Here is a 72,089-nt window from a genome sequence, read left to right as displayed (position 1 = left end):
TTGCCCCAGAGCGCTGTGCAGAAAGAAGCACGGCCTAGGCTGAGGTAGGCCTTTTACCCAGTGACCCCTTTGCTAGCCAGGTATCAGGGAAGAGGAAGAGAAAAGTTAAGCATTGTTCTCCAGTACGTAGCCTACAGGGACCATGACCGACAGATATGGGCAAGCTTCTGAGGATGAGCCCTTAGTTAGCTTTGAAGGTGAACTTCCTTCCTCTGACCACTCAGAAGGAGAGTCAGAAGAGGATTTTGAGGAGGGTATGATTAGGTTCAATGTTGAGAAGCTCAGACTCCTGCTGAAGAGTGTTCTATCTACCCTGGGGTTCCTATGGCAAAGCCACCTGAGGAGGAACAGGACATTTTTCCTGTACCCCCATTATCTCCAAAATCATCTCCAAGGAAAGGGAGAAGCCAGATACTCTGTTTTACCCTTCATTTACATTTTTTCCCTGTTCCATCTACCTACACAGAGGTTTGGAACAGCGTCCCTAAAGTAGATGGTGCTATATCCATATTGACCAAGCGCACAAGTATCCTGCTCGAGGACAGTACTTCCTTTTGACAGCAACCTGTTGACAGCAAATTTGATGGAAACCTTTAGGAGAGTGTTTCTCTAGTCTGGCGCCCTGTTTCACACTGCAGTGGGAATAGTTGCAGTCACGGGGGCTGCCAAGTTCTGGTGTGAATCTTTAGCGGATCTGATTACTGTGGAAACTCCTTTAGAGGAGATCCAGGATCACTTAGAATCCCCAAGGTTGGAAAATACCTCTATCAGGGACACCATTCTGCAAATTATTTGCATTAACACAAAAATCTCTAGTTTTGCGGTTCTGGCTTGGAGGGCCTTGTGGCTCTAATCATGGTCAGGGGATAATGTGTCTAAATCTAGACTACTATCTTTGTCGTTCAAGGGAAAGTCCCTTTTTGGTCCAGGTCTGGACTCTATCATAGCCACAGTCACAGGTGGAAAGGGAGCTTTCCCACTGCATTAAAAGAAATCTAAACATAAAGATCATTCAGTGGGACGTTTTCATTCCTTTCACCCAAGCAAGAATCTGTGGAATGCCGAAGTGTCTAAGACAGAGTCACTCAGGGCTCCTTACCTGGATGACCATCTGTTGAAGGCTCCATCCTTGCCAGTGGCTTACGACCACACGCAGAGTTTACTCTCGTGTCTTCAGGTAAACTGTCTAGGAATGATCATAGACTCTGTCAGCATGCGCATTTACCTCACAGACCAGTGCAGAAAGAAGCTTCAGATGTTGTGTCAGCTACTTCAGTCCAATGCTCATCCTTTGGTATCACAATGCATGGAGGTGGTAGGTTTCATGTTTGTGGAATTGGATGCTATACCGTTTTCTCACTTTCATCACTATAGTTGTTTATGCTCAGACAATGTAAAGGAGATCATTCAGATATGTCGCAGATCATCTATCCGGACGCCCAGACGAGAGGGAGTTTTGTTTGGTGGCAATTCCCAAACCCTGTTCTCCTAAGATCAAGTTTCCGTTGTCCCTCCTGGGTTATAATCACAACCAACATGATTCTGGCTGGCTGGGGTGCAGTGTGGGGTTCTCTGAGAGCCCACAAAACCTTGTGTCAGGAGGAAGTATCTCTCCTGATCAACATTCTCAAATTGAGGGCAATATACAATGCGCTTCTGGCATGGTCTCAACTTGGTTCCACCCAGTATATCCGATTCCAATCTGACAACATCACAACAGTGGCCTACAGCAACCATCAGGGAGGCACTCAGAGCTCTTTGGTGATGCAGGAGGTGTCTGGAAACCTGCAGTGGGTGGAGAGACATCAATGTCAGATCTCAGCTATCCACGCCCCAGGTGCGGAGAATTGGGAAGTGGATTTCCAGAGAAGGCAGACTCTTCACTTAGGGGAGTGGTCCCTGAATCAGGAGGTATTTCTGGAACTAACTCACAGATTGGGTGTTCCAGATATAGATGTGATGGCTTCCTGCTTCAATTCCAAGCTCCCGAGGTACGGATTGAGATACAGGGATCCTCAAGCAGAGCTAGTGAATGCTCTAGCAGTTCTGTGGAACTTCAACTTAATTTATCTGTTTCCACCGATTGTACTTCTGCCCAGAGTGGTAGTTCGGATCAAGAAGGAGTGCATACCTACTATTTGGATATCCCCTGCTTGACCACCGAGGACTTGGTACACAGACCTAGTGAATATGTCGTCTGCTCAACCTTGGCGGTTGCCTCTTCATTAGGACCTATTGACTTAGGGTCCGTTCTTTTATCAAAACCTAGATACTCTAAGGCTGACTGCCTGATTGATACTCTTATACAGGCTCACAAGCCTGTCACCAGATGCATCTACCACATGGTCTGGAGGACTTACTTCACTGGTGTGACCACAGAGGTTTCTCTGGACGTAGAGTGAAGCCTCCGTGTATACTTTAGTTTTTTTAGTTGGCCAGTTTTATCGCGGGTCAGATCTCTGCCCATTCTGTTCTGTTGGCTAGTTTGCCAGATGTTCAAGTGTTTGTTCAGGCTATGGTTAGAATTAAACTTGTTTTCAAACCTGTTGCTCCTCCTTTGAGCCTATATTTAGTCCTTAAGGTTTTTAAGTTACTCACTTGGAAGGTGGTTTTTAGACATGTGCAATTTGTTTCGGCCAAATTTAGTTTTCGGACTAATTTTAGCTGATTTTGAGATTCAAATCCGAATTTCCGAATTGGCACCATAAAAAAAATCCCCAAAAATTCAGAAAATAAATCAGTTTCCTAATTTTCAGATCCATTCTTTATTCATCTTCGGAATTTTTCATTGTTCTAATGTAAACCGCAGTTCCCCAACATCACTGACACTAACTAAATCACTAAATAAAGCTATAAACCCCTAAACCGCTGTTCCCTGACATTGCAGACACTAACTAAACCTATTAACCCCTAAACCACAGTTCCCCGACATTGACGACACTAAACCTATTAACCCCTAAACTGCAGTTTCCCGACATCGCCGACACTAACTAAACCTATTAACCACTAAACCGCAGTTCCCCGACATCGCCAACACTAACTAATCCTATTAACCCCTAAACCGCCATACACCCATATCGCCGAGATTAACTAAAACACTAAATAAACCTATTAACCCCTAAACTGCCTGCCCCCACATCGCAACAACCTAAATTAAACTATATTAACCCCTAAACCTAACACCCCTAACTTTAGCATAATTAAAATAGACCTAAATAAAAGTTACAATTATTAACTAGCGACATATTTAAAAATAAATACAAACTTACCTGTGAAATAAAAATAAAACCTAAGCTAGCTACAATATAACTATTTACTAACTACCTAGTTAAAATAAATACAAACTTACCTGTGAAATAAGAATAAAACCTAAGCTTTCAATAATAAAACCTAACATTACTAAAAATAAAAAAAAATAACGGCTAGATTACGAGTTGTGTGTTAGGGTAAAAAAGCAGCGTTAAGAGGTCCTAACGCTGCTTTTTTTTACGCCCGCTGGTATTACGAGTCTTGAAAGTTTAGGTGTAACGCACACTTCTTTGGCCTTACCGCAAAACGACTTACGGAAACTTCGTAAAGTCGTTTTTCTATGGGACTTCCATAGCGTCGGTATTACGAGTCTGTCCTGGGAGGCCAAAAAGTGAGCGGTACACCCTACCCCGTCAAGATCCCTAACGCATTTAAGAGTCAGTAGTTATGAGTTTTATGGTACAACGCCGTAACATAAAACTCATAAGTAAAGTGCTAAAAAGTACACTAACACCCATAAACTACCTGTTAACCCCTAAACCGAGGCCCCCCACATCGCAAACACTATAATACAATTATTAACCACTAATCTGCCGCTCCGGACACCGCTGCCACCTACATTATATTTATGAACCCCTAGTCTGCTGCCCCCAACATCGCCGACACCTACATTATTATTATATTGCCGCCCCAAATGTCGCCGCAACCTATCTACACTTATTAACCCCTAATCTGCCACCCCGAACATTGTTGCCACTATAATAAACAACCGCCGCACTCCCGCCTTGCAAACATTAGTTAAATTTTATTAACCCCTAATCTGCCGTCCCTAACATCGCCGCCACCTACCTACATTTATTTATCCCTAATATGCCGCCCCCAACGTCGCTGCCACTATATTAAAGTTATTAACCCTTAAACCTAAGTCTAACCCTAAACCTAACACCCACTAACTTAAATATAATTTAAATAAATCTAAATAAATATTCCTATCATTAACTAAATAATTCCTATTTAAAACTTGGATCAGCCAATAGGATTGAAGTTCAATCCTATTGGCTGATTGCATCAGCCAATATGATTTTTTCTACCTTAATTCCAATTGGCTGATAGAATTCTATCAGCCAATCGGAATCTAAGGGACACCATCTTGGATGATGTCACTTAAAGGTACCTTTATTCAGCTTTAGTCGTCTGATGAAAAGGATGCTCCGTGTCGGATATCTTGAAGATGGACCCGCTCCGCGCCGGATGGATGAAGATAGAAGATGCCGTCTGGATGAAGACTTCTGCCCGTCTGGAGGACCACTTCGCCCGGCTTCATTGAGGACTTCGGCCCGGCTTGGATGAAGACGTCTCCCGGTAAGTCAATCTTCAGGTGGTTAGTGTTAGGTTTTGTAAGGGTGCATTGGGTGGGTTTTATTTTTTAGGTTAGGGACTTTGGGCCTGCAAAAAAGCTAACTGCCCTTTTAAGGGCAATTCCCATCCAAATGCCCTTTTCAGGGCAATGAGGAGCTTAGGTTTAGATCTTTAAGCTTTGATGTGTGATTCTCCGTATTTGGTGATCAATCAGTATAAGACTGTGTTAAGGACTCAACCAGACTTTCTTCCTAAGGTAGTAATTACTCGCAACATCAACCAGAAGATTGTGGTTCCTTCACTTTGTCCTAATCTGTCATCCACCAAGGAGAGATTGTTACATAATTTGGATGTGGCCAGAGCGTTGACCTTCTACCTTCACTCTACTAAGGAGTTTTATCAATGTTCTTCCTTATTCATCCTGTATACTGGTAAGCGCAGGGGGCAGAAGGCCTCAGCTGTAACTATTTCCTTTTGGTTGAGAAGTCTGATTCGCATGGCATACCAGGAAGTGGGTCAAGAGTCCCCTTCAAGAATCACAGTACATTTCACTTGTGCAGTGTCTACCACCTGGGCCTTCAAGAATGAGGGAAAATGCGAGAAAACAAAGTAAAGAATGCCTAAATTAAAGGCTAAGGTGGCTATAAAATTGGTTTTATTAGGATAATGTAATATTCATTAAACATATAAAAACATATAGTTAAACACATAAGATAAAATCATGGATCCATGAAATGAATATAATAGTGCCTATTAAAAATACACAATAAAAACAATATGGGTATAAGATATCCTGTTTAAGTCCAAGGGGTAATGTAGAAATGTGAGATATGGCTCAATGTCCAAGGGGTAATTGGTAAGACCAATTATCTCTGATATAGGTTCCTATCGAGAAATTTGTCAGAGTATGTCGATAGAAACCTCCAGAAATACGTTACCAAACTTCCTTCGTATCTGAGAGACTCCACCCAAATTTTAGACAAAATAACCTGGGATGAAAATTATATAATGGCCACGTGTGATGTCACATCGCTCTAAAGGAGCATCACACACAGAGAAGGCATAGATGCTGTGAAATTATTTTTACGAAAAGACCCTTATGTCCCAGAAGAATAATGCAACTTTATTTTAGACAGTATTAATTATATTTTAACACAAAACTATTTTAACAATAATGGCAAGTTCTATCAACAAATATGCGGTACAGCAATGGGGACCAGGTTTGTGTTAAGCTATGCAAATTTATATATGGGCAAATGGGAACATATATTTTGGGAGTCATGTCAAGCTAGCACGGACCTGGTCCTCTATCAAAGATACATTGATGACATTATCATTATATGAAAAGACTCGCTTGCAGACTTGGAATATACAAAAGAGCTTATTAATAAGAACACAGCAAATCTAAGATTTACACATAAACACAGCTACACTAAGATCAATTTATTAGATCTGAAGATAGAAATCAATGACAGAGAATAGAAACATTGACTTTCTTTAAAGAAGTTGATTGCAACAATTATATACACGGTTTAAGTTGCCAACATCAAAACTGGAAAGCTAACATCTCGAAAAGACAGCTACTCAGGATTAAAAAGAATTGTTCCAATCTAGACAAATGGGAAGAGCAAGCCACAATTTTAAAGAAATGTTTTATTGAAAGAAGATATGAAGAGAAAATACTTAATAGAAAGATTGACGAAGTCAGACAAATTGATAGGAAAGACCTCATAAAATACAAGCATAAAGCTACAAGGATGTCTGATGGAGAGGCAATTAGTGTCCCAATCATCACAGAATATTGTGCTAATAAACATATTATTGAAAAGCTATTTAGAAAGTACTGGTCTCTTCTTAAAGAAGATGACATAATTGGGGAGAAACTTACATCCCAACCGAAGTTTATTTATAGGAAAGCAAACAATTTGAGGAACATGATAGCTCCAAGCATTCCCAAAGAACGGAAACAAGGCATCATTTATTTCCAAGGAAAATAAATCAAGAGTTTTTTTCCCTTGTCTGAGCTGCAAAGCATGTAAATGTGGCTTGAAAACCAATAATTTCTTCTCACACCACACCAAAGAGAAACACACAATACGCGACCTTATAAGGTGTCAAGATAAAGGGATAATATACCTAATCCAATACTCATGCAGATTACAATACATAGGACAGACCTCAAGAGTATTAAAAGACAGGATTAGGGAACATCTACTACTCATCGAAAAGAAAAACATAGAGACACCATTGTACAGGCATTTTACACTGAAACATGAGGTAACATCAATGACCTTGCATTTCTTGGTATTCAAAAAGTGAAGAAGAACTGGAGAGGATGAGACTATGAACAAAAACTACTCTTTACCAAATCAAAATGGATAGTTACCTTGGATTGTTTATATCCGAAAGGACTAAACAACAAAGAAGATTTATCACATCTCATGAATATAAGAAAATAAAAGTCTGGATAAAGTAAGATTTAGACGAAATACTCCAACATGATCACATGTATGTTCATACTAGTCCTCATGACAGTTTTTACAATAATACCTATGAGTGTTCATAGTAATACATCCATTTAATCATGAGGTTTAATAAACAGCAAGTTGTACTATAATTTTCATAACATTATTCACTATGTTAGACTGGGTATTACTAGTGGTCTTCTAAATCAAATAATATAATATATACTATACAGATGTGCAAATAGTCTTGGCATATACATGGAAAGTGGCATACTATATCAAATTATAGATATTCCCCACGCAGATAGAGATGTACGAGGGATCATTACCCTGATTTTTGCAACTACATTAACACACACCCTCTAGTATCCAGTGAACAGATTGGTGATACCCTTTTGTTTTTTAGAGCTATTTACCATTTACTTTTGGCACTATCCATATTATGGAATCACTTTCCACTTAAGTAGATATATCACCTAACCAACAACTTTCTATGTGGGTGAGTGTGAGTATTATGGCGCTGGATTTAATAACGCCTATGCCTCACTTCAGACTATCTTCTTCCTAGATAGATGTGTATAAAAGTGTAAAAAAGTTTTTTTTTTTAAGTGAAGCGCTAACAAACAGCACTAGGGGTTAAAATCAAATGGAGTCACACAACGTATGATAATAAGGAAACGAAAAAGATCTAAATCTCAGATCTATTATTACGTAGAGGTGATGAGGATAAATATTTGAATATACAAAAAGGTAGAATAATATGATATGCAATCTATTAAACGGTATGATTGGAACTTTATATTTCTTATCTTAGCACAGAAGAAGCTCTCAAATAGATTTTACAACTTTTATATCTCAGATCTGTAAATATACAGAGGTGATGAAGGTAAATATTTGAATACACAGAGGTAGAATAATATAATATATAATGTATTAAACCATATGCTTTGAACTTTATATTTCTTATCTTAGCACAGAAGAAGCTCTCAAATAAATCATAAAACTTTGATAAAAAAGTGTTGCAACACTATAAAAAAAGCTGTTTGCAAAAAATTGGGTTGAAAGAACAAAGCAGCATAAAAAATTACAAAATGCATGAAAAAAAAATCATAAAAGATGCAGAAAACTGAGAAAAAATGTCCATCTCTAATGGAAGCTTGATGTCATAGATAGACTTGTGCACAATTGAAAAATTCAGTTTGCTTCATTTCGTTTCGATTCGGGTCGTAAAAAACATTGGTTCGAGACATTCGTAATAATTCGGTATGTGTCGGTAATTCAGTTTCCAAATTTATTCGTGTCGTTCCGAATTTTTAAATTCGGATGCATTCGAAACAGTTACAGAATTATTATTTATGTCAGATCGAATCTTTATTACGGACGAATCGTTATTTCTAACTAATGTTCCGGCGATTGCCAAAACAAAATTATGTTAAACCATCACCACCACTAAATAAAGCTATTACCCCTAAATCGCCATCCCCCCACATGACTAACACTACCCAAACCTATTGACCCCTAAACTGCTGCCCCCACATCGCCGACACTAAAAAACTATATAAAGTTATTAACCCCAAAACCACAGTTCCCCGACATCGCTGACACATACTAAACCAATTAACCCCTAAACCGCACCCCCCCAGATCGCCAATACTACCTAAACCTATTAACCCCTAAACCGCCGTTCCCCGACATCACCGACGCTAACTAAAACTATAAATCCCTAAACCACAACCCTACATAGTCAACTCTACCTAAACCTATTAACCCCTAAAGCGCCATTCCAAAACATTGCCAACACTAACTAAACCTATTAACCCCTAAACCGCACCCCCCATATCGCAAACACTTACTAAACCTATTAATTAACCCCTAAACCGCCGGCCCCCACTTCGCAACAACCTAAATTAAACTATATTAACCCCTAACCCTAAACCTAAACCTAAACCTAACACCTCCTAACTTTAACATAATTTAAATAGACTTAAATGAAAGTTTAAATTATTAAATAAATAATACCTATTTAAATCTAAATACAAAGTAACTTACCTGTGAAATAAAACCTAAGCTAGCTACAATGTATATTACCAAGGAAAGAAAAAGCACAAAGTGACATAAGGTACTGTCAGTTTAAAGAAAGGGGCAATTGCACACAATACATGTATTAATAAAATTAATTTCAAAAGTCCTCGAGAGGAGCGACCGCAGCCAAATGGCTGCACTCAAGGTCTTATTACTCACACAGTCCCCAGAGGATAGCTGTAGCTTGCAAGCTTTGGATCCAGAGGTATACCTCTTAACTTGAAGGAGCGAGTTGTAACGCATCCGCCATTCACCTTCCTTTTAGAAGAAAGGAGTTTCCAGGTGGACCAATGAAATCAGAGTTACAGCTACATAAGGAAGGACGCAACGTACACACAACATCTTGATATAGCCCGAATGTGAGGTGAAACGCATTGATGTTTTAGCAGTTTGTAGTAAAAATACCTTGAGGACAAAGACGAACGTTTCAGAAAGAAAGGAAATAATACAACCCTATCTGAACCCATAATGGACTTTGCCCAACAAGAAAATAGATTTCTAAAGTGAAGAATCCTCTTCTGCGTACAGAAATACTAAGTGCAGGACCCAGATGATTTCAGGATTCACTAGCTAACCTGCACAAGTTATGAAGACACGAACCCAGTAAATTGTGACGTCATCAGCAGACGCCCTTACCACCAGCGTGTGAGTAATTCTAGAGCCAGGGAGATGCTGCAGTGGGTAAGGTAACCTGCATGGCAGGTCTTCTTTTTTTCCCAGTAACCTACATAAACCACCAAGGAAGTACTGTAGAATCAATCCCAGAATGAGGGGAAACACTCAAAAGCTACTGAAGCTGTCCTTAAAAAGCGTCATTTGGTGGACGGTAAGAATACCTGTAAACCGGCGTTATGCAGCTTGTTTCAATACATTTTAACATCTAAAACAATCAAAAGGTGAATTACATTCTATAAGATTTGGGGTAATACATACTTACTTGCACAAACTGCATATTACAATACCGAAGTCTAAAAGGTACCGATCACGACATAATCTGGATACATTTCATCAATTGAACAGAGACATTGAAACAATACAATTACACTTCTAATCGCCAACAAAAAAGTTACAATTTAACCAACTGAACACTGACTTTTACTTACCAAAATATCCGGACATTTATTATACGTTAAAATACGCTTACATTAGTCTTTTGAGATGGTTTCCCATTTATAGTCTGTGACATCAAGATTCCATTAGAGATGGACATTTTATGTCACAGTTTTCTGCATCATTTGATTTTTTTTTCCATACATTTTTTTTATGCTGTTTTGTTCTTTCAACCATTTTTTGCAAACAGCTTTTTTATAGTGTTGCAACAATTATTTATCAAAGTTTTATGATTTATTTGAGAGCTTCTTCTGTGCTAATATAAGAAATATAAAGTTCAAAGCATATGGTTTAATACATTATATTATTCTACCTCTGTGTATTCAAATATTTACCTACCTCTGCATATTTACAGATCTGAGATATAAAAGTTGTAAAATCTATTTGACAGCTTCTTCTGTGCTAAGATAAGAAATATAAAGTTCCAATCACACAGTTTAATAGATTGCATATCATATTATTCTACCTTTGTATTTTAAAATATTTATCTTTATCACCTCTACGTAATAATAGATCTAAGATTTAGATGTTTTTCGTTTCCTTATTATCATATGTTGTGTAACTCCATTTGATTTTAACCCCTAGTGCTTTTTGATAGCGCTTCACTTAAAAAAAAAAAACCTTTTTAAACCATGACTTTCTTTAGATAAATGAGACTGCCCCTTTTTGAGATATATTTGACTATCACTAATCCCAACATTCTGTTTGTACCTATTAGTGATGCTTTATTAGACCTTTTACCTCTAAATATTTCCTAGACCAGGACTAAGGCTAGTTCTGTGAGATACATTCCTATCAGTGGCGTCACTAGGGTTGGTGTCACCTGGTGCGGTAAGTCATGGTGTCACCCCCCCCCCCCCCCAGAAAGCAGACACACACAAAAACACAGGCAAACACACATACAAACACTCAGACACACTTAAAAACATACTGAGATGCACACACAAACACTCGGAAACACACTCAGACACACACACAAAAACACACACACAAAAACACTGACACACAAAAACTCAGACACACACATACAAAATATGTAAACTGCACTGCATTAATTATGAAGCTCATGCTCCCTGGCTCAGCAGAACATCAAATGAAAGATAAACAGAGCACTCTAAAATAAATCACTGAAGAAAAGGTTTAGGCGCACAAACTATGAAAATTCTGCTCTCTGACTCTGTTCCAAGTCTGTCAGTGCACAGCCCTGGGCCGCATGTCACTGAGCAGTGAGCACAGATAGGCAGGCAGGTTTAGGCTAGCAGCGCAACTTTGCAAGCCCCACGGCACACCCACAACATTCATAGTGAAATTGGGCAGGGGAGGAGCAAAGTACAAACAAGCAAAAGCAGCCAGGAAAACTATTTGTTGAAATTGCAGTACTGGCTCAAGGGGCAAAAAAATTGTGTGGCTACAACTTCCCCAGTCCCACTAATGTTCACAAATGCCAGCCTCTAATAAAATAATCTATGCATCTCAACATTGTATTTCTTTGAATTTCAATAAAATGTAAAAAAAAATAAAAATAAAAAATATTTTTTTTTTTTTGGTGTCACCCCCTGGAGGGTGTCACCCGGGTGCGGCCCGCCCCCCCGCCCCCCCCCCCCTAGTGACGCCACTGATTCCTATACTATCAAATGTATTATACTAGGCATGTAGGAAGCTCAGTCTTTGATAAAGCCATGATTGCATTATTAGTGAACATAACATTGGATCCAATTAGTTTAACCAACTCTCTGGGATAGTAAATGCCCAGCTACATTTCACATGATTTATGCACTTCTCCTCCCTCTATGCTGATCTCTTTAGAGACACTTTCCTATCTTCATATATACTTAGTGTTCCACATATACTTATCATTTCATATCCATTCCATCATTCACATCTCTCTATGATGGCAGTTCCACCTTTCCCTTCTTTTACACCCTTCATATGTTTCCTATATGGTTAATTTGGGAGACATACACTTATATCTCCGTCTATCCATATATATCCCTTCATATCCCTTGAATATACATATTAGTGAAATTTCTATTTATATTTCAAGATATAGATCTATAATTACATCCATATTTGTGCTTTTAGATCTGCTCATTACATTGCCCAACCATTATAGATTTACATTTTAATATACCTTTTCTAACATACTTTTATTTATTTTTTTAATGATTTAAATGTTCAATAAACAGAATGCATTTAAGACATAAATTATAACATTTAATGTTTCCACTTATGTATTTATTTACATATGGTTGGATTGCAACATTTTTCTCTTGCATCTATCTCACAATTGTTATAATTAAGACAGTTGTTTATGTAATGTTCCATCTATTGTTTAGCCCATATTGAAATTACCTAGTCATGCTTTCATCTATAATACACCGCCAACATTTCTGTTAGGTTAATATTCTTATTTATCTACATCTCTACTAGACAAAATTGGTGATTTTAGGCTATATGTACACTATCGACTTAACATAGAGGCAAAATATCCGTGATTGACGTTCATGCATTCACACGCATACGCAATACCAGATAAGATGTCTGACCAGCTAAGCCGAAACCAGAAATGACGTTTAAGTGTCAAAAACGAAACTAAGATTGACACAGATGACGGATTCGACATAGAAACGATCGCATAGGATTACAACCTTTAGTTTCAACTATTCACGTAATAAGATATGATAATAACGCTACACAAATGAGGAGATGCCTACAGCTAATAGCGAATTCCATTATTGATATGAATGTTTACGGAGGTTAAGTTAATCATTGTCACTTCCGGTACATATCCCACCATAGGGTAAAGATTACTAACAGGAAGTGGGCGGATCCAAATGTAGTTTGGCGCTCAAATGAACCCATTGACGGACAATTACCACTCATATTCTGTTATATAAGGACAACCGTTTCTTACAGTTTTTAGTCTTGATAAAGGCCTAATACTATAGGCTGAAACGCATTGACATATAACTGGTAAGACTTTTTTCAATACCCTACTAAGGTGTTAAAGCTGTTTTGCACTATTGTACTATATTTTTTACAGGATACATTCAGGATCGTCACAAATCACCTACTACCGGGATATACAGGTTAATCACCAATACACTGCAAGGGATTATGACTTGGTCTTTTTTCACAGCATGTTTATTTTGATTTTGATTTTCCACTACAATGTTTTTTTTTATATAATTTTAATATGTTTTTTGATATATCTTTTTATATATTTTTGCACATTCCACTCCTTTTTATTACCTCTTTTTTAGTGCCCTATGGCCTTTTTTCAACATTTAGCACATTTTCTTTTGGTTTTGCATCATTTTGGATTCTGAGCACTATCACACACCTTTAACTAATTTGGATATTTGGACATTAAGTCATACTACTCATTTATATCACCTATTTGGGCATTTGGACATTGAGCCATATCTCACATTTGTACATTACCCCTTGGACTTAGACAGAGTATCTTATATCCATATTGTTCATTTCATAGATCCATGATTTTATCTTATGTGTTTAACTATATGTTTTTATATGTTTAATGGATATTACATTATCCTAATAAAGCCAATTTTGTAGCCACTTTAGCCTTTAATTTAGGCGCTCTTAACTTTCTTTTCTCACATTTTCCATTTCTAGGTCTACTAGGAGACCTATTGTAGAGAGCTATAGGTGACGTCACTAGAGCTTTGTCATTTCTTATATTTACCTTCAAGAATGAGGCCTCAGTTAAACAGATTTGAAAGGCTGCAACTTGGTCTTCATTGCACACATTTCGGAATTTCTTTACATTTTATGTTTTTGCCTCAGCAGAGGCATATTTTGGGAGAAATATGTTTTCTACAAGAGGTGGTGCCTAGTAATTAGGACTGCCTTTTCCTATTTTTTCTTATTTTTCCCTCCCGAACATTCGTAAATTCAACAGTTTGGGTATTGGTTTCCCATAGGATAAGAATGTTCTCCTGGACTCTCACTGCCAATAGATGGAAAATATAATTTATGCTTACCTGATAAATTAATTTCCTTCTTGGCAGTGAGAGTCCACGACCCCGCCGAAAGCTAAATGTGTAGTGGTTGCAGTTTTTTTTTTTTTGCACCTCTGTATCCCTTACATCTCTCTTCACTTTTCCTTATCCTTGGCTGAACTACTAAGAGAGTAGGGGAAGTGGGAGAAATATTTATAACTTTGATTGGGGTGTCTTTGCCTCCTCCTGATGGCGAGGTAGAGTTATTCGCAAAGGGTTAAGAATGTTCTCATGGACTTTCACTGCCAAGAAGGACATGAATTTATCAGGTAACCATAAATTATATTATTTCACATTCTAATGTTCTACACAAACAAGAAAATCTGATGGTAGTTTGGTACAATATATATCTATACCTATACATATATAGATGATTTTATATATATATATATATATGTGTGTAAAAAAAGGATTTTCTTTGATGTGAACTAAACCTAGGTTTAGGTCACACTGGAGGCGCTAAAGCAAACACTTATTGATGAAAAGCTGCTGGAGTGGGCCTATAGGTGTGTTCACACTACCCTTACGTGTAATCACACTGTATTAATTAAAGAGAAAACAAGGAGTGGCTCGCTGCACAGCGCTGATCAGATGTTCCAAAAAAAGTAAAAGACCTAAGATGTGATAGTACCGTGATATAACCTTTTACAAATACACACAGTAAATAATCTGACCGTTCTAAACTAGTAAGCGGTCACTACTGTAATAGAGTATTGGCAGTATCAATTGAGTTAAAGAACTGCTATAAATAGACACAAAGTAAAGTAAGTAACAACATAAAACAGAAATGAAATCAAAGGTATACGAAAAAAATGTAGCAATGTGGCTAAAGGTCTTCTTAGCACTGAGTTCAAAGGCTACTATAATACAATAATACAGTCTTATACAGGATCTGCAGTACAGATATTTAGTCCAGACTTGTAATACTTCTAGACAGTGAACGACAATCCTTGTAGGGGCTCACAGCCTACTTACTTTCGTGGACCTCAATCACATGAGGTAAGATACAGGTATAGTCGACGGTAGTCTGCTCCACCGTTCCCCAGATGGTTTGCCTCAATTCCCGTGTGAAATCCCAAAAGGTTGTGGCCTTCTATGGGTTTGCGAGGCTCCGTGGGATGTTCGTGACCTGTTCCCCTCCCCAGACTTATCTCCCTTCACCGGGAGAGATGGTGACCTTCCTCTTACGGTTCCGGTGTCAATATGCAGGGGAAACAAATACAGGACATAGCATAATACTGTTTATGATTTAAAAAACAGTTTTATTTTTGGCACAATTGAAATCGTACTCACAAACAAAACCTCAATTTGTATGAGGTATCAATATAACGTAAAATGAATCTCTTTCTCTGTGCTGTTAGCCCAATGTGGATGGATAATTTCACTAGGCACAGGAAATACAGCTGAGACGGATATTCCAACACGTACAGTACAATGTTAAAAATAGAAATAAGGTGGACAAAGGTCTCAAAGACCGCTATGTCAAAATAATATATGGTTAAAAATGAAGCAAGTAGCCAGATTCAACACCCAGCCTGACGCGTTTCAAAGTGTAAAACTTCTTCCTCAGAGGCTCTGTTGAATCTGGACTGTTTGGGTTAATTTAAAACTCCCGCTTAGCGTGGAGGGTGGGTGTGTGAGCTGGCTGCTTGCTAATAGGTTAGTTTCTTTAGTGCACGGATGTTTGTAAAATTAGCAATTCGATTTAATTTAAAAACCAAAGTTGATGTAAATGTAATTGCATATTAAAAATACTACGTTGTCTCATAAAACATGTTTGAAAATATCTTTTTCTCTAAAAACTAGAATAATGTGCTGATTATTTATATTGAGTGCATAATATTTTGTTTCCGGTTAGATATTCAACCATTGCATTTTTATCTAACATATACGATCCCATTATGCTCGTTCCTTAATCTTTGATATCGATATCAGAATGGATCAGTATGAAATTTTTATATGGTATCTATTATTACTTACAAACTAAATTAATGGAGCTAGCTTAAATCAACTAATGTTTGTTTTTTTGTATGTTTAGTATAGGGTACATTAAAGATGGGGAATCTGTTTTCTATGATATACACAATATACCCTCTATAGGTATGTGTTTTATAGAAAAGGGTCCCTCATCTAGAGTAATTAAATAAATATATGAGCATACTGTTTGTGCTAATTATTTGATACAGTATATTTGGACATCTTATAAAAAAGCTACAATGTCTATATCTTTATTCAACCCTCCTGGATACAATGTGTTAAAAGCATGTATCCAGTAGGTCTCTCTTCGTCTAAGTTTTTTTAATCTGTCACCTCCATTCGGATCTTGTGGGATATGTTCAAGGATCGTTCCTTTTAGGCATTTTGGATCTTTTTGGTGATATTTACAGTAATGATCTGAAAGATTGTGCCCCTTGAAGCCTGCCTCAATATTTTTTATATGTTCAAGGAGTCTAGTTTCTCTCTTGGACCTACCAATATATTGAAGCCCACAGCCGCACTCCATTAAGTAAACGCAAAATTCACTCTTACAGTTGGTCAGTGCGTTTATTTTGCAGCTTTTGTTGTTGGAATGGGATTTAACCATGTGTGTTGGTTTGTTCCCACTGTACGCATGTGCGCACCCTTCGCAATTTTTGCGATTACATTTATAAAATCCTTGGCTATTAGTTTCAAGCCAGGATTTTTGTGGTTTCTTTCCCTTTAGTTTGCTTGGGGCCAATAGGTTTTTTAACGATCTATTTTTCCTAAAGGTTACAGTTGGGCCTTCTCCTATGTTGTTCATGAGAAATTTGTCCTGTTTCAGGACTGGCCAGTATTTTTTTAAAATTTGTTTAATTTCTGGGGCTGCTTCGTTATACATAGTAATAAACCCAGGATCTCTTGTATTTTTATTGTTTTTGTTTTTAATGTTTTTGGTTTCCATTTCTGATGCTTCTCCTTGATTTTTCCTTAAAAGTTTATTTCTATCAAAATTTCTGGCTTTTATATATGCGTTCTCTACAATCTTTTTGTTGTAGTTTTTGTTAGCAAACTGTTGTTTTAATAGATTGGATTCTTTGTCATAATCTTCCAGCTTCGAGCAATTTCTTCTTAATCTTTGAAATTGCCCGAAGGGGATATTTTTAACCCATGCTTTATGATGTCCACTATTTGCTGGGAGGTAACCGTTACTATCGGTTTCCTTTCTGTATAGTTTCGTGAGTATTTGATCTTCCTCATGAAAGAGTACAAGATCAAGAAATTCAATTTCGTGAGGATTTGTTTTGTGTGTGAAGGACAGGTTCATTGGATTTGAATTGGCATAGTCCACAAATTTTGGAATAGTCTCTTCACTGCCATTCCATATTAATATAATATCATCAATGAACCTGCCCCACCACACAATGTTATCTTTGAAGGGATTATTATTATAAATAAATTTTTCTTCCCAGAACCCCATATATAAATTGGCATAGCTAGGGGCCATAATTGTCCCCATCGCCGTGCCACTTAATTGGAGGTAGTATTCTCCTTCAAATAGAAAATAGTTCCTTTCAAGTACAAATTTGGCACTGTTTTCAATGAAGGATCGAAGTTTGTCTGAAAAGTTAGTTTTTTCTATCAGTGTATGTCTGAGTGTTTCGATCCCTTTTTGATGAGGTATATTTGTATACAATGCCGCTACGTCCATTGTGACCCATCTGTACTTTGAATTCCATTTAATTTGTTCGATTTTTCGAATTGTGTCTGGGGTGTCCTTAAGATAGGATGTCAATTGGGACACTAATGGGTTGATATAAAAATCTACATATTCAGATAATCTAGCCGTGAGCGAATTAATACCGGAGACTATGGGTCTCCCCGGAGGATTTACAATGTTTTTATGCACCTTTGGGAGATGATAGAATGTTGCAGTTTTTGGGTATAGGTTATTTAGATATTTAAATTCTTGTTCGTTAAGAATACCGTTGTATTTAGCATCATCCAGAAGATGTATATATTCTTTTAAAAAGGATTTTCTAGGATCACCTTTTAGTTTTAGATATACCTTATTCTCCCCTAAGATTTTAAAGGCTTCTTTTAGATAGTCTGAACGATTTTGTAGAACAAGACCTCCCCCTTTATCGGCTTCGCGTATTATCAAATCGTCATTGTCTTTAATTGCATTCAAAATAGTTTTTTCTTTTTTGCTTAGGTTATCCCTTTTTATTTTATAATTGTTACAGAGGTCTGTCAGATCCTTTGAAACCAAATCATAAAACGTTGGGATACAATTCCCTTTTGATTGTACAGGGAAAAAAATAGATTGCGGTTTTAAATTCGAATGTATATCATTCTGTAACTGTATTGTATTATTCATGTTATTTGACTCGTTTTCTAATTCTTCTAGTGCAATGAGTGCTTGTAGATCCCCATCTGTCAAGATTGTAGGATCTTCTATAGATGTCTGCACTCTTTCTTTTTTACTCTTTTCAAAATGTCTCTGTAAGGTTAGTTTCCTTATAAATTTATGTAGATCAATGAAAAGAGTGAAAGAGTTTGGTCCCTTTACGGGTGCAAACTTTAGGCCCTTTCTTAAAACATTCAATTCGGTTTCTGAAAATTGATATTTGGAGAGATTAAAGATTTTCACTAATTCTCTACATTGAATCTTGTTTTGGATTTTTTTCTTTTGTTTTCTATGTCTAACCAGTTGTCCCCCTCTCTTTCCTCGTTTAGTTCTTTTCTTTTTCTTTGATTTATCGGAGTCCAATTTTGATTGGATCTTCCTTCTGTGTTTTGTATATGTTGTCTGATCTCTATAGAATTTTGAAAATTTCCTACTTGGGGGGGTTTTTGTTTTTGCTTTTGTGGATGGAACATCTGATCAGCGCTGTGCAGCGAGCCACTCCTTGTTTTCTCTTTAATTAATACAGTGTGATTACACGTAAGGGTAGTGTGAACACACCTATAGGCCCACTCCAGCAGCTTTTCATCAATAAGTGTTTGCTTTAGCGCCTCCAGTGTGACCTAAACCTAGGTTTAGTTCACATCAAAGAAAATACTTTTTTTACACAAACATCTCGCATAACATATACCCTTTGGAAATAGGCAGCTTTTGATTACACGATATTACACCTCCAGAATTATCAAATAAACAATTTCTTTTATTAACGGGATTTACTAACACATATAAAATATGGAAACTATAATCCCTGTATTTGGAAATTATTTTAATTTAAATACTAAACAAAAAAATCTTTCTATCTCTACAGAGGAGGAGTATATTCCCCTCATGGGAGAAATAGACCCTAAAGAATTATTTAATAAATTGGAAAGACTCAGTAAGAAACAACTAAATCACTGGCATGACAGTGTCAATCTTGAGAGATATGTTAAATATAATCTCATTCCAAAAGGCCTTCGTCTAACAAAACCTACTATATTTGAACCTGAAGAGGTTGAGTTTCTCACAGAGTGGGAAACAGCTCTGGAAGAGGGTTCACTAAAATTGGTCAATATTCTAATTAAATATAGACAGTTTAAAATTAAAGAAATTAATAAAGATCTAGTTGAACTGCAAAAGACCCTTGATATCCATAAAGAAGATGTGCTTTATAGAGAATTGGATGAAAATAATAAAAAGAAGTTAGAAAGACTAGATAAAATTATTGAAACCAAGAAAAAGAACAAATTCTTAAGAGACTTCCAAGAATCCAAATTGGAAAATCAGGAAGTAATCAGTGACAATGAAAGGGAGATTGAAGTCTGGGAAGATACCCCAGTAGCCACTCCTTGTACCCCAAGAGAAACAACACTGAATAGAGAAGGAACAACATTTACACATAACAGAGTAAATAGATCGAAAACCAAAACCGAACCAAACACTCTACCATGGAGAAAAAATAGTGTTCAGTGTATGGAAAAAAGGCCAAACTTACAGAACTCTCAGCCATATAGAAATAGGACTAATCTTCAAAGGAGAGAGTACGACTCCCCACGACACTACTATAATAGAGAGTATAGGGATAATAGAGACTATAGGGAAAATAGACATTACTATAATTATAACGATAATAGAAGGAATATTGATTCCAATTATTATGATCGTGATTACAGATATTCAGGACAAAATCAGTCAAAAAACTCCCAACCTCACTTCCATCCACAAAAGCAAAAACAAAAACCCCCCCAAGTAGGAAATTTTCAAAATTCTATAGAGATCAGACAACATATACAAAACACAGAAGGAAGATCCAATCAAAATTGGACTCCGATAAATCAAAGAAAAAGAAAAGAACTAAACGAGGAAAGAGAGGGGGACAACTGGTTAGACATAGAAAACAAAAGAAAAAAATCCAAAACAAGATTCAATGTAGAGAATTAGTGAAAATCTTTAATCTCTCCAAATATCAATTTTCAGAAACCGAATTGAATGTTTTAAGAAAGGGCCTAAAGTTTGCACCCGTAAAGGGACCAAACTCTTTCACTCTTTTCATTGATCTACATAAATTTATAAGGAAACTAACCTTACAGAGACATTTTGAAAAGAGTAAAAAAGAAAGAGTGCAGACATCTATAGAAGATCCTACAATCTTGACAGATGGGGATCTACAAGCACTCATTGCACTAGAAGAATTAGAAAACGAGTCAAATAACATGAATAATACAATACAGTTACAGAATGATATACATTCGAATTTAAAACCGCAATCTATTTTTTTCCCTGTACAATCAAAAGGGAATTGTATCCCAACGTTTTATGATTTGGTTTCAAAGGATCTGACAGACCTCTGTAACAATTATAAAATAAAAAGGGATAACCTAAGCAAAAAAGAAAAAACTATTTTGAATGCAATTAAAGACAATGACGATTTGATAATACGCGAAGCCGATAAAGGGGGAGGTCTTGTTCTACAAAATCGTTCAGACTATCTAAAAGAAGCCTTTAAAATCTTAGGGGAGAATAAGGTATATCTAAAATTAAAAGGTGATCCTAGAAAATCCTTTTTAAAAGAATATATACATCTTCTGGATGATGCTAAATACAACGGTATTCTTAACGAACAAGAATTTAAATATCTAAATAACCTATACCCAAAAACTGCAACATTCTATCATCTCCCAAAGGTGCATAAAAACATTGTAAATCCTCCGGGGAGACCCATAGTCTCCGGTATCAATTCGCTCACGGCTAGATTATCTGAATATGTAGATTTTTATATCAACCCATTAGTGTCCCAATTGACATCCTATCTTAAGGACACCCCAGACACAATTCGAAAAATCGAACAAATTAAATGGAATTCAAAGTACAGATGGGTCACAATGGACGTAGCGGCATTGTATACAAATATACCTCATCAAAAAGGGATCGAAACACTCAGACATACACTGATAGAAAAAACTAACTTTTCAGACAAACTTCGATCCTTCATTGAAAACAGTGCCAAATTTGTACTTGAAAGGAACTATTTTCTATTTGAAGGAGAATACTACCTCCAATTAAGTGGCACGGCGATGGGGACAATTATGGCCCCAAGCTATGCCAATTTATATATGGGGTTCTGGGAAGAAAAATTTATTTATAATAATAATCCCTTCAAAGATAACATTGTGTGGTGGGGCAGGTTCATTGATGATATTATATTAATATGGAATGGCAGTGAAGAGACTATTCCAAAATTTGTGGACTATGCCAATTCAAATCCAATGAACCTGTCCTTCACACACAAAACAAATCCTCACGAAATTGAATTTCTTGACCTTGTACTCTTTCATGAGGAAGATCAAATACTCACGAAACTATACAGAAAGGAAACCGATAGTAACGGTTACCTCCCAGCAAATAGTGGACATCATAAAGCATGGGTTAAAAATATCCCCTTCGGGCAATTTCAAAGATTAAGAAGAAATTGCTCGAAGCTGGAAGATTATGACAAAGAATCCAATCTATTAAAACAACAGTTTGCTAACAAAAACTACAACAAAAAGATTGTAGAGAACGCATATATAAAAGCCAGAAATTTTGATAGAAATAAACTTTTAAGGAAAAATCAAGGAGAAGCATCAGAAATGGAAACCAAAAACATTAAAAACAAAAACAATAAAAATACAAGAGATCCTGGGTTTATTACTATGTATAACGAAGCAGCCCCAGAAATTAAACAAATTTTAAAAAAATACTGGCCAGTCCTGAAACAGGACAAATTTCTCATGAACAACATAGGAGAAGGCCCAACTGTAACCTTTAGGAAAAATAGATCGTTAAAAAACCTATTGGCCCCAAGCAAACTAAAGGGAAAGAAACCACAAAAATCCTGGCTTGAAACTAATAGCCAAGGATTTTATAAATGTAATCGCAAAAATTGCGAAGGGTGCGCACATGCGTACAGTGGGAACAAACCAACACACATGGTTAAATCCCATTCCAACAACAAAAGCTGCAAAATAAACGCACTGACCAACTGTAAGAGTGAATTTTGCGTTTACTTACTGGAGTGCGGCTGTGGGCTTCAATATATTGGTAGGTCCAAGAGAGAAACTAGACTCCTTGAACATATAAAAAATATTGAGGCAGGCTTCAAGGGGCACAATCTTTCAGATCATTACTGTAAATATCACCAAAAAGATCCAAAATGCCTAAAAGGAACGATCCTTGAACATATCCCACAAGATCCGAATGGAGGTGACAGATTAAAAAAACTTAGACGAAGAGAGACCTACTGGATACATGCTTTTAACACATTGTATCCAGGAGGGTTGAATAAAGATATAGACATTGTAGCTTTTTTATAAGATGTCCAAATATACTGTATCAAATAATTAGCACAAACAGTATGCTCATATATTTATTTAATTACTCTAGATGAGGGACCCTTTTCTATAAAACACATACCTATAGAGGGTATATTGTGTATATCATAGAAAACAGATTCCCCATCTTTAATGTACCCTATACTAAACATACAAAAAAACAAACATTAGTTGATTTAAGCTAGCTCCATTAATTTAGTTTGTAAGTAATAATAGATACCATATAAAAATTTCATACTGATCCATTCTGATATCGATATCAAAGATTAAGGAACGAGCATAATGGGATCGTATATGTTAGATAAAAATGCAATGGTTGAATATCTAACCGGAAACAAAATATTATGCACTCAATATAAATAATCAGCACATTATTCTAGTTTTTAGAGAAAAAGATATTTTCAAACATGTTTTATGAGACAACGTAGTATTTTTAATATGCAATTACATTTACATCAACTTTGGTTTTTAAATTAAATCGAATTGCTAATTTTACAAACATCCGTGCACTAAAGAAACTAACCTATTAGCAAGCAGCCAGCTCACACACCCACCCTCCACGCTAAGCGGGAGTTTTAAATTAACCCAAACAGTCCAGATTCAACAGAGCCTCTGAGGAAGAAGTTTTACACTTTGAAACGCGTCAGGCTGGGTGTTGAATCTGGCTACTTGCTTCATTTTTAACCATATATTATTTTGACATAGCGGTCTTTGAGACCTTTGTCCACCTTATTTCTATTTTTAACATTGTACTGTACGTGTTGGAATATCCGTCTCAGCTGTATTTCCTGTGCCTAGTGAAATTATCCATCCACATTGGGCTAACAGCACAGAGAAAGAGATTCATTTTACGTTATATTGATACCTCATACAAATTGAGGTTTTGTTTGTGAGTACGATTTCAATTGTGCCAAAAATAAAACTGTTTTTTAAATCATAAACAGTATTATGCTATGTCCTGTATTTGTTTCCCCTGCATATTGACACCGGAACCGTAAGAGGAAGGTCACCATCTCTCCCGGTGAAGGGAGATAAGTCTGGGGAGGGGAACAGGTCACGAACATCCCACGGAGCCTCGCAAACCCATAGAAGGCCACAACCTTTTGGGATTTCACACGGGAATTGAGGCAAACCATCTGGGGAACGGTGGAGCAGACTACCGTCGACTATACCTGTATCTTACCTCATGTGATTGAGGTCCACGAAAGTAAGTAGGCTGTGAGCCCCTACAAGGATTGTCGTTCACTGTCTAGAAGTATTACAAGTCTGGACTAAATATCTGTACTGCAGATCCTGTATAAGACTGTATTATTGTATTATAGTAGCCTTTGAACTCAGTGCTAAGAAGACCTTTAGCCACATTGCTACATTTTTTTCGTATACCTTTGATTTCATTTCTGTTTTATGTTGTTACTTACTTTACTTTGTGTCTATTTATAGCAGTTCTTTAACTCAATTGATACTGCCAATACTCTATTACAGTAGTGACCGCTTACTAGTTTAGAACGGTCAGATTATTTACTGTGTGTATTTGTAAAAGGTTATATCACGGTACTATCACATCTTAGGTCTTTTACTTTTTTTGGAACATCTGATCAGCGCTGTGCAGCGAGCCACTCCTTGTTTTCTCTTTAATATATATATATATATATATATATATATAAAGCAATGAGGGATCCCCCAAAAGAGGACAGGAGAAAGGCTGATGCGAAAACCCAGGGACTGGTTCAAAGTAAATTTATTGAGCAAGAATGCTAGTGCATAGGTGATCACAAAGGCTTAACACCTGACGCGTTTCGCGCATGCGCACATGCGCTTGATCAGAGGCTATATATATTTATATATATATATATATATATATATATATATATGAATATCTGTTATAAAAACATAGACCATATTCTTCGTTACATTGGAATGTAAAATATTTACGGTAAATACACAGTATAACACTTTGTTAAATATGAATATTGCATAAATATGCTTTTACATGTTTTTATCTACTTAACTGCAAAGGGATAAAATGCAAACTTTTATATATATATATATCCAACAGGTGAGCATTTATTATTATTTATTTCGATCTCAACTACTCACCACTCATCTGGGGATATTCCCATTTCTGTTTCCCCCCCTCCCACTCACTTATGAGGAACATCTTCTGCAAGCGCTATTAGAACACACCCGATTCCAATCCTCACCACTTTCGTCTCACCCAGGAGGAATGAGACATCACTAATAGCAGCAGGCATTGGACATCCTCATAGAGCATTTCACCATACAACTACTATTGCTCTAATTGTGGCGCAACTACCTACAACCCTCTCTCTTCATATATATATATATATATATATATATATATATATACACATACATATGTATTTACATACATGGGCTCACTTTCCTTTAACATTGATTTAGTAACAAACCCCTCAATAAAATCCCACAACCTTAATAACCATAAAAAACAGACATGTATTGGTGGTTTTGAAAAGATCATGGTTTAATCAAATTTAAAATGGACTTAATGGCAGAATTATGAGCCCTAAGAAATAATCAACAATACCATTAACAAATTCATGAAACATAAAAACAACATTGCATCATCACTGAAAGAAATGTGTGGTCCATGCTGCTAAATAGTGCAACCACATACCATCAAGGGGTTTTATGGCATTGGTTAATGACAAGTAAGGCACCCGAGGACCAGTGAGACCACCTGAATTTGATCAACAGACCATCACTCCACTACCCTGCCGGCTGTCCAAAGGTTGATTCACCTAAATTCCAGGTCTCAATGTAGCTGCCACCAAAAAAGGCCTTCTTTCTGCCACTCATTATTTCCCACAATGCCATATGTCTTCCACTCCACTGCCGCTGCACACTTGTTAGTTTCTTGCTGCTTTAAAACCTGCACCCCATGCTTCTGATTGCCCTGCTTCCCATTTGATTAATCATTTTCCTGCATCTTTAGGCCTCTCAATCCCTCCAATTAAGACTGGAAATTATACTGCACTAAACTAATTTATCCACCCATATATATACTTAACGGGTCCGTAATTATTAAATTGTTCTTGCTATTTTTATATACTGTCAGTCCCTGTATTTCTACATGTTATGGCACAAATTTGGATATGACAATGTTTTTAAACAACATACTAACAGTGAGGAATCCTCCTGCTTCCCCGTATTCACTTCCTGCTTATTTATTATTATTTTTTCCTCTTCTACTTTGTATATAGAAGGTGGCGACACAGCCATTGACACGACTTCTGCCCATCCCTATTCTCTTTCACAGTTACTGAGGTGCAAAAAACTTGATAATGGTGCGTTGGAGGATAGTCACTTGTTTCATATAAGTATCATATTAGGAATGTGACACATCTATAGTTAAAAAGAATGTTATGACCATATTCTGAGTCATATTATCTAATATCCATGTATGTCCCCTTAAGCAGAGTGGGAGTAGAGAAATATACTGTATATGATAAGGTGTCTAGCAGCTTGTTATTTCTGCAGTTTACATTGGCTGCAAGAATAGTGCATATCAACAGATATGTCAGCTTTGAGTCAGCAATCTTAATGATGTTAAAAAAAAATTGTGGTGTTTGTGACATTAAACACTGCTTTCCCAGGAAAATGTACTCAGGCATCTCATAAAACTCATCACTGCAAAGAAACATTTGATTAAATTACACTTAAGCTTGGGGTGGTATTTGTACAAGCTATGTAGGCCAATGTATAAATACATTGTCAAAGGTACCAGCTGCCCTGAAAATACCTTGTGCTAAACAATATTTGTGACATACCTGTCGCACCACAGTCTCTTTTTTTGCCTGGTGAAAACTATCAGATCCTGTATAATCTTTTAGTTAAATGACCAATACAGTGTAACTGATTAACTGACAAATACACAATAAAATGACAATGCCATAGCACTTACTTTTAAATGAGCAGTAGAATATTTTCAGGCAAATTTCAAAGTTAAAGGGACTCTGAACCCAAATTTTTTCTTTCGTGATTCAGATAGAGCATGCAATTTTAAGCAACTTTCTAACTGACTACTATTATCAAATTGTCTTCATTCTCTTGGAATCTTTATTTGAAATGCAAGAATGTAAGTTTAGATGCTGGCCCAGCAGGCAATATGTCACAGAGGAAAAATACTCATCAGGACAAGCCACAAAAGCTTCCACCCACTAACCAGCCTGCAGTGCACACTTTTTTCAAGCAGACAGATTCCCTACCCACGACTAAAGTGATAGATCCTCTACTGGCCAATATGGAAGAAGATCAGGACAGCTGCTCATCTCTAACAACTGAAGCTGTAAATGCTACTACAGCCCAAGAAGATGACACTCCAATAACATATAAAGCCATTGTAACTTTAATTGAACAGGTTAAGACATGCATCAAAGACGAATGTGCTGACCTGAAAAAAGAGATCAGTGACTTAGGCCATAGGGTTGATACCCTAGAGGAACACGAATTCGTAGTGGCCCAGAAGTTAGCTCATCTCTCAACCAATCAAGCTCAGCAGGACCAACACATTGCAGATCTCGAAGATAAAATCGATGACTTAGAAAACCGCACTAGAAGAGGTAACCTCCGATTCAGGGGAATACCCGAATCAGTGGAAAATAATGAAATCCGTGACTACCTCCAAGCCCTATTCGCAGAAATATTGGGTAACAATTCTCCTGATAATTCTGAAATACCACTAGACAGAGCCCATCGGGCACTACGGCCAAAGCCCCCAGACGACTCCCCTCCAAGGGACATAGTAGTTCATTTTCAGAATTACAGCCAAAAAGAGGAAATATATAATGCTGCTAGAAAGAGACAAGCTATACATTTTCAGGACCACCGAATCCAAATATACCAGGATTTATCACTCAGAACACTACAGAAGAGACGGGACTTTCAACCCTTAACATCTCATCTTCGCTCACTACATATCCCATATAGATGGGGATTTCCCACTTCAGTAATAGTGATGAAAAACGGGAAGAAAATGGAATGCTCCTCGCCATCTGACATTCACAGATTCTGTACCATCATAAAAATCTCTTTGCCGGACATAACAAATCTTCAACTCCCACAAAGACAACAGAGTGGTATTGCCAGTCCCAAGTCTCAACGGAGACCAGGTCAAGATACCAACACAAGATAGAATAAAAGGAGACAAGTAACTCCCACCAGTGATGAAAACATGGACTCAGACTCTGTCAGATGAGTAAATGCAATGTTCTTTTTCACTTGACTTTCTTCTTCCCAATAGGCTCTGAACATCATTATTAAGGTGCTCATAATTCATAGACTAATATGGTGCTATTATTTTGGTAGAGACTCTACTCCTCTTAAGTTAAGTTCTTACCAAACCAAGTTCTGTTTTGCTATGCAACGAGTTTAAAATGTTATGTTTGATATAGTTACCTGCATTCTCTTGTAAAAGATGTTGTTCCATTTATATTTTCATACTAAGCCGCAAAATAGCTCCTCACCATGATTATTCCTCAGACCACACTAAATGACCTGACTGTCTCCTAAATCCGAGCCCCAAGACAGGACCTATACTCAAGCTCACATAGCAGAATTTTAAGTCTTTACTAAATCAAGTCCAGTTTCATTATGCACTGAGATTAAAAGGTTGTTTATAATATGATTACGTGCATTTCCCTGTACAGTTATTGTTTCATTTATGCACCCAAACTAGGCCACAAAATATCCTTCCTCCATGGATACTTGCTAGACCATACTAAACGACCTGACTATCCCATACTTTAGAGCCCCAAGACAATTCTTACACACACACCCTCATAGAGAAATTCACGGTTACTTTTTATACACCCCCTTTCTCACTACTTAGATCTCTCACAGGATTAAACGATACCAGGGCACACTGACTAACCAAGTAAGCTTGATAACCTGATTCCTGAACGACCCCTACGACTGAGGTAGTGTGTATAAAACTCAACATTTCCATGTATTCGCCCTCCCCAACTGACTATACAAAAAGCCCATAATGCACTCTCCAATAACCCTAAAGTACTCTCGGATAAAACTAAAGCCAGCCGATTGCATCTTTGGTGCTAAAACAATTCCGGAAAATAGTCTGCCCCTTACTATTACTGGGCTAGTATCACGCTTATCTACACTACGCACGCACTGACTTACTTCACACCAATACCCGGCCTGTAATAATAGCTCCTAAATATACAAGCACAAGTTACAAATTGATAATCTGTTAATTGTATTTTTTTTTTTCTTTACTTCTTTTGCTCCCTCTCAGATTCAGATTCAAATTGAAATCGTATATTAATATTGTTTGAATTATTATTGCTAAACTTATTGCATACTGTTCTACTATTTTTTTTGAAAGTCATAATTTTTCTTTTCCATTTCCTACCCCAACTGACAATAACTAAACGACTCTTTCATTGTTACCTATCCTACCTATATCTTTCCAACAAAAACCCTCCCACCCCCCTCCCCTAGCGTCCCGTCTGGTCTTGCGATAACTGTCGGATAATTAATTCGAGCCACTGGACACTATGGTAGCACCCAGAGCACACCACAATGAGGAAACTTTACTCATAGCCACTCAAAACGTTAAGGGCTTTCTCTCAGCGGAGAAGCGCTCTATTGCTTTCCATGATTTCTATAAATGAAAGATTGACATCATTATGACTCAGGAAACACACTTAAAAAAAACCCGCGAGCCTATTCTATCTAAGAGATATTATGATCAACACTTTTATAGCTCAAATACACATAGGAAAAACGGGGTTTGTATCTCGTTTAGGCGTAGCTTTCCTTTTGAACTACTACAGAAACACACTGATAACGAGGGAAGAATTATAATTTTAGTTGGCCTATGTTACGGCGCTCCGCTTACCTTGGTAAACACCTATGCTCCAAACAGACCCACCCCTAACTTTTTTAAAACCTTAGCTAACAAAGTTCTAGACCTAGCCAAGGGACCTATCATTGTTGGTGGAGATCTTAATTTCCCCATGAACCCAACACTGGATACATCCAGTGGGAAATCATACATCCGTAATAATACTCTTAATTCCAACTGCACAGCCATACGAACGATTAATTTATTCGATACATGGAGAGTAGTACACACTAATAAAAGAGACTACACCTTCTTCTCACACCCTCAACACTCGTATTCCAGATTAGACTATATCCTATGTGACCAAGCCCTACTCTCTGCTCTAGTACACTCGAAAATTTCCCATACATCATGGTCTGACCATAGTATGGTCTCAACAGAATTTAAATGGGCTAATAAACCACACACTACATTTAACTGGAGACTCAATGACCACATAATGACCAACCAGGAAACAGTTGATGACCTTAAAAAACACTCAGATGAATTTTTTCAGATAAATAAACCTGAAGACACATCGCCCGCTAACAACTGGGAAGCATATAAATGTTTTATAAGGGGGGTTATAATAAAACACACAGCTACACAACGTAAGATCCACACGACTCAATTCACCTCCCTGACTAACGATCTGACTGCATGTGAGGCTAGGCTTAAAAATGACGCATCCTCTACCACTGAGCTTACCAAGCTAACAGACGCCAGAGAAGCCCTAAACAAATTTCTGATCCAAAAAGCACATATGAGGGCATTGACTACTAAATCTAAATTTTTTGTAGAAAGCAACAAAGCGGGACGCCTCTTGGCTAGGTCCCTTAGAAAGAAAAGACTGTCCAACTTCATTAGGGAGATTCGATGCCCTTCAGGTGGGGTTGCCCATAAAAAGGAAGAAATTATCAACTCATTTGTTTCCTATTATACAAAATTATATAATTTGGTGGACATCTCCCCACAGGACAAAGCTAAGAGATTAGAAACATATCTAGCCAGCGTCCCCACACCCTCTATCACAGAAGATGACAAACGATTATTAGACTCCCCCATCACCCTTCAAGACATCAATCTAGTTATAAAAGCCCTGCCAAATGGCAAATCCCCTGGCCCGGATGGCCTCTCGAATACATTTTACCAACTTCTGCAACAACACTTAAATCCCCAACTTTTACTACTATATAATGACATAGACCACGGGACTGTCTTCCCTAGCTCTCTTTTAGAAGCAGTAATCACGGTTATCCCCAAACCAGGCAAACCTACCGACATGGTTAGCAATTACAGACCGATCTCACTCATAAATATTGATATGAAAATATTCTCAAAAATTTTAGCCAACTGCATGAATATGATATTACCCAACATAATCCATCCCGACCAGGTAGGCTTCATAAGGGGAAGAGAGGCAAAAGACAACACCACCAGATTGCTCCACTCATTACAACAAGCCCACCTCAATAACTCACCTCTTGCAATACTCTCAACAGATGCGGAGAAGGCGTTTGACAGGGTAGACAGGGCAATTTATGTGGTCTGCCCTGTCAAAATTTGGCTTTTCCAAACTCTTCATTTCTAGAATACAGGCCCTTTATCACAGCCTAACCGCAAAGATTAAAGTGAATAACAACCTATCCCAAGCTTTCTCCATATCAAACGGAACACGTCAAGGGTGCCCACTCTCACCTTTACTATTTGCTATCACAGTCGAAATATTGGCGATACAAGTTAGACATTGCCAGCATATTCATGGCTTAAATTTTGGAGACATCACCCAAAAATGCCTCTTGTTTGCGAATGACGTGATCTTTACTCTACGGTCCCCAAACATTTCTGTGCCTGCCCTTATACAAATCTTAGAAGAGTATAAAACAGTCTCTAACTTCTCCATTAATATGGAGAAATCGGGATTAATACCAATAAACCTAACTCCCCAAGAATTGCAAACTATATCGCGACACACAAAATTCGTATTATCGGATAAACTTAAATACTTAGGTTTGACAATCTCCAAAGACATACGCACACTCTTTCCAGATAACTATGTCAATCTCCAAGACAACATTAAAACCTCACTAGAGAGCTGGCACAGACAGGGACACTTGTCCTGGATAGGACGAATCAACACGGTAAAGATGATGATAGTCCCCAGATATTTATATTTATTTCAAACCCTACCTATGCCTATGCCAAGATCCTACCTTCTAACACAACAAAAAATGATTAATTCTTTCATTTGGTCATATAAACGCCCAAGAATAGCACAATATACTATGTACCTGAGTAAGGAAGATGGAGGCCTTGGTGTCCCCAATCTTACTAATTATTACAAAGCCGCACATCTAACTAGAATAATAGCATGGAACCATGCCAATCCTTCGAAACTGTGGATACAAATGGAAAGCTATTTGGCACAAGTTGACCACATGAGAGATTTACCTTGGGTCCCCAAAGAATCCAGACCACACATCATACAAAAAAAACATTATATCAAAACCACACTGGAGATGTGGGATGACATACTCGCACATACAAAGGATGTTTCCACCAAGATATCTCCTTTAACGCCCCTCCTTCACTATCAACTTTTTCTCACACATAACCTTTTCACTCATTCCCCTACCAATGTGATTCACAAATTCCTGCCAGTCTACTTAATGACCAACGCCTCAGGTGTTAAAGACAGAATAACGCTTAGTGAAGAACTAGGTCCTCCTTTTCATTGTTGGTACTCCTACTTGCAGATTAGACATGCAATCGGTCATAGCCCACACAAAGAGCAGATACTTCGGCCCCTAACAGCTTTGCATCAACCCTATTATACATAGAGCACACCTTTCCACGACTTACAAAATCCTCAGGGGCTCCTTCCCTGGAAAAAAGCCTACATATCTATCAAAATGGTCAGACGAGTTCCAAATTGAAATAGACACGGAGACCTGGAAGAGATGTTTCTGGCACACACACTCTGCCTCTCTATCCATGGTTATAGCTGAATTAAATTACAAAATACTAGCCAGGTGGTATCTAACCCCTCAGCGCCTAAAGATCATATACCCCGCCGCCTCTTCCACTTGTTGGAGGAGATGCGGAGAAGAAGGCACCCTCACTCACATATGGTGGTCGTGCCCCCACCTACGCACCTTCTGGAATCAAATAGAAAGACACATTACTAGAATTCTGGGCATTACCATCACACTAACCCCATCAGCTATACTCCTCAACCTCACCCCTAACCTGACTTGTGCCTACCGTAAAAAATTACTCCTTCTAATGCTCTCCTGTGCTAAACGATTAATTCCCGAAAATGGAAGACATGTGAGATACCCACTGTTGCCCAATGGAAACTCGAGGTAAACCACATTCTCACGTTAGAAAAGATGCATTACTGTTTTATAGGTAAACTTGATATGATATCCAATATTCAATTCCTTTGGGAACAAGGATCCCTCGACCACACGGAAATTGCTAACTCGACATCATTTACATGATGCTATAATCCCCTTATTCCTCCTCTTTTAGGAATTCGCAGAGACTCAGGTGCGCCCCATTGCACTTCTGTCACGCTGGACCAGATGGGACGCTATTTCCTATCCCATACTTCATATTTCATATTTCATATCTCATGTTTTACATTTCATATTTCATATTTCATATTTCATATCTCATATTTCATATTTCATATTTCACATTTCATATTTCATATTTCATATTTTACATGTCACATTTTACATTTCACATCTCATTACCTAAACCTCCCCACCCCAATCCTGAACCCCCTCCCCCGTCACCAAACTGAACCCCTCTGTATCCCCCATTGATATGTTATGACTCATTTTCAATTCTTAATTTTCCACCTTTAATTAGTCTCAAAAAATAATTGTGAAAATTTGGTAACTAATTACAGATGTCTGCTCTTATAGTGAATTGCTGTTATGCCTTTGCTAGACAACTGCAACTTTAACAATTGTTCCTTTTTGCTTCATTGTACCAATTTTCAATAAAAATCATTTAAACAAAAAAAAAAAAAAAAGTATCCGGAATACCCTGTTATAGTGTGAGCTGATCTGAGGGCCATAACTGAATATTAATAGTCAACTCTTGATTTCATCTGGTTCCTTCCACTTAACCCATACATTTGTGTCCCTTTTAATATACAAATAAAGGTACAGAGCACCAGTCAGCTGGTATGACACTGCACCTGTATTCCCCCCCATTAATCATGCACTATGTATATTACCTATCTGGTACATGTTTTAGTACATTGTGTCTGTCCTGAATGTTTCCTGTTTACACAGTCCAGTTCCCATATAACAAAGACCTACCTCACAGTCACCTAGATTACGAGTTTTGCGTTGCGGCTTTTAACGCTGAAAAAATTTCAGCATAAACGTAGGAACGCACTTTTGGGAGTCATGTCGATATAGCTATACCGCAAGCATTATAGCCTGTAACGCAACGTCAATCCCACACTCAAAAAAACAACGTTTCTTTCTAATGACACAGTGAGTCCATGGATCATCATCAATTGCTGTTGGGAATATCACTCCTGGCCAGCAGGAGGAGACAAAGAGCACCACAGCAAAGCTGTTAAATATCACTCCCCTACCCACAATGCCCCAGTCATTCTCTTTGCCTGTAGTGCAAGGAGGAGGTGAAATTTTTGTCTGAAGTTTTCTTCAATCAAGATTTCTTATTTTTTTAGCAGAGTAAGCTTACTCTGTTCCTTTCTGGGGTCTAGCCTAGTCCACATCAGTCTCTTCAGTAGGGCAGTGGTGGCTTTTGAGCACTTGAGAACTTGTGAAGTACAATAATCACTGAGTTTTCTCAAGAATCTGCTACCCTAACTAGAAAACTTGAGTAGGTTTACTCAGTTTTTCTCTCTTCACAGGTCCATGTGAGGTGCTGCACCCTCTCAAACCAGGTGAGCTGTCCAGCTGATGGACAGCAGTTTCAGGTAAGTGCCATTTTAATTTTCATTGCAAGGAGATTGCTGGCACTTGTTACAGCTAAAAGATGTCTTATTTAATATGGGACTTTATTAAACCTTCATGTTTGGGGTTTCTTTTAGGCAGTTTGGACATTGAGACTGTGAGGTGATTTATGGTGGCTCAGTATGTTATAGTTGTTTTTATACTTTAACTTTTGGTCATGGAGATTACTTTTGTAAGCTGTTTTTTTTTTTGGCAGTTAGGGCTCTGTAACTGCTCTGTATTTGAAAAGGGGATTGATTCTTCTGTGAGGAGGTCACTCTGTGAGCTGCAGGACAGGTAGGCACCTCAGTAAAGATACTGAGGTGTATAGGTATCTGAGGTTTATTTGGTTTGTTGCGCTAACACACATTTCTATTTAAAGACACAGTACACATTTATTTTCAAATAAATCATTTTTACACTTTATCCATATTTATTACATAAGATGGATCAAGAGGCTTTTCAAACCATTATCCCAGGCAAAGTTACTGCTTGCCAGTTATGTTTTGATGCTCAGGTGGAACCCCCAATTCCTTTTTGTTCCTCATGCATTGAGAGAACTTTAAGTTATAGAGATAAAATATTTGATCATGAGCCACCATTATCCCAGGCAAATGCTATTCAGGTGTCTCCAGATATGCCGCAGCTTTCTCCTCAAGGGTCCCAAATTGTTCAGTCTCCACATACAGTGCCCTGTGTTTCCTCTTGCAATCCTGTAGGATTTTCTCTACAAGATATTGCTACCCTGGTATCCCTTGCGGTTTCTGAGGCCTTATCAGTGTTCCCCATGTTGCAGGGAAGGCGTAAAAGGAAATTTAAGGAAACAGTTAGTAAGGTTTCTGATCAAGATCTGGGTATCCAGAATGTCCCTTCCCATAAGCCTGAGGAAGAAGACATGTTGGTAGCATCTGAGGGGGAAATCTCAGACTCAGATAGTGTAATTCCTTCTTCTGATGCTGAAGTGGTAGCCTTCAGATTTAAAGGGACACTGAACCCAAATTTTTTTCTTTCGTGATTCAGATAGAGCATGCAATTTTAAGCATCTGTATAATTTACTCCTATTATCAAATTTTCTTCGTTCTCTTGCTATCTTTATTTGAAAAAGAAGGCATCTAAGCTTTTTTTTTTTTGTTCAGAACTCTGGGCAGCACTTTTTATTGGTGGATGAATGTATCCACCAATCAGCAAGAACAACCCAGGTTGTTCACCAAAAATGGGCCGGTATCTAAACTTACATTCTTGCATTTCAAATAAAGATAACAAGAGAATGAAGAAAATTTGATAATAGGAGTAAATTAGAAAGTTGCTTAAAATGTCATGCTCTATCTGAATTACAAAAGAAAAAAATTGGGTTTAGTGTCCCTTTAAGCTAGAACGCCTTCGCTTATTACTTAAGGAGGTTTTGGCTACTTTGGATGACTCCGACACAACTATCGTTGTCAATCCTAAAAAGTCTAGTAAATTGAACAAATACTTTGATGTTCCCTCCGTGGTGGAGGTTTTTCTGGTTCCTGACCGTGCTGCAGAGATTATTGCTCGAGAATGGGAAATACCTGGTATTCCCTTATCTCTATCTCCTATTTTTAAGAAGATGTTTCCTAGAGTGGATTCTATTAAGGAGTCGTGGCAGACAGTTCCTAAGGTAGAAGGAGCGAGCTCCACTTTAGCCAAGAGGACTAGTATTCCTATAGAGGATAGTTGTTCTTTTAAAGATCTAATGGATAAAAAATTGGAGGCTTTACTAAAAAAGTTGTATGTCCACCAGGGTCTACAATGGCAACCTGCGGTGTGTATCGACACTGTTACCAGCACTGCGGCTTACTGGATTGATGCGTTGTCTGAATCTCTTCAGATGGATACCCCTTTTGATGAGATCCAGGACAGGATTAAGGCTCTCAAGTTAGCCAATTTCTTCATTACAAATGCTTCCTTACAGGCAAATAAACTGGTTTTGCGGTCCTAGCCCGCAGGGCCTTGTGGTTGAAGTCCTGGTCTGTGGATGTTTCATCTAAATCTAAGCTCATGGCTATTCCTTACAATGGTAAGACCTTGTTTGGACCTGGTTTGGTGGAAATTATCTCAGATATTACTGGAGCGAAGGGTTCTTTTCTTCCTCAAGATAAAAAGAATAAGAAGAAAGGACATCAGAGTAATTGTCGTTCCTTTTGTAACTTTAAAGGCAAGTCTTCCTCCCCTTCCTCTAAGCAAGATCAAGCCAAGCCTTCCTGGAAGCCCAACCAATCCCGGAATAAGGGAAAGTCAGCATGAAGGGTTTTCCCTTGATCCGGGAGCGGATCTTGCAGGGGGCAGACTGTCTCTTTTTTCCAGGCTTGGATAAGAGATGTACCGGATCCCTGGGTGGTGGACATTGTCTCCCAGGGATACAAAATAGACTTCAAATTGTTTCCTACCAGAGGCAGGTTTCTCCTCTCCAGATTATCTGTAGACCAGATAAAAAGAGAGGCGTTCTTACATTGTGTCAAGGACCTTGCCCCCCTGGCGTTAATAGTTCCAGTTCCCTTTCAGGAAAGGGGTCTGGGATTTTACTCAAATCTGTTTGTAGTTCCCAAAAAGGCGGTAACTTTTCGACCAATCCTAGATCTAAAATGTTTAAACAAGTTTCTCAGAGTGCCATCCTTCAAGATGGAGACTACATGCTTCATTCTTCCCTTAGTACAAGAGGGTCAGTTCATGAAGAGATGTTTCTGGCACACACACTCTGCCTCTCTATCCATGGTTATAGCTGAATTAAATTACAAAATACTAGCCAGGTGGTATCTAACCCCTCAGCGCCTAAAGATCATATACCCCGCCGCCTCTTCCACTTGTTGGAGGAGATGCGGAGAAGAAGGCACCCTCACTCACATATGGTGGTCGTGCCCCCACCTACGCACCTTCTGGAATCAAATAGAAAGACACATTACTAGAATTCTGGGCATTACCATCACACTAACCCCATCAGCTATACTCCTCAACCTCACCCCTAACCTGACTTGTGCCTACCGTAAAAAATTACTCCTTCTAATGCTCTCCTGTGCTAAACGATTAATTCCCGAAAATGGAAGACATGTGAGATACCCACTGTTGCCCAATGGAAACTCGAGGTAAACCACATTCTCACGTTAGAAAAGATGCATTACTGTTTTATAGGTAAACTTGATATGATATCCAATATTCAATTCCTTTGGGAACAAGGATCCCTCGACCACACGGAAATTGCTAACTCGACATCATTTACATGATGCTATAATCCCCTTATTCCTCCTCTTTTAGGAATTCGCAGAGACTCAGGTGCGCCCCATTGCACTTCTGTCACGCTGGACCAGATGGGACGCTATTTCCTATCCCATACTTCATATTTCATATTTCATATCTCATGTTTTACATTTCATATTTCATATTTCATATTTCATATCTCATATTTCATATTTCATATTTCACATTTCATATTTCATATTTCATATTTTACATGTCACATTTTACATTTCACATCTCATTACCTAAACCTCCCCACCCCAATCCTGAACCCCCTCCCCCGTCACCAAACTGAACCCCTCTGTATCCCCCATTGATATGTTATGACTCATTTTCAATTCTTAATTTTCCACCTTTAATTAGTCTCAAAAAATAATTGTGAAAATTTGGTAACTAATTACAGATGTCTGCTCTTATAGTGAATTGCTGTTATGCCTTTGCTAGACAACTGCAACTTTAACAATTGTTCCTTTTTGCTTCATTGTACCAATTTTCAATAAAAATCATTTAAACAAAAAAAAAAAAAAAGTATCCGGAATACCCTGTTATAGTGTGAGCTGATCTGAGGGCCATAACTGAATATTAATAGTCAACTCTTGATTTCATCTGGTTCCTTCCACTTAACCCATACATTTGTGTCCCTTTTAATATACAAATAAAGGTACAGAGCACCAGTCAGCTGGTATGACACTGCACCTGTATTCCCCCCCCATTAATCATGCACTATGTATATTACCTATCTGGTACATGTTTTAGTACATTGTGTCTGTCCTGAATGTTTCCTGTTTACACAGTCCAGTTCCCATATAACAAAGACCTACCTCACAGTCACCTAGATTACGAGTTTTGCGTTGCGGCTTTTAACGCTGAAAAAATTTCAGCATAAACGTAGGAACGCACTTTTGGGAGTCATGTCGATATAGCTATACCGCAAGCATTATAGCCTGTAACGCAACGTCAATCCCACACTCAAAAAAACAACGTTTCTTTCTAATGACACAGTGAGTCCACGGATCATCATCAATTGCTGTTGGGAATATCACTCCTGGCCAGCAGGAGGAGACAAAGAGCACCACAGCAAAGCTGTTAAATATCACTCCCCTACCCACAATGCCCCAGTCATTCTCTTTGCCTGTAGTGCAAGGAGGAGGTGAAATTTTTGTCTGAAGTTTTCTTCAATCAAGATTTCTTATTTTTTTAGCAGAGTAAGCTTACTCTGTTCCTTTCTGGGGTCTAGCCTAGTCCACATCAGTCTCTTCAGTAGGGCAGTGGTGGCTTTTGAGCACTTGAGAACTTGTGAAGTACAATAATCACTGAGTTTTCTCAAGAATCTGCTACCCTAACTAGAAAACTTGAGTAGGTTTACTCAGTTTTTCTCTCTTCACAGGTCCATGTGAGGTGCTGCACCCTCTCAAACCAGGTGAGCTGTCCAGCTGATGGACAGCAGTTTCAGGTAAGTGCCATTTTAATTTTCATTGCAAGGAGATTGCTGGCACTTGCTACAGCTAAAAGATGTCTTATTTAATATGGGACTTTATTAAACCTTCATGTTTGGGGTTTCTTTTAGGCAGTTTGGACATTGAGACTGTGAGGTGATTTATGGTGGCTCAGTATGTTATAGTTGTTTTTATACTTTAACTTTTGGTCATGGAGATTACTTTTGTAAGCTGTTTTTTTTTTTGGCAGTTAGGGCTCTGTAACTGCTCTGTATTTGAAAAGGGGATTGATTCTTCTGTGAGGAGGTCACTCTGTGAGCTGCAGGACAGGTAGGCACCTCAGTAAAGATACTGAGGTGTATAGGTATCTGAGGTTTATTTGGTTTGTTGCGCTAACACACATTTCTATTTAAAGACACAGTACACATTTATTTTCAAATAAATCATTTTTACACTTTATCCATATTTATTACATAAGATGGATCAAGAGGCTTTTCAAACCATTATCCCAGGCAAAGTTACTGCTTGCCAGTTATGTTTTGATGCTCAGGTGGAACCCCCAATTCCTTTTTGTTCCTCATGCATTGAGAGAACTTTAAGTTATAGAGATAAAATATTTGATCATGAGCCACCATTATCCCAGGCAAATGCTATTCAGGTGTCTCCAGATATGCCGCAGCTTTCTCCTCAAGGGTCCCAAATTGTTCAGTCTCCACATACAGTGCCCTGTGTTTCCTCTTGCAATCCTGTAGGATTTTCTCTACAAGATATTGCTACCCTGGTATCCCTTGCGGTTTCTGAGGCCTTATCAGTGTTCCCCATGTTGCAGGGAAGGCGTAAAAGGAAATTTAAGGAAACAGTTAGTAAGGTTTCTGATCAAGATCTGGGTATCCAGAATGTCCCTTCCCATAAGCCTGAGGAAGAAGACATGTTGGTAGCATCTGAGGGGGAAATCTCAGACTCAGATAGTGTAATTCCTTCTTCTGATGCTGAAGTGGTAGCCTTCAGATTTAAAGGGACACTGAACCCAAATTTTTTTCTTTCGTGATTCAGATAGAGCATGCAATTTTAAGCATCTGTATAATTTACTCCTATTATCAAATTTTCTTCGTTCTCTTGCTATCTTTATTTGAAAAAGAAGGCATCTAAGCTTTTTTTTTTTGTTCAGAACTCTGGGCAGCACTTTTTATTGGTGGATGAATGTATCCACCAATCAGCAAGAACAACCCAGGTTGTTCACCAAAAATGGGCCGGTATCTAAACTTACATTCTTGCATTTCAAATAAAGATAACAAGAGAATGAAGAAAATTTGATAATAGGAGTAAATTAGAAAGTTGCTTAAAATGTCATGCTCTATCTGAATTACAAAAGAAAAAAATTGGGTTTAGTGTCCCTTTAAGCTAGAACGCCTTCGCTTATTACTTAAGGAGGTTTTGGCTACTTTGGATGACTCCGACACAACTATCGTTGTCAATCCTAAAAAGTCTAGTAAATTGAACAAATACTTTGATGTTCCCTCCGTGGTGGAGGTTTTTCCGGTTCCTGACCGTGCTGCAGAGATTATTGCTCGAGAATGGGAAATACCTGGTATTCCCTTATCTCTATCTCCTATTTTTAAGAAGATGTTTCCTAGAGTGGATTCTATTAAGGAGTCGTGGCAGACAGTTCCTAAGGTAGAAGGAGCGAGCTCCACTTTAGCCAAGAGGACTAGTATTCCTATAGAGGATAGTTGTTCTTTTAAAGATCTAATGGATAAAAAATTGGAGGCTTTACTAAAAAAGTTGTATGTCCACCAGGGTCTACAATGGCAACCTGCGGTGTGTATCGACACTGTTACCAGCACTGCGGCTTACTGGATTGATGCGTTGTCTGAATCTCTTCAGATGGATACCCCTTTTGATGAGATCCAGGACAGGATTAAGGCTCTCAAGTTAGCCAATTTCTTCATTACAAATGCTTCCTTACAGGCAAATAAACTGGTTTTGCGGTCCTAGCCCGCAGGGCCTTGTGGTTGAAGTCCTGGTCTGTGGATGTTTCATCTAAATCTAAGCTCATGGCTATTCCTTACAATGGTAAGACCTTGTTTGGACCTGGTTTGGTGGAAATTATCTCAGATATTACTGGAGCGAAGGGTTCTTTTCTTCCTCAAGATAAAAAGAATAAGAAGAAAGGACATCAGAGTAATTGTCGTTCCTTTTGTAACTTTAAAGGCAAGTCTTCCTCCCCTTCCTCTAAGCAAGATCAAGCCAAGCCTTCCTGGAAGCCCAACCAATCCCGGAATAAGGGAAAGTCAGCATGAAGGGTTTTCCCTTGATCCGGGAGCGGATCTTGCAGGGGGCAGACTGTCTCTTTTTTCCAGGCTTGGATAAGAGATGTACCGGATCCCTGGGTGGTGGACATTGTCTCCCAGGGATACAAAATAGACTTCAAATTGTTTCCTACCAGAGGCAGGTTTCTCCTCTCCAGATTATCTGTAGACCAGATAAAAAGAGAGGCGTTCTTACATTGTGTCAAGGACCTTGCCCCCCTGGCGTTAATAGTTCCAGTTCCCTTTCAGGAAAGGGGTCTGGGATTTTACTCAAATCTGTTTGTAGTTCCCAAAAAGGCGGTAACTTTTCGACCAATCCTAGATCTAAAATGTTTAAACAAGTTTCTCAGAGTGCCATCCTTCAAGATGGAGACTACATGCTTCATTCTTCCCTTAGTACAAGAGGGTCAGTTCATGACAACCATAGACCTAAAGGATGCATACCTTCATGTTCCCATTCACAGGGACCATCACAAGTTTCTGAGATTCACGTTTTTGGACAATCATTCCCAGTTTGTGGCCCTTCCATTTGGTCTTGCCACAGCTCACAGAATTTTTTCAAAGGTTCTGGGGGCTCTTTTATCTGTGCTTCAATCTCGGGGCATTGCAGTGGCACCTTATCTGGATGACATTCTGTTTCAGGCACCATCTTTTCAACAAGCAGAATCTCATAGAGATCTTGTTGTCTTTTCTTCAATCCGATGGATGGAGGGTGAATAAAAAAAAAAGTTTTCTGGTTCCAGCTACAAGGGTCGTATTTTTGGGGACCATAATAGACTCCCTCTTAATAAAGATTTTTCTGATGGAGGTCAGAAAAATAAAGATTTATGACTGATTTGTTTTGCCCTTCAGTCCTCTCCACGGCCGTCAGTGGCTCAATGTATGGAGGTAATCGCTTTGATGGTGGCTTCCATGGACATCATTCCATTTGCTCGGTTCCATCTCAGACCTCTGCAGTTATGCATGCTCAGACAATTGAACAGGGACTATATGGACCTGTCTCCCATGTAGATCTAGATCAGGCGTCAATAGACTCCATTCCGTGGTGGCTTTCTCAGGATCATCTCTCCCAGGGTACTTGCTTCCACAGACCCTCCTGGGTGTTTGTGACCATGGATGCCAGCCTTCTAGGTTGGGGAGCAGTATGGGGCTAGTTGAAGGCTCAGGCTTATGGACCCAGGAGGAGTCAGTCCTGCCCATAAACATCTTGGAGCTGAGAGCAATCTTCAATGCTCTTCTGGCCTGGCCTCAGTTAGCCTTAGCCCGGTTTATCAGATTCCATTTGGACAAGATAACCTCTGTGGCCTACATCAACCACCAGGGGGGAACTCGGAGTTCCTTGGCCATGACAGAGGTGTCCCGAATTATTCAGTGGGCGGAGACCCACAACTGCTGTCTTTCTGCGATCCACATCCCAGGAGTGGACAATTGGGAAGCGGATTTTCTGAGCAGACAGACTTTTCATCCCAGGGACTGGGAACTTCATTCGGATGTGTTTTCCAGCTTGACCCTCAAGTGGGGGCAGCTGGAGTTGGATCTAATGGCTTCTTGTCAGAATGTCAAACTTCCGAGATACGGCTCGAGGTCAAGAGATCCGCAGGCATTTCTGATCAATGCTCTGGCAGTTCCTTGGAACTTCAGTCTAGCATACCTGTTTCCTCCGTTCGCTCTCCTTCCAAGGGTCATTGCTAAAATCAAGCAGAAGAGGGCATCTGTAATTCTCATAGCCCCCGCGTGGCCTCGCAGCGTTTGGTATGCAGACCTAGTGGAAATGTCATCCTTTCCACCTTGGAGACTGCCTCTGAGGAAGGACCTTCTACTTCAGGGTCCCTTCTTCATCCAAATCTTGTTTCTCTGAAGCTGGCTGCTTGGAGATTGAATGCTTTGTTTTATCTAAGCGTGGATTTTCAGAGTCGGTCATTGAGGTCTTGATTCAGGATCGTAAGCCTGTGACTCACAGGATTTACCATAAGATCAGGCGTAAATACTTGTATTGGTGTGAATCCAAAGGATACTCTTGGAGTAGAGTAAGGATTCCTAGGATTTTGTCCTTTCTCCAGGATGGTCTGGAGAAGGGTTTGTCGGCAAGTACTCTAAAGGGTCAGATTTCTGCATTGTCTATTTTGTTACATAAGCGCTTGGCGGATGTGCCAGACGTGCAATCATTTTGTCAGGCCTTGGTTACAATTTGGCTGTGTTTAAACCTGTTACTCCTCCATAGAGTCTTAACCATGTTCTTAAAGTTTTACAACAGGCTCTGTTTGAGCCTATGCATTCTTTAGATATTAAGATGTTATCTTGGAAAGTTTTGTTTCTTGTTGCTATTACCTCTGCTCTGAGTTTCTGAACTCTCTGCTTTACAGTGTGATTCCCCTTATCTTATATTTCACTCTGATAAGGTGGTTATGCGTACTAAGTTTGGTTTCCTGGCCAAGGTTGTTTTGGTCAAGAATATTAATCAGGAAATAGTTGTACCTTCTTTGTGTCCTAATCCTTCTTCTCACAAAGAACGCTTGTTACATTATCTGAATGTTATGCGAGCGCTAAAATTTTATTTGCAGGCAACTAAGGACTTTCGTCAGTCTTCTGCATTGTTTGTTTGCTTTTCTGGGAAATGCAAGGGTCAGAAAGCTACGGCTATTTCACTTTACCTTTGGCTGAAGAGCGTTATTCCCTTGGCATATGAGACTGCCGGACAGCAACCTCCTGAGAAAATCACAGCTCATTCCACAAGGGCTGTTTCTTCTTCCTGGGCCTTCAAAAATGAAGCTTCTGTGGAACAGATTTGCGAGGCTGCAACTTGGTCATCTTTGCACACTTTTTCCAAATTCTATAAATTTGATACTTTTGCCTCAGCTGAGGCTTCTTTTGGGAGAAATGTTCTTCAAGCAATGGTGCCTTCTTTTTAAGTTCCTGTCTTGTCCCTCCCTTATCATCTGTGTCCTCTGACTTGGGTATTGGTTCCTAACAGTAATTAATGATGATCCGTGGACTCACCATGTCATTAGAAAGAAAATGAAATTTATGCATACCTGATAAATTTATTTATTTTTTGACACGGCCTGCCCTATATTCAGACAGTTTCTTTTTATATAAACCTCAGGTACCTCTGCACCTTGTGTTACTTCCTTTCTCTCCTTTCCCTTTGGTCGAATGACTGGGAGATTGTGGGTAGGGGAGTGATATTTAACAGCTTTGCTGTGGTGCTCTTTGCCTCCTCCTGCTGGCCAGGAGTGATATTCTCAACAGTAAATGATGATGATCCGTGGACTCACTGTGTCAAGAAATAAATACATTTATCAGGTAAGCATAAATTTTGTTTTTTGTGTGGGATTTCCATAGCGCCGGTATTACAGGTTGTGCGGTGAGGCTAAAATGCTAGAGCCTATACCGACAAGATCCATACCTCCATCTGAGAGCAGTAGTTATGGATTTTGTGTAACAAAAATGTATCACAAAACTCATAACTAAACTGTTACAAAGTACACTAACATCCATAAACTACCTATTAACCACTAAACTGCCACCCACCCCTATTCTGCCGCTCGCTGACACTAAAATAAAGTTATTAAGCCCTAAACCTCCGGCCTCCCACATCTCCGCCACTAAATAAACCTGTTAACCCCTAAACCACCGGCCCCCCACATCGTGAAACACTAAATTAAACTATTAACCCCTAAACCTAACACCGCTCTAACTATATTTAAATAAATTAAAACTTACCTGTGAAATAAAAATAAACCTAACATTAAACTATAAATTAACCTAACCTAACTAATCTAATAAAATAAATAAATTACCAATTAAAAATACTAAATTACAACTAAAAAAACTAATCCTATGAAAAATTTAAGATAAATAAACTACCAATAGCCCTTAAAAGAGCCTTTTCTATTGCATTGCCCTAAAGAAATCATCTCTTTTTCCCGTAAAACCCCCCAAAAAAACCCCAACATTAAAACCCACCACCCAACCAACCCCCTAAAATAATAAAACCTAACTCTAAAAAAACCTAAGCTACCTATTGCCCCTAAAGGGGCATTTATATGAGCATTGCCCTTAAAAGGGCATTTAGCTCTTTTGCATTGCCCTTAAAAGGGCATTAAGCTCTTTAAAAAACAAACCAACCCTAATCTAAAACCCCCCACTAACCCTAGAAGATCTACTCACGGTTCCTGAAGCTCTCATCCTATTGGCTGATTTTAATTTGAAGAATCAAATCAGCCAAAAGGAATGCAAGGGTCGCCATTTTGAAACAGCTACCTTGCATTCAACTTCAGTGTACGGCGACGACCATATGAAGAGGACGCTCCACACAGGATTGTATCCAGGATAGCTCCGCACCGAGCTAAATGCCCTTTTAAGGGCAATGCAAAAGCGCTAAATGCTCTTTTAAGGGTAGTGCCCATACAAATGCCCCATATGGGGCAATGGGTAGCTTAGGTTTTTTCAGAGTTAGGTTTTTTATTTTGGGGGGTTGGTTGGGTGGTGGGTTTTACTGTTGGGGGGACTTTGTATTTTTTTACAGGTAAAAGAGCTGATTTCTTTAGGGCAATGCAGTACAAAAGGCCCTTTTAAGGGCTATTGGTAGTTTATTGTAGGTTGGGGGTGTTTTCATTTTGAGGGGCATTTTTATTTTTAAAGGGCTATTAGATTAGGTGTAATTGTTTTTATTTTTGATAATTTCGTTTATTTTTTTTTTAAGCTTAATCACCTAGATTACGAGTTTTGCGTTAACAGGGGTGCGGTGCTAACGAGCAGTTTATGCTCACCGCTCACTTGCAGACAACGCTGGTATTACATTTTTTTTTTAACCCAGTGTTAGCCGTAAAAAGGTGCGCATAGAGCAGAATTTAGCTCCACATCTCACCTCAATACCAGCGCTGCTTAAGTCAGCGGTGAGCTGGCTAAACGTGCTCGTGCACGATTTGCCCATAGGAATCAATGGGGCAGAGCCGGCTGAAAAAAAACCTAACACCTGCATAAAAGCAGTGTTCAGCCCCATTGATTCCTATGGGGAAATACATTTTATGTCTACACCTAACACCCTAACATGAACCCCGAGTCTAAACACCCCTAATCTTACACTTATTAACCCCTAATCTGCCGTCCCCGCTATCGCTGACACCTACATTATATTATTAACCCCTAATCTGCTGCCCCCAACATCGCCAAACCCTACATTATATTTATTAATCCCTAATCTGCTGCCCCAACGTCGCCGCCACTATAATAAATATATTAACCCCTAAACCTAAATCTAACCCTAATTTAAATATAATTTTAAATAAATCTAAATAAAATTAATACAATTAAATAAATTAATCCTATTTAAAACAAAATACTTACCTATAAAATAAACCCTAAGCTAGCTACAATATAACTAATAGTTACATTGTAGTTATCTTAGGATTTATTTTTATTTTACAGGCAACTTTGTATTTATTTCAACTAGGTACAATAGTTATTAAAAAGTTATTAACTATTTAATAACTACCTAGTTAAAATAAAGACAAATTTACCTATAAAATAAACCCTAACCTAAGTTACAATTACACCTAACACTACACTATCATTAAATTAATTACCTAAACTAACTACAATTAAATACAATTAAATTAAATAAACTAAAGTACGGAAAAAAAACACTAAATTACAAAAAATAATAAAATAATTACAATTTTTTAAAACTAATTACACCTAATCTAATTCCCCTAATAAAATAAAAAAGCCCCCCAAAATAATAAAAATCCCTACCCTATACTAAATTATAAATAGCCCTTAAAAGGGCCTTTTGCGGGGCATTGCCCCAAAGTAATCAGTTCTTTTACCTGTAAGAAAAAATACAATACCCTCTAACATTAAAACCCACCACCCACACACCCAACCCTACTCTAAAACCCACCCAATCCCCCCTTAATAAAACCTAACACTAACCCCTTGAAGATCACCCTACCTTGAGACGTCTTCACCCAACCGGGCAGAAGTGGTCCTCCAGAGGGGCAGAAGTCTTCATCCGATCCGGGCAGAAGAGGACCTCCAGATGGGCAGAAGTCTTCATCCAGGCAGCATCTTCTATCTTCATCCATCCGGAGCGGAGCGGGTCCATCTTCAAGCCAGCCGACGTGGAGTATCCTCTTCCAACGACAACCAAATGAAGAATGAAGGTTCCTTTAAATGACGTCATTAAAGATGGCGTCCCTTGAATTCCGATTGGCTGATAGGATTCTATCAGCCAATCGGAATTAAGGTAGGAAAAATCCTATTGGCTGATGCAATCAGCCAATAGGATTGAGCTTGCATTGTATTGGCTGATTGGAACAGCCAATAGAATGCAAGCTCAATCCTATTGGCTGAATGGATCAGCCAATAGGATTGAACTTCAAGCCTATTGGCTGATTGTATCAGCCAATAGGATTTTTTTCGGCGATGTTGGGGAGTGGCGAAATAGGGGTTAATCGTTTTTATTAGTGGCGGCGAGTGAGGTAGCAGTGCTCTGGTAGTCGTGCCCATCGGTCCCCTGACTGCAGTTACCCCTTTCACCCCTGATGACAGCCCTAGACATGTACATGCTGTTCTGCTCCTATCAGCCTACCTAAGTTTACTTTAAACCACTGGTTTTAAAACCTGTCTTCAGGGCTCCCTAACAGGACAGATTTCCAGGATTACCTTGTATGAGAGCAGGTAAAATAACAATTTTTATTAATCAGTTGATTATTTCACCTGTGCTCTAGTTCAGATATCCACAAAATCGGGACTGTTAGGGAGGCCTAAGGGCAGGTTTAAAAACAAGGATATCAAGAGAACAAACCAAATTTGATAATAGAAGTAAACTAGAAAATTCTATAAAATTGCACGCTCTATCTGTATCATAAAAGTTTAATTTTTACTTTACTGTCCCTTTAACATGGGCCAGTTCTGTTTTTTCTGATCACATTTCAAATTCTCAACAATTATCGACACATTTTGAAGTCCATTTTTTCCTTTGTCAAATTGCACAGCTAAAAAATCCCCAGACAACACTTTTGCAAGTATTTTTAAGTTAGGAGTCTGCCAAAATAAGTGCTGGATAGACTATTTTTATACCACAGAACTAAATATTCTATGTCAAATATGCAGCAGATTGAACAATAGAATGTCAGATCTAATTAGACATTAACGTTTTAATCATATAAATAATTAATTAAAAGAGAAGAATTTAAATAAAAAGATTGTGCTTTAAAACTATAGGTTGGCCATCCCAATATAAAGTGCTTTTGTTCAATTTACTTCTTTTATTTAATTTGCTTCCTTCTCTTGTTATCCTTTGCTGAAAGGTTTATCTAGGTAAGCTTGGGAGCAGCAAAGAACCTAGGTTCTAGCTGCTGGTTGGTGGCTGCATATATATACCAATTGTCATTGGCTAATCCATGTGTTCAGTTAGAAACCAGAAGTGCATGCTGCTCCTTCAACAAATGATACAAAGAGAATGAAACACATTTTATAATAGAAGTAAATTGGAAAGTTGTTTAAAATTGTATGTTCTGCCTAAATCATAAAAGAAAATTTTGGGTTTCATGTCCCTTTTAGAACAATAACCATCAAATCATATAAAACGAAGAGAGACTTCTTCAGAGTATAAAATAAAACATCATATACTCACTTGCCAGTCATCTCTTTATACTCACTTGCCAGTCACCTCTTCCTGTTTGCTTTTAAAACAAGCAATTAAAACAAACTTGTAAATCCCAATATAAAGCAAAATATAATTATAAACAATGCGAGTAAGTACACCTATAAAGGATATAGGAAATATGTGTAAGAATTTATTTTAAAGAGTCCCAAATCATTGAAACGTTGATTGGAGAATTCAAGTAACCTCCAAGAGAATAAGAGACAGCAATAGGGGTTATGTAACAAAACGTTCAATAATTACAGGGTGAAGTCGTACTCACATAATACAGAGCTTATAACCAAGTTCTAAGTTTAAAGCCCATGAGACTCCCACAGTGGAGTCAGAAAAGTGGAACCTTGGCGTGCGTAAAAACTTTTATTGCAGGTATATGTACAATAACCAGAGTATAGAAACGTATTAACTGAAGCAAGAACCTCCACATACACAGATCGTTTCAAAGAAAAATGTCCTTAGATTGCGGTAAAATGGTTCAGAAGGTAAGTCGCCACCATATCTGTGACGTCACTCTCCTACTCATGAGATGTACATTTTGCCAATAGGTGCTTGGATTTAAAAATACCACATCCCTTTGTGCTATACTATATAAGGATGTGTCATTGCAAGTTACTAAAAGGTAATCTTCTTCCAATTTTACATTTTCTAATATTCAAAATACACTTGTTGAGTCTTTAAGATAGGATTTGAGCCCTATTACATATTTTTGATGTATTTATCTGTATATATATATATATATTGGCCATTAAGGAGTTTATGCCAGATATTATAGGTCTTCCTGGGGGATCTGTGATTTAAAGGGATAGTAAAGTCCAAATTAAACTTTCATGAATCAGATAAGGCATGTTATTTTAAACAACTTTCAAATTTACTTTGTTCACTTGTTATTCTTAGTTGAAAGCTAAACCTAGGTAAGCTCATATGCTAATTTCTTAGCCCTTGAAGGCCGCCTCTGCATTTGACAGTTTTTTACAGCTAGAGTGCATTAGTTCATGTGTTTCATACAGATAACACTGAGCTCATACACGTGAAGTTATTTAGTCAGCACTAATTGCTTGAAATGCAAGTCTGTCAAAAGATCTGATAAAAGGAGGCAGTCAGCAGAATCTTAGATACAAGGTAATTACAGAGGTAAAAAGTATCTATTCTATAATTGCGTTTGTAATGTCCGTCGCTGACGGCAGTTGCGCACACATCCTCAGTGGAATGTTGGCCGCGCAAGGCAGCCAACAGAATGTTGGCAGCGCGCACAGCCAAAAGAATTCACCTAGATGCAGCTTTGCTGCATCTAGGTGGATTCCGAAAATGGCTGGGTGGTGAAAGAATCTTCTTTCGCCACCCAGCCATTTTCGGAATCCCCGGGATGCAGCGAAGGCAAACAGAGCAATACAAAAAACAAAAACAAAAAAACACCGCCCGCACGAAGTATAACAAAAAAAACAAACCTCCCACACGAAGTATTAACACATACACCACAAACCCTCACATCACAATATAATAAAGTAATTAAAGGGACATGACACCCACATTTTTTCTTTCATGATTTAGAAAGAGAATGCAACTTTAAACATCTTTCTAATTTACTTATATTATCTAATTTGTTTTATTCTCTTGATATTCTTTGCAGAAAAGCATATCTAGATATGCTCAGCAGCTGCTGATTGGTTGCTGCACATAGAAGCCTCGTGTGATTGGCTCACCATGTGCATTGCTTTTTCTTCAACTAAGGATATCTAAAAAATGAAGCAAAATAAATAATAGAAGTAAATTGTAATGTTGTTTAAATTTCTATTCTCTATCTGAATCATGAAAGAAAGATTTTGGGTTTAGTGGCCCTTTAACCCCTTAATCCCTTAACCGTCAACCACCCACATCGCAATAAACCTAATTATCCTATTAAACCCTAAACCGCAAAATCCCCACATAGCAATAAACCTAATTATTCTATTAACCCCTAAACTGCAAAACCCCCACATCGCAATAAACCAAATTATACTATTAACCCCTAAACCGCAAAACCTCCACATCACAATAAACATAATTAACCTATTAACCCCTAAACTGCAAAACCCACACATCACAATAAACCTATTTACCCTATTAACCCCTAGACCGCAAAAAACCCACATCAGAATAAACCTAATTAACCTATTAACCCCTTAAACAGCCAAAACCCTCAACGCAAATAACTAATTAAATTACTAAGCCCCCTAACTAACTAAAAAATACGTAAGTTACAAAAAAAAAGCTAAGATTACAGAAAATAAAAAAACAAATTACCAAAGTTTACAAAATTAAACATAAGCCCTATGAAAATAAAAAAGCCGCTCCAAAATAAAAACACCACCTAATCTAAGAATAAACTGCCAGTAGCCCTAAAAGGGCTTTTTGCAGGGCATTGTCCCAAGATAAACAGCTCTTTTAAAGAAGAAAATAGTCTAAGTCCTCCCTAACAGTAAACCCCCCCCCACCCACTAAACCCCCCAAAATAAAAGAACCTAACACTAAAAAACCTAAACTACCCATTGCCCTGAAAAGGGCATTTGTATGGGCATTGCCCTTAAAAATGCATTTAGCTCTTTTACTGCCCATCCCTAATCTAAATAAAACAAACCCCCCCAAAAAAGCCTTAATTTTTTTTTTTTTCTGTAATATTAGAAAGAGATCAAAAGAGAGGGGAGAGGGAATGCAAAAGAGAGGGGGGAGAGAAAGCAAAAGAGAGGGGGGAGAGAGAGCAAAAGAGAGGGGGGAGAGAGCAAAAGAGAGGGTGGAGAGAAAGCAAAAGAGAAGGGGGAGAGAGAGCAAAAGAGAAGGGGGAGAGAGAGAGCAAAAGAGAAGGGGGAGAGAGAGCAAAAGACAGGGGGAGAGAGAGCTAAAGAGAGAGGGGAGAGATCAAAAGAGAAGGGGGATAGAGAGCAAAAGAGAGGAGGAGAGAGAGCAAAAGACAGGGGGGATAGAGAGCTAAAGAGAGGGGGGATAGAGAGCTAAAGAGAGGGGGGGAGAGAGAGCAAAAGAGAGGGGGGAGAGAGAGCAAAAGAGAGGGGGGAGAGAGCTAAAGAGAGGGGAGAGAGAGAGCAAAATAGAGGGGAAAGATAGAGAAAAAGAGGGGGGATAGAGAGCAAAAGAGAGGGGAGAGAGAGCGCAAAAAAGAGGGGGAAGAGAGAGAGCAAAAGAGAGGGGGAGAGAGAGAGAGAGCAAAAGAGAGGGGGAAAGAGAGAGCAAAAGAGAGGGGGAAAGAGAGAGCAAAAGAGAGGGGAGAGAGAGCATAAGAGAGGGGGAGAGAGAGCAAAAGAGAGGGGGAGAGAGCAAAAGAGAGGGGAGAAATAGAGCAAAAGGGGTGGTGAAATATTCCAGCGTATGCTGTCGACATTTATCGATGTGGCGCGGACATGATACGCTACATCGTATCATGTCTGCTCGCACTTTAATAAATCGGCCCCTTTGTATGCATGAGTGGGATTGCATGACAGTTTTTATAAGTCAAGTTGTCAATTAGAAATCCATCTTCCATCTTTCTGTATTTACACCTGTCTTGAATAACTATGCCACCACTTGTATTCACTGGCTTTATAACTAGATCATTGTTCTCTCATAATGCTTTAAATAGCCATTTTTTTAGTTGATAAATTATGTGGGAATTTGTTTTCTTCTTTTAAGTTGGCTATATCTAAAATTATTTTTTCAAAGGTTTCAATCATGGGTCCCTTATGTTGTCTGGAGTATAATGGGCTTATTCACATACAGCTATAGATATTGATGTCTGCTATAACATTTGCCAATACAAATTAAGGACTCACAAATCCTTCCAACCAATGCCCTGACGCTTTTTGCCTGTTTAGGCTTTCTCAAAGTCTGCACCGTGTCTTTTGCAATAGTTATTTTGTTATTACCTTGGATACCTTAAGATGATTTTGATATTTTTTATGTCAAATCAAGTTAGCAATAGGATAGATATTGTTGACTCTGTTTGTTCTGTACGAATCTGCTATTGCACACCTCTTTACAATTGAAAACATCCCAGTGACCTTTGGTATCTGACTTACCAGGGATCTGGTGTACTGAGGGCTCAAAAACCATTGGTGCCTAACTTATCAATGATCTACTGCATTGGGGTTTGCAGGTACCTGTAATACTGGATTTATCAGTGAGGTGCTCAATGATCTGTGGAGTTATCAGTGATCTGATGCACAGGGGTGTTTATGACTTTTGTACAATTGCTTGTTATCAATCTAGTGCACTGGGATGCTGGGTTGCCTATGTTACCATTTCTTATCAGTAATCTGGTCAACTGAAGTGATGGGTTGCCTGTGGTACTATTTGTTATCAGTAATCTGGTGCACTGAGGTGCTGGGTTGCCTGTGGTACTATTTGTTATCAGTAATCTGCTGTACTGGGATGCTTAGTTGCCTGTGGTACCTGATTTATCAGTAATCTGGTGCGCTGGTGTGCATTGTGACAAAGTGTACCCAACCTTTCTGTAATAGTACAGTACTTACCTGAGCTGCTAACCAGGCTTTCAAAGATCTGCTGTACTTGGATTTTTTGTCATCTGCATTAACTGGACTCTAAGATATTAGCATTACATAGATATGGTCTAAGATTACAAGTAAGATTCTCGCTGGATTAAATGGCGCAGACAAACAACTTTACCAAGTGTTGTGTGGATGAAACATTATGTGCCCCCTTTTCCCTGCCTTTTATTCTGCACTCTTCAAATAGAAAGCTAGGAATCAGGATTTCATTTCACCCTTTATTAAAATATATTTTATTAGCCTGGAGAGCAGCAATGAAGTCTATGGGGGGTAGTTTTTTGATCTCTAAACAGCTTACTCTTATCCCAGATGATTTTCTCCAGGATTACACTGTAGGGTGTTTCAATTTTGGAAGAGTTTAAAAAATTGGTCTATTTACCATTTGTTGGATCCTTTAACTTTAAAACAGTATAATTTTAAAGAATTCCAAAAAAGATACAGTGTTCCAACATCAGATAGGTTTTTCTTATAGAGGCAAAGCACTACTTAATTCAGATGATAACAATTGTACCGAATATTGGTCAAAATTACCCTATTTTAGACTGTTTTAAGATTAAAAAAGGCCTATTGTCCTTTATTTATGGCATTTTACAAGCCTCGACAGTGGAAAGAATAACTAGGAAATATAATAGTAAGTGGAACAGATTCAATAATAATAATAATAATAATAATGGGTATTGAAAATAATCTCCCCCCTTGAAAATAATCACATTTTGTTGCTTTGCAGCCTGAAATAAAGACAGACACAGTTTTTGTTAATCCGGTTGTAATTACTCAGTGCAACTTATAACATTCAAGTGAAAGATATAACACCAATATGTCAGGCAAAAATAAAGACAATTCAAAAACAGAATCACTGAGTTGCAAAAAGGATCACCCTCTTGTGAAAGTATTTTTTTTTAACCTCCTTTTGCTTTAATTACAGTCTTTAGTCGGTTGGGATATGTACTAACTTTGCACATCTAGATCATATGTGGACTGCAGTCTTCAAGTCATGCCACAGATATTCAATGGGGTTTAAGTCTGGGCTCTGACTAGGCCATGCAAGGACATTCACCTTTTTCTCCTTCAACCACAGTGTGGTCATTTTTGCTGTGTACTTTGGGTCATTGTCATGCTGGAAGGTAAACCTTCTTCCCATTGACAACTTCGTGGCAGAGGGCAGTAGTTTTTCCTCAATAATTTGACGGTATTTTGCCCCATCCTTTATTCCTTCTATCCTAACTAGTGCTCCAGTGCCTGCTGCAGAGAAACACCCTCATAACAGGATATTACCACCACCATGCTTTACTGTAGGTATGGTGTTATTTGGATGGTGAGCTGTATTGGATTTGCTCCAGACATATCGTTTGGTGTTGAGGCTAAATAATTCAATTTTAGTCTTATCTGACCATGACTTTTTCCATGTGGCCTCAGGATCTCCTAGGTGTGTTATGGCAAATCTCATTCGTGACTGCATGTGGCCTTTCTTGAGTAGTGGCTTTTTTCTTGAAACCCTCCCATACAAGCCCCATTTGTGGAGAATTTGTGATATTGTTGTCACATGCACACAATGACCACTCTTTGTCATAAATTCCTGCAACTGCTTCAGCGTTGCTGTGGGCTTCTTGGTAGCCTCTCTGACCAGTTTCATCCTGGCTCTTTAATCCAGTTTGGAGCAACGTCCTGATCTAGAGAGGGTTTGTGTTGTACCAAATACCTTCCACTTCTTAATAATAAACTTCATTGTGCTTCTAGGCATTGATAACGCCTTTGATATTTTCTTGTATCCATCTCCTGAGTTGTGCTTGTCCACAACATTATCCCAGAGATCTTTTGACAGTGCCTTGCCACCCATAGTTGATTGTTTGCTTCAGTTGCACTACCAGGGACTGTGATGCTCCAGGGAAGCTCTTTTCATGCTGAGCTTATCAATATGCCCACAGCTGATCACAGTTGAAGGTCAAATGGCTTTGTGTATGCCGTTGAGAAGGTGATTAGCTACACCTCACTGAGTTTACAAGTAATTTTAGGAGGGTGTGATCCTTTTTCCAACTCAGTGATTCTGTTTTTGAATTGTCTTTATTTCTGCCTGACATGTTGGTGTTATACATTTCACTTGGATGTTATAAATTGCACTGAGTAATTACAACTGGATAAACAAAAACGGTGTCTGTCTTTATTTCAGGCTGCAAAGCAACAAAATATGATTATTTTCAAGGGGGTGATTCTTTTCAATACCCACTGTATTTGTTATTTTCATTACATCACAAGATACTGTACTTTAAAAAAATAACAAAATCTTTGCAAGTTTTTTAGCCCTTATATTGTTATGTAGGATTCTCACATAATGTACACTGCATAACAACATAAGCATGTGTAAACTTAAAATTTGTATTTCTAATTTATTTTTAAGGACCTCACTGTATTGTCAAGAATTCTTAGAATTTCTCACCTAAGTGGCAAGGTTTTGAATATCAGGCCCAAAGCTCTCTGTTCAGGTGATATGATCTAAAATGATCCTCCAGCACTGCGAGATCCCTAGTGAAATTCTTAAAAGGCAGGTTTTACTATACTTCTGCAAGGGATGTTCTCTGAATTTCTGTATTTGAAGGAGAGACAAGCCCAGTGCACTATAGCACTACATGATATGAGAGTTCTGTTGCATTTACACTTGGTTCTTTGTATTTTATATTACTTTACACTTCCGATTTTTATTACATTTAAACTTTTTATTTTCCATTTTTTTTGTATACAGCATTGTATTTAGGATTGTTAGTGTACAAATTCTGATTATGCTTTTACAGTTTCTATGTAACTATAACAATTAGGGTTATACTTTGCATATTTAAATGTATACTTTACAAATTAGATAGCAATTGCATTTCTTCTATTTAAAATGAAACTGAAAAACTGTCTTCAGTTTCCCAGAGAGCTTAATTACTTTCTATGGGCCAGATAATGAAACATTCTCTAGTTTGGAGATAATTATAGTGCAGACTTCACAGGGGTTGAATTTTCTAAGACAAAGGGCATAACCTGGAAGTCCCAGAGAGATGAGAGATGTCTTCCATAGAAAGTAATGAAGCTCTCTGGGATACAAAATATTACATGGGAGAGAGGTTAACTGGAAAAAACCTAGGGCTGTTATAAAGGCTCAGTTTGAACAATTTTTCATAGATTTGAATTCTGAACCTGGTGCTCATTCCGGCACTGACTGGTGACATCATACCTGGGAGACTAATGTCCGGTATGAAGATTTTGGAGTGGGAGGGCGTGAAGACTGCTCTGCTCTCATAGGCAGTAGATTGAGTAAGGTAACAGTCTTAGAGTGCTTTCCCTTGAGTGTTTTTGTGGTTGTTGGACCCACCAAAGATTGGTGTAGGCTGCACAGATGTTTCTTTAGTTATATAAACTTTCTTATTTAGCCTGGAGGAGAGTGCTTATGCATTGTAAGTCGCCCGAGAAAGTTATATCCACACACTGAGTATATGTGTCTCATATATATAGTGGTGGCTTAAAGGGACATTAAACCCAAGTATTTTCTTTCATGATTCAGACAGAGAATACAATTTTAAACAACATTCCAATTTACCTATATTATCTAATTTGCTTATTTCTTTAGATATCCTTTGTTGAAGAAATAGCAATGCACATGGGTCAGCCAATCACATGAGGCATCTATGTGCAGCCACCAATCAGCAGCTACTGAGCATAGCTAGATATGCTTTTCAGGAAAGAATATCAAGAGAATAAAGCAAACTAGATAATAGAAGTAAATTAGAAAGTTGTTTAAAATTGTATTCTCTATCTGAATCATGAAAGAAAAAAATGGGGTTTAATGTCCCTTTAATATAGTGGTTCACACAATAACTATGGCAACACCAGGGTTTACTTTTCAAAAGACTGCAGAGGAATACAGTGACTGTAATGACTTGTTCAATAATGATGACATTAAAAAAGGAGGAAAATCAGAATTTGAAGAGTTTAGGATGGACAAACTTCTAAAATAGGATTCCAGATTTGAAAAAGTATATTAAAACTTTCATGATTTCTAAAAAGGCTAAATGTATAGCTTGGGATTTAGGTATTAGAAAAATTCCATCCTATATAGTGACTGATTCTTTATTGCTAAGTGGAATACTGCTAAGTTGCTAAGTGGAATGAGTCATTGATTTGTTAACTGAGTATAAAAAAAACCAGTTTTGTGTGGAACTTAATACAAACAAAAATTGCAGGATTATTTGCACCCACTGTCAGATTTAACTGTATTTAAAGCTTATGACAACAAAAATAAAGCAAGTCATAACTTAATATAAAGATAAGTTGTGGCAATATTATAAACAGAAGATCTTGAGGGACAAACAGGACTGTGATAACAATAAAGTGTATAAGTGGACAGTATCAGAGGGAAGAAGGAGAATTAGACCCTCTAAAAGAAGGGGTAGTGAGTCTATTAAGAAAGTTAAATTCATTGATACTGAAACTGAATATGATGATGAGTCAGAGGCAGAAACCCTAGGAGAAAGTGTGCAGCAGGTAGAGAGGGCTAGCTCGTATATCCTTCAAGATACTGAGGGGCCACAAGAAAAGCAATATTATTCATCACAAGAAAAGCAATATCATTCATCAAACCAAACTGAAACAAATACGTATAGGGGGATGTAGCAACTCAAGAAAAACAAAGAACACAGACAGCAGTTCAGAACAAAACACATCGGTATCCCCAGAGAAAGAAAGTGAACCAACCAAAGAAGCACATTTAGGTTTGAGCACTGTAATTAATTTGTCAACTTACCAGCTCACTAAAGCTCAGGTCCAAGTTCTTCCTCTAGGATTACATTTTTCACCTACTGCACATTTTAATTCGTTCCACACTTTAGTAGATCTTATTTAATTTGGTATATTGAAAAAATATTTCTCTGAAATTAAAGACAGTGAGGAACAAGTTTTGGAATGTGAAAAGGTATAACTTACTGGGAAACAAGAATTTTCAGATGATTGTGCTTAGACTGATTTATTGGCTTTGGAGAGAGAAAGTTTTGGCCCTTATCAGTTTTTTTATCCAGTTCAGACCAAATTTGGTGCAGTAGAAGTGTTTCAGAGAACAGTTTCATTAGAATTGAAAAGGCTTTATAAGGGTATTGATTGGTCAAATCACAGAAACAATAATGTGATGAAAGAAGAACACTCTGCTATTGAACAGTTAAGATTTAATACTGATCTGGTGGTCTGTAATTCTGACAAAGGGGGAGGGAGGTAGTTGTTCTGAATTGTAGAGATTATATTGCCGAAGTGACCAGGCAATCTGATTCTAAAGTTTATAGTAAACTATCTATGTATCCTACTTTCCAGTATAAGAGAGAGCTGCAAACAAAAAAGGAATGGGGCAAAATCTAATGGGTTGTCAACCCAAAATAATGTAGAACAGTGAAGCATCTCAAAGTGGCAATATTTCACCAATTGCCGAAGGAACATAAGGATTTAAATAATTCCACTGGCAATCCCATCATAGCTGGGATAGGTTCATTAAATGAGTCTCTCTCGGAAATGATGAATAGATATTTGCATCCATTAGTATTAAATCTGATGAGCTATATTAAAAACACTACAGATGTAATTAAAGGGATAGTAAACACCAAAAATGTTATTGTTTAAAAAGATAGATAATCTCTTTATTTACCATTCCCCAGTTTTGCATTACCAGCACTGTTATAGAAATATACTTTTTACCTCTGTAATTACCTTGTATCTAAGCTTCTGCTGACTGCCCCCTTATCTCAGTTATTTTGACAGACTTGCATTTCAGGCATTTAGTGCTGACTCTTAAATAACTTTGCGTGCATGAGTACAGTGTTAGCTATATGAAACAAATGAACTAACGCCCTCTAGCTGTGAAAAACTGTCAAATACATTCATATGAGAGGCGGCCTTCAAGGGCTTAGAAATTAGCATATGACCTAACTAGGTTTAGCTTTCAACTAAGAATACCAAGAGAACAAATTACATTTGATGATAAAATAAAATTAGAAAGTTGTTTAAAATGACATGCCCTATCTGAATCATGAAAGTTTAATTTAGCGTTTACTATCCCTTTAAGCAGGTTGAGGCACTGACATGGCATAGACATGGCAAGAAGGTTTTTTCTTTTTAACCATAGATGTGGTCTAACTATATACTGTACTTCAATCCCTCATGAGAAGGGCCTTAGGGCTATTGATTTTTTTCTAAACAACTATTCACTATATGATGTGGAGCTGAAACAATGTATTATGATGTCAATTAAATATCTGTTGACATATAATTTTTTCTTGATCAAGGGGAATTTCTTTCTCCAAAGATGGCTATAGGGGCCAAATTTGCCCCTCTTACGCCAACCTATTTTTAGCTTAAAGGGAGCTGTTGTACATCTTTGTTGATGGAAATCCTTATCAACAACACATTTTCTATTATTCAAAGATAAATATGTTCAATTGATTTTTGAGTACTAACAATCCACAATTAATTTAATCACAGAAACTGGGAATATTATTATTGAGAAACGGTGCAAAAATTACACACAATACTATACAATCTGTCCCTGCTACTAGTATCACCTCTAGGGAGGACCAATAATCAATTCGGTGTGCGCCCTGTGCAAATCATATATCACACTAGTTTTGTACTTGCTATATGAATATGAGCATCAGTATAATATTGATATACTATAAATGCCTAACAGAAATAATAAATACTTCTTAATGTACTTGGAATACATTAGTTGCCATTTCTGTGGTCAACTAGATATTTTATTACGGAGTATCAACTGATATATTAGACACCCGTCTTATAGTTGGTTATGTTACAACACCAACCTACTACACTGTATTAGCACCACTTTATATCAGGGAGAACGGCTGTCAGATAATGATGCATAGATGCACCTTTGAACTAACCGAACTATTAGATTACCATATATTCTATCTTACCAGTAGTACTGTATAACACTGGTACCAATATTCATTTTGGTTGAACAGCGCAATATACATTCCACTACTTACTCTCCATTTGCATTATTATTTCAGTGGAATTAATGACTATTACTGATTACTGTCTCACTCCCATTAGTATCCTGAATTTTGCTACTGTTTCTATATTCCTACAATATACGCTGTTGCATCTATTTGTCAACATTGTGTTTTTAAATTGTTGTTTTTACCTTACTATTAAAAGTTATGTTTTAACCCCTTTCTTTCGGGGCTCTTTTCACCCTTTTTTGTTCATCTAGCTGATACTTAAGTAGTGTTGTGAGTGCTAGTAAGTACACTCTTTTGCGAGTATCTCCTACTTGTTTCTACCCCGTGTACAGCACCCTCTTTTCCTACAATTGCACACTATTATGTGGTATATTATTTCACATTAGTGACTAATTAATAACGGGAGACACAATTGGTAGTGCCATCAGTTATTTTTCTTACATTTTGTATTATGGTTGTAATATTGACGACCTTCTGTTGATATGGAAGTGGTCAAAGGAGGATATTCTTAAATTTTTGAGTATCTACAAGAAAATGGCATGAATTTGAGCTTTACTATTAGTTACAGCAACAGGTCTCTTCCATTTTTGGACATTAAGTTGATTTCAGATGAGAAGAAAGGATATATTGAGGAGGAATTATTTTGGAAGGAAGCTGCTGGTAACATGATTTTAAATGCAATTCGTGTCTCCCTAGGCATACTAGAAATGCTATCCCAAAAAGCCAATACATGCGTATTAAGAAACTGTACAAATTTGACTAAATATGATTCACAGTGCTGTAGTCACATCAATTTAATACCTAGTTGATCCTCCTTTGGCAGTAATAACCTCAACCAAGCATTTCTTGTAGCTGCTGATTAGACCTTTACAACATTCAGGAGAAATTTTGGACCCATCTACCTTACAGAACTGCTTCAGCTCAGCCCTATTCTTAGGATGTCTGTTGTAAACAGCTTCTTGAAGTAAATCCACAGCATCTATATGGGGTTAAGGATGGGGTTAAGGTCTGGGCTCTGACTGGGCCATTCCAAAAGGCAGATTTTCTTTTTTTGGAGCCATTATGCAGTGGATTTACTTTGATGTTCAAAATCATTGTCCTGCTAGATCACCCAACTTCTATTGAGCTTCAGCTGGCGCACAGCCATCTCAATATTATCCTGTAGGATACCTTGATAAACTTGGGAATTCATTGTTCCCTTGATGATGGCAAGATGCCCAATACCCAAAGCAGCAAGGCAGCCCCAAATCATGATGCTACCCTACCACATGTTGCAACATTTATTTTCAGGGGAAAATAAGTATAATTAGCCTATTTTAATTGGACAGCCAATAAGACTGAATACTAGGAAAGCTAAGCCTACAAATGGTAAAATCAGTTTAAAAGGACATCACACACATCTTGCTTTTGTACAAAAATGTGTTTGTCCCATGCTCCCTTAAGATGCCAAAAAAAACAAATTCTGTAACCTGAAAATGCTGATCCAGAGGTGTTTAATGTCCGTTTCAGTAAAAATAATTATTTCTCAGAGTCAAGAAAAAAATATCCTTGGGGAAATAGTAAAGATTTCCTTTGGTATACCCAAATCATTGTTCATCTTTCATTAGCGTGACTTTGGAGCTAATTAATATCTTTGCAAGTACAATATGTTCCTGCTCTTTTTTTCTAAGTGTGGAAAAATGTCAATGCATGAAGACCTTTTCTGCAATTGTTTGCTCCACCTACCACTTTCCTTATTTGGAGGAGCTAATCAGGACAATGAAGGACACGTATGTGGCAGGTTTATGCTTGTGAAGCCTCTTATTTGCTCTTCTAGTCCTCAGAATTGGAAAACACATAGGGCTAGATTACAAGTGAAGCACAGGGAGGATTTTTGTTTGTGCAACCTCGTGCAAAGAACAAAGCACAGCTTGGATGGATAAATGACCAGTAAATACAGTAGATTTGCATAATAAACAAATGCATGATAAAAAGACAATGCAATAGTCTGAACTTCAAATGAGTAGTAGATTTTTTTCTGACAAATTTCAAATGTATGTCTATTTCCACTCCCCCTGTATCACGTGACAGACATCAGCCAATCCCAAATGCATATATGTATATTCTGTGAATTCTTGCTCATGCTCAGTAGGAGCTGGTGTATCAAAATGTGTAAATATAAAAAGACTGCACATTTTGTTAATAAAAGTAAATTAGAAGGTTATAAAAAATTGTATCCTTTATCTGAATCATGAAAGTTTAATTTTGACTTGAATGTCCCTTTAAATGTTTTAGCCAAAGAATCTTAACACAGCTGAAACATTTTTAGCATGCCCTATACTTTTAATGGATAGTGAAGGGAACGCTATTAGCATGCTCATTGCACTCATATTACTGTTATTAGATTTATTAATATTAAGTAATGAGTTAAGTGTTGCGATTGAGCGCAATTCAAAATATAGCTGTAAAATGTAGCACTCCTTAAGACCTGAAGTAAACAATTATTAATAATAGTACAGCACAGAACTACATGAAGAACTCTACTACTTGCTCACCACTGGCTAAATACACCATTGGCTAAACACTCAAGCAATATCCAACACAAATTCTGTTGTACACTCCCAAACAAGCACATCGTAGAATAGCACTTGATTGATAAAACATTACTTTTTACTTATAATATCAGAGCAAAAATGAAACTGGGCCTTAATTTTCAGAATTCAGAAAAGGTGTGTGTGTGTGTGTGTGGGGGGGGGGGGGGCAAAATAAATGATGAAACGGTATTTCAAAGTGGTTGTACTATACATAATTAAACATTTTATATTACAATCTCAAAGTGCTTACTTTGCCTTTTTTAAAGAAATTCCATTTAGTAATGTTTGCCATTCATGAGATTTAAGTTTATTTTTCTAAGGAGTCATTTTAAAAACTGAATTTTTCCATTTAAATAAGTGAAATGGAAGCATCCGACCAATCTATGAAAATGAGAAATTAATGCTAGTTCAGTTATACTTCTTCTGATAGTTTCTTGCAGCTCTTAAGGGTTTCAAGACCTTAATTGGGAGTTATTCGTGTAAACTACAACCTAATCCAAAATAATAAAAAACACAAGGAGACCAAAGTGTGGAAAGAAGACTTAAAAGGTTGCATTTATTTACCAGAACAACACAACTGACAACTTATTATCAGGAATGGTGGCAATTGAGTGTTTAGTCTACTCAAGTTAAGCAAGAGGTTAATGCTGCAGAAACAGCGGCGGAGACCCCAACACTCTGCCCAAGGCAATAAAAATGGAGCTTGCAGGGAGTTGTTATGCCCCATCTACCTGAAAAGGACACCCTAGACACACACCTAGAATTGTAGGCCCTTCTTGTCAGCCTAGCCATCACTCCACCCCGTTTATTTTCCGTTGGTGGCAAAGGGGCTAAGGCTTCCCGCTACCAGAGTACTGCAATCGCCCTCATTTGAGGGCCACACAAACCAGCTATCACAGAGAGGGGAACACAATTAGGAACATGGGCTTTTACATGGCTAACCCTATGTAATACTCCGTATTGTTTCTTTAAGACTGGCACCTCCTTTTCATCTCCCTATAAAAGGTCACTTCCTCTTACCAACGTTGCTTGATTATTTTGTTCCTTACTAATCTCTTTGGATCAACTTTAAAGCCTTGTGTTCTTTGCATTAGTTTTGCTACTCCTGTCCGGAGTTAATATACTTTTATTTTCACCTTCCACTTATTGCGGTACTTTTGTTACCGTTGTTATCCTGACTTACCAAGTAATCCGGATCTGCAACTTCTGCCTACTTGCTGCTTCACTTTTCTGCTCACCTGTCACGCTGTTTACACAGCCTCATTAGTTCCTCACACCTGTCACGCTGTTCAGACAGTGACCGGAGCACCGCTCAGCTAACAACGCTGTTCATACTGCTACAATCCTCTCAGCTGACACCCTGCTCATATGGCCTTCCAGACGCCAGTCAGATATTGGAACTCTTCTTCTCAGGAAAACTGTACATCTGCAGTCTGCAGAGTATTGTTCAATTCTACTACATCTCTCTTTTAAGTATACAAATGACCGTTACCTTGAGCTGTTGCTTACTAATCATTGCTTACTAAGTTTATATTCAAGAACTTTATCCTAAGTACTTCTTATAATCCCTAAGATATCTTGTTTTATGGAAATCCATACCTTTAACAACTATCATACACCTAGATTACGAGTTTTGCATTATGCGCAGCTCAGTAATAATTTGCAAGTTATTTCCACCGCTCACCTCCCTATAAGCGCTGCTATTACAGGTTTGTAAAAACCCAGCGTTAGCAGGCAATGTGGCAGCGTTGAGCTCCATACCGCACACAAATACCAGTGCTGCTTTGAGCTGGTTTTACATGCTTGTGCATGATTTCCCCATAGACATCAATGGGGAGAGTCGGCTAAAAAAAAGCCTAACACCTGCAATAAAGGAGCGTAAAGCTCCGTAATGCAGCCCCATTAATTCCTATGGGGAAAGAAAAGTTATGTTTACACCTAACATCCCTAACATAAACCCTGAGTCTAAACACCCCTAATCTGCTGCCTCTGACATCGCCAACACCTACCTACACTTATTAACCCCTAATCTGCTGCCCCCAATGTCACCACCACCTACCTACACTTATTAACCCCTAATTTAATGACCCCAATGTCGTTGCTACCTACCTACACTTATTAACCCCTAATAAGTTATATTGTAGCTATCTTAGGTTTTATTTTTATTTTACAGCTGAGTTTGTATTTATTTTAACTAGGTAGACTAGTTAGTAAATAGTTATTAACTATTTACTAGCTACCTAGTTAAAATAAATACAAATTTACCTGTAAAATAAAACCTAACCTAAGTTACACTAACACCTAACATTATACTACAATTAAATCAATTACATTAATTAAATACAATTAACTAAATTACAAAAAATAAATAAACACTAAATTACACAAATTAAAAAAGAAATTATCAAATATTTAAACTAATTACACCTAATCTAAAAGTCCCAATCAAAATAAAAAAGCCCCCCAAAAATAAAAAACCCTAGCCTAAACTAAACTGATAATAGCCCTTAATAGGGCCTTTTGCGGGGCATTGCCCCAAAGAAATCAGCTCTTTTACATGTAAAATAAAATACAAACAACCCCCAATAGTAAAACCCACCACCCACACAACCAAACCCCCCAAATAAAATCCAATCTAAAAAACCTAAGCTCCCCATTGCCCTGAAAAGGGCATTTGCATTGGCATTGCCCTTAAAATGGCATTAAGCTATTTTTCTTTGCCCAAACCCTAAGCTAAAAATAAAACCCACCAATAAACCCTTAAAAAAACCTAACACTAACCCCCGAAGATCCACTTACAGTTTTTGAAGACCGGACATCCATCCTCAACGAAGCCGGGAGAAGTCTTCAGCCAAGCAGGCAGAAGTCCTCAACGAAGCAGGAGAACTCTTCATTCAAGCGGCAAGAAGTGGTCCTCCAGACGGGCAGAAGTCTTCATCCAGACAGCATCTTCTATTTTCATCCTTCCGACGCAGAGCGGCTCCATTTTCAACACATCCGGCATGGAGCATCCTCTTCTGTTGATGACTACTGAAGAATGAAGGTTCCTTTAAGGGACGTCATCCAAGTCGGCGTCCTTGAATTCCGATTGGCTGAATTCAAGCCAATAGGATTTTTTCACCTTTAATTCTGATAGGCTGATAGAATTCTATCAGCCAATTGGAATTCAAGGGACACCATCTTGGATGACGTCCCTTAAAGGAACCTTCATTCTTCAGTAGCCGTGAACAGAAGAGGATTCTCCGTGCCGGATGTCTTGAAGATGGAGCCGCTCTGCGTCGGAAGGATGAAGATAGAAGATGCCGTCTGGATGAAGACTTCTGCCCTCCTGGAGGACCACTTCTTGCTGCTTGGATGAAGAATTCTCCCGGCTTCGTTGAGGACTTCTGCCGCTTGGATGAAGATTTTTCCCGGCTTAGTTGAGGATGGATGTCCGGTCTTCAAAAACTGTAAGTGGATCTTCGGAGGTTAGTGTTAGTTTTTTTTAAGGGCTTTTTGGGTGGGTTTTATTTTTAGCTTAAGGTTTGGGCAATGTAAAAGAGCTAAATGCCCTTTTAAGGGCAATGCCCATCCAAATGCCCTTTTCAGGGCAATGGGGAGCTTAGGTTTTTTAGATAGGATTTTATTTAGGGGGGTTGGTTGTGTGGGTGGTGAGTTTTACCGTTGGGGGGTTGTTTGTATTTTTTTACAGGAAAAAGAGCTGATTTCATTGGGGCAATGCCCAGCAAAAGGCCCTTTTAAGGTCTATTGGCAGTTTAGTTTAGGCTAGGTTTTTTTTTTATTTTGATAGGACTATTAGATTAGGTGTAATTAGTTTAAATATTTGATAATTCCTTTTTTATTTTGTGTAATTTAGTGTTTATTTTTTTTGTAATTTAGTTAATTGTATTTAATTAATGTAATTGATTTAATTGTAGTATAATGTTAGGTGTTAGTGTAAGACAGGTAAGGTTTTATTTTACAGGTAATTTTGTATTTATTTTAACTAGGTAGTTAGTAAATAGTTAATAACTATTTACTAAATAGTCTACCTAGTTAAAATAAATACAAACTTGCCTGTGAAATAAAAATAAAACCTAAGATAGCTACAATGTAACTATTAGTTATATTGTAGCTAGCTTAGGGTTTATTTTACAGGTAAGTATTTAGTTTTAAATAGGAATTATTTAGTTAATGATAGTAATTTTTATTTAGATTTATTTTAATTATATTAAAGTTAGGGGTGTTAGGGTTAGACTTAGGGTTAGGTTTAGGGGTTAATAACTTTAGTATAGTGGCGGCGGTGACATTGGGGGCGGCAGATTAGGGGTTAATAATATTTAACTAGCATTTACGATGCGGGAGTGTGGCAGTTCAGGGGTTAATATGTTTATTATAGTGGTGGCAATGTCCAGAGCGGCAGATAAGGGGTTAATCATTTCATTATAGTGTTTGCGATGCGGGAGGGCCTCGGTTCAGGGGTTAATGGGTAGTTTATGGGTGTTAGCGTACTTTGTAACACTTTAGTTATGAGTTTTATGCTACAGCTTTGTAACGTGAAACCCATAACTACTGACTTTAGATGGCGGTTTGAATCTTAACGGTATAGGCTGTACCGCTCGCTTTTTGGCCTCCCAGGCAAAACTCATAATTCCGGCACTATGGAAGTCCCATTGAAAAAGGACTTTTTGAATGGTGCGGTAGTTACTTTGCGTTACGGCGAAAAATGTGCGGTACAGCTGTACCTGCAAAACTCGTAATAGCAGTGGTAGTGAAAAAGCAGCGTTATGAGGCTTTTTCACTCATAACGCAAAACTCGTAATCTAGCCGATATTTATTTACAAAGAGTCAACATTAACAGTGAATATTCTCATATTTGAAAACTTTGTTACAATCCTCGTTATACCTCAAACCCTATCAGCCTTGTTTACTTCATATTTAAAGCCACATACACTTAACAAATACTTATGTGTATGTAACCTTTCTAATGTAACAAAAGCTTATAACAATTTATACTCATTTAATACACTTGAGTTTATGTTATTAGCAACAAAACACAAATTTTGCTTGAGGTCTTTAATCAAGACCTTACACCCTACCCCAGTCATGTAACCAAAAACAACCCATACAGGAGCCATAGAACTAAAAAGAGGCCTAGAACTTCTTGTAAGGACCTTTTAAGGGTAATCATAAACCCTTTAATTTATATGACCATTTAATGAATGAGGAAAGGGTATTGTCTCTTTAAGCCTGCTCACTTCGATGTTAATAGCAACAAGCACCAATAGGAATAATGTTTTAGGGATACATAGATCATTTGTGACTTTGTCAGATTATGTTTCTGAGTAAAGGCTTGCGGGACGAAAAGCGTAAGACAAGACAAGTGCTTGCTGCGCCTGCATTAGATTGGAATCTTTTATTGCCTTGTATGCAAAATACATTTACTTAAAGCGCTTTTGTATGACTCACTGGCTTTCTTCATATTCTAATCCTAAACCTTCCCTGCAAAATGCAACACTGTTGCAACTCTCCTCTACACATTCCTTCCCACTGAGCCTTCTCTTAAGGCTGCTCCAAGTCCATGAAGGGCTCTACACTAACCTTTCTTGTTGTTTTGTTGCGTATTATGACAATGATAGCAAATTAAAAAGCACAATCCTGAAATATTGCAAGCAACTGTATTTTTATTTTAAATGTACATGCCAGTTTCACAGATTAATTGAGAATTGCATTAAACTGCTAAACATCAGCAATGCTTTGTGATATTTTACCAGGATTTGTCATAACAAAATTGAAGTCAGGCCGCAGTGCTTTCATTTTTGAATCCCTTTACACTAATAAATACATGTTTGTGAGATATTTGTTCATATTAGGTATGTACTAAATATATTGTAAAATAAAAAAAGGATGGGAAAGTTATTTGTTCTCAATATTATAATATATTTTAAAGAAATGTCAGTAGCTTTATGTAACGTTTTCCATACAACTTTACGTTTGCTTTGATCTGATGCTTTAAGCTAAGTGGAGGTGCTCAATATGTTGGAATTCCTGAGACAAATAATTGTATATTCTATTCAAGACTCATAAAGGTGTTCTTTTCTTTACGCTTCACAGTTCTCATCCATCAGTAGCAGATAATGCCTTGATATAAAAAGACTTCTCAACCGTGCTGCAAATATGCTCTTACAATTCTGTTTAATACTCATTTGTTTATTCACTTCCGACATATCTTTGTTCCTGAAAGCAGATGTGAACTTCATATTTATTTTTCATGCGGCCAAGGATTCTTATTTTTATGAGATAATATGCAAATGACAAATACTGATAAAGCATTGCGTATATAGCAGACTCCTGTTCAGATACTTGAATAGAAGATGCTGTTCACTGCTCACATTTTTATTTTCTGTTTAATACAACAGGCAATGTTTACTAAGGAGCTTATGACATATTCCCATGATATTTACAGTACATTTGGTCCCAGCAAGTTGGGACCAAATGTAAACATCCTAGATATATTTGAGGATATGTAAAGACGTGCTCTAAATTGTAAGGACATGTTGTTTGTTAATGACCCTAGATAACCATGAGGTTGATCACCATCATTTAGAAACATTTATCAATTGATTTTATACAAAATTCTCTATTAAAGTCTATGGAGATTTTTGTACATAAATGATTTAATATGTTTATCTAAAGAATTGTTTTATCCCAAAGAAAAGCGCACTCTCACCACAGCTGCATCTGCCAAACCAAATTAGTAAAATATCCACACATCCACACAAAAGAGCAGTGAGTGCCTTTTTTATATATATTACAGCTCACGTTGTATACAGTATATTATATATATATATATATATATATATATATATATATATATATATATATATATACTATATGTATATAAATATATATATATATATATATATATATATATATATATATATATATATATATATATATACTATATGTATATATATATATATATATATATATATACATATCATTCTTGGCTTAGTGTTTGAGCTGACATCAGTTATAGTCAGCAGCTATTGTGCTGACATAGAAAATATAGTGACCATAGTTTTATACTGTGTGAAGAACTCCACTATTCTTTTTGGGTACCTATAGCTTAGAAAATGTTCCTGTTGTGTAGTGTGCACCTTAGAAGTCTATTAGATAAGGGATTTACACCAAGATTGGTTGTGCGGTAAACCTTTTTCGTACACACCGTGAAAAATTGGGCTGTTCCGCTATTTCCATAGTGCCGCCATTACAAGTCAACATAAAACTTTCTTTTCTCATGCGTTATGGTGCAGTAAGCCGCATACTGCACAAAATCCAAGTTCCGACTTGGCGTGCTTGTGCACGTATTCCCCCAGAGATCAATGGAGAACCGCTACCGCATTTTCTCATTCCCCATTGAAGTCAAATGGAGAAAAGAAAGTTTTACAAAAACCTAACACCCTAACATAAACCCCTAGTCTAATAAAACCTAAACTACCATATCCCCACATCGCCAACACTAAATAAACTGCTTAACCGCTAAACTGCCGTCCCCCCACATCGCCAATACTAAATAAACTGATTAACCTCTAAACTTCTGTCACCCCACATCACCAACACTAAATAAACTGATTAACCTCTAAACCACCGTCCCCCATATTGTCAACACTAAATAAACTGATTAACCTCTAAACCGCCATCCCCCCACATCGCTACTACCAAAAAAAAACTAATTTCCCCTAAACCGCCATACCCACATTGTGACTACCAAAATAAACCTATTAACCCCTAAACTGCCACCCCCACATTGCTACTACTAAAATAAACCTATTAACCCCCAAACCTCCATCCCCCACATCGCTACTACTAAAATAAACCTATTAACCCCCAATTCGAGACTATCTAAATTAAATTATTAACCCCTAAACCTAACACACCCTAACTTTAAATTAAAGTTACAATATACTAATTACCTTAAAATAAATAAAAAACTAACCTGTAAAAAAATAAAACCTAAGCTTAAACTACAAAAAAAATCTAACATTACGGAAAAAAAATAGCTAAGATCACAAAAAAACTAGCATTAAAGAAAATAACATTATCCAAAATAAAAAAAGTTATTCCTAATCTAATACCCCCCCTTAAAAAAGACCCTAAAATATAAAACCCTAATCTAACAATAAACTACCAATAGCCCTTAAAAGGGCCTTTTGTAGGGCATTTCCCTAAAGATATCAGCTCTTTTTCCAAAAAAATACAAAGTCCCCCTTAAAAGGGCAATCAACTCTTTTACTGCCCATAAAAATAAAAAAGCCCTAATCTAAAAGAAAAAAAACACTCCAAAAAAACAAAACAAAAAACAAACACTAACTCCAAAATAGGTACTCACCATTACTGAAGTCCGG

This window comes from Bombina bombina, chromosome 1 (genome assembly GCF_027579735.1).
Source record: "Bombina bombina isolate aBomBom1 chromosome 1, aBomBom1.pri, whole genome shotgun sequence".
NCBI classification, from domain to species: domain Eukaryota; kingdom Metazoa; phylum Chordata; class Amphibia; order Anura; family Bombinatoridae; genus Bombina; species Bombina bombina.
The sequence above is the reverse complement of the archived record's forward strand: the minus strand, read 5'-3'. Positions refer to the sequence as shown.